General features: G+C 40.7%; 3 protein-coding genes across 3 annotated transcripts; 1 reads left to right on the forward strand and 2 right to left on the reverse strand.

Annotated features, from left to right (window-relative positions):
• Positions 1 to 2877: 2877 nt before the first annotated feature.
• Positions 2878 to 15354, reverse strand: LOC121698895 (tetraspanin-8-like). The gene is made up of 9 exons (XM_042081395.1): positions 15158 to 15354; positions 14950 to 15006; positions 14653 to 14766; positions 14332 to 14407; positions 10074 to 10142; positions 6786 to 6914; positions 6651 to 6695; positions 6409 to 6492; positions 2878 to 3575 (listed from the first exon to the last, which is right to left on the reverse strand). The coding sequence occupies exons 3-9, from the start codon at positions 14688 to 14690 to the stop codon at positions 3450 to 3452; spliced, it is 567 nt and encodes a 188-aa protein (XP_041937329.1). The 5' UTR covers positions 14691 to 14766; positions 14950 to 15006; positions 15158 to 15354; the 3' UTR covers positions 2878 to 3449.
• Positions 15355 to 28044: 12690 nt separating this feature from the next.
• Positions 28045 to 46239, reverse strand: LOC121699049 (tetraspanin-8-like). Its single transcript, XM_042081647.1, has 9 exons — positions 46112 to 46239; positions 32150 to 32203; positions 31876 to 31989; positions 30309 to 30383; positions 29550 to 29627; positions 29304 to 29426; positions 29119 to 29160; positions 28403 to 28486; positions 28045 to 28152 (listed from the first exon to the last, which is right to left on the reverse strand). The coding sequence occupies exons 2-9, from the start codon at positions 32201 to 32203 to the stop codon at positions 28045 to 28047; spliced, it is 678 nt and encodes a 225-aa protein (XP_041937581.1). The 5' UTR covers positions 46112 to 46239.
• Positions 34353 to 37449, forward strand: LOC121698654 (uncharacterized protein K02A2.6-like). Its single transcript, XM_042080941.1, has one exon. It carries the CDS (start codon positions 34421 to 34423, stop codon positions 37331 to 37333), a length of 2913 nt encoding a protein of 970 aa, XP_041936875.1. The 5' UTR covers positions 34353 to 34420; the 3' UTR covers positions 37334 to 37449.
• Positions 46240 to 72089: the final 25850 nt, after the last annotated feature.

Here is a 72089-nt window from a genome sequence, read left to right on the forward strand (position 1 = left end):
TCTACTTTTATGTTTATAAATATCATTTAAAATGGGGGACTAAAATCAATTTCGTCTTTGGTAACCTTCTTTCTCCTCGATCATTATCTAATTTAGTCTGTAGTTAAACAGATATCATTTTCAGTTGTACAAGTGTGTCTGTGGGCTAGAATCATGTGCTTGTTCTTTCTGCTCAGATATAGTATGACTGGAAATGGGAGAATGTATTGCCATTATTTACTATTCATTTAGGACTGCAGCATTTACTTAACCTGACTCTCGCCAGATGAATTTCGTCCCGCCTAGCTCCACTCATCCATCTGGGATCAATCCATTGGAGTGGTGCTTCAGAAGGCTGGGCCTTATTAAAAAATCCTTAAGATTGGATAAGCCACTTGTCCGTCATCTATTGGCGTGCTACTTCAACCACGCACATCGAAGCCAACCCGTGACACTGAGAACAGTCTCACAGTCGCTTCTACGCTACGTCACATCTATGAAACTCCCGCCCTGCGTCCTGATTGGCTCTACCATAAAATCTGGTGCAGAAATCACTCTCAACGGAACCGATCCCAGATGGATGTGAGTGGAGCTAGGCGGAACGAAATTCATCTGGCGAGAGTCAGGTTAGCATTTACTCTTTCTCTCTTACACAAAAAACAAGGATCCATTGAGCCTTTCTACTGTTACTGGACCTCATGCTTGGCCATGTGCACTTGGTGATATGTTACCGGACCTCATGCTTGGCCATGCACTTGGTGATATGTTGCTGGCCTTGATAGACTGCACAAGAGGGGCAGGAGTTTGGAATGGTAACCCCTGTCTGTGTAGTTTTATTTGTGCCACATGCAGCATTCAAGCTGAAATACAGAAATAGTAAATACATTATACAACCAGAACTTCCAAAAAGTAGTTGAGAATAGTTAAAAGACAACATATCAACTGTTGAAGGAGAGAAATGTTATTGGGTTTTGTTTTGGAAAAAATCTTAATTTTGAATGTCAGCAACACGTCTCACAAAAGTTAGGAAAAGGGGCATGTTTACCACTTTGTTGCTTCACCTCTTCATTTAACAACATTCTGTAAATGTTTAGGAACTGAGGAGACCAGTTGCTAAAGTTTTGAGAATAAAATGTGGTCCCATTCCTGCCCGATATAGGATTTCAGCTGCTTGACAGTATGGACTTCTTAATTATGTTTTCCATTCCATGATACACCCAATTAGACAGATCTAGACTACAGACAGGCCATTTTAGCACCTAGACTCTTGTTATATGGAGAAATGCTTTTTAAATATGTGCAGAATTCATTTCGCGTTATTGTCCTGAAATATTTGAGGTCTTCCCTGAAAAGACATTGTCTGGATGACAGTATCTGTTGCTCAAAACCTGTGTACATCATTCAGAATTGATTATGCCTTGCCAGATGTGCAAAATGCCCATGCCATAGCACTAATGCACCGAAAGAGGAGTCCATGATTTCCAAAAATAATTGCACATTTTGATTGGTCTAACCACAGGGCCCTTTTCCACTTACACCAGTCCATTTCAAAGGAGCTCAGACTTATATAAGATGGTAGCATTTCTGTATTACGTCTAAATAGAATTTCTTCTTTGCATGGTAGAGTTTACACTAGCATTTGGGAATGGAGCATTAAACTGTGTTCATACCCTGACATCATATTTTTTTTGTTTACTCTTGCTTTACTCGCCACATAGCAGATGAGAGGTTGCAGTTTTGGAGATTAAATTAAAAGGGACTATTAAGATTTCTGTCTTTCTTAGGGCGCTTTCATACCTATTTCGTTCCGAATCACGGCCTGGATCGATAGTTTTTCTCCACTGTCCCTGGGTTCGGTTGTTCACATGGCAGCATTTATATCGGAACAAATGATATAACAAACCCACATAAGATTAAACTTTGGTTAGAGACTTTCTAATGAGGAGACACTCAAAACATCCTTCATAGAAATGCATGGGGTTTGTAACGTCAATATGGCCGTTGTCTACACCAGTGGTTTTCAAAGTGGGGGCCGCGAGCGGGTGCCAGGGGGGCCTCAGCAAGTTGGAAGGAAAAATAAAAGAAACAAATAAATACATTTGAAATATGTAAAATATACTTTTTACTATGAGGGTTGTTATACAATGCCATTAGAATAATTTGTCGCATATCTGAACATTACTATTATTCCCAGTCATTATCATGAAAAATATAAAGTGATAGCTCTCATATAGCAGAAAGCCCCAAATGCAATTTCTACACACTGTATGCTCCATCGCGAAGTGCTTGTGGCTAAAATAATTATTAGGATTAGCTTAATGTATTTTTACATTTGCCGTAGTATTGTCGATGGGTTTAATAACACATCAAGGGGGTCCTTGGCCAGAACCTAGTGGTATTTGGGGAGCCTTGTCGTGGAAAAGTTTGGGAACCCCTGGTCTACACATATCTCACCCTTTTCCGCGGCAAAACGTCGACATGTGAATACATAGAGCCAATCATGTGGTGTGTTGTGAAGATATCGTGCCAATCATGTGTTGTGACCTCGCCACTGGAGTGACATATAACATTAATTCCCCTGTACAATTTGTTTGTCTAAGTCTGAGAGTATCAGCCACTCAACGGATTAACTTGGTTTCACTTTCATTTTTAACATGACCACAGAATGTGCCTCAAGCCCCCTGCCTATGAGACATGCACATTCTCAGAAACATAGGTACTTTCCTTGTAGGTTGGAGTAGTCTTTCCATCACACAAGTCAATACCTTCAGAGTTCTGTACACTGGAAATTATGGGAGTTATACGTAATCTTTAAATGTTCTATTTTAAAGAACTAAAAAATCTATTTTCTATAATTAACCTTTTAGTCAGTTCACAAAAGAAAGGAATGAAATATGATAATGCAACAAACCTCACTGACTTTAATGTAGAGAAACAATCATAATATGCATAATCAACAATGAAGGTGTCCTCCAACTGGTACCTTTCCTTTCATTTCATCATTTTAAGAACACCAATCTAACTTCTGAAGAACAACAAGGAAACTCTTGTACAGTAAGAGTTGCAAAACCATATTCGAGAAAGTGCGCATACGCATGCTGTTGCCACATCGCCAGACAAACATTAGGCAAAATATCAAGCAAACAAATCAGATACCTTGTTATGCAGCAACATATATAAGACACTATTTGTCATAATTAAGATGGGATACATAACCGTATACCATATAAAATATGGATATTACAATGAACTTCAAGGGTTACTGCTGAGCAGTAATTTCCATGTTTTACAGATTCAACAAACCATTTTCCATATAATATTTTTCTTCTCCTTCTAGCTGTGCAATCAAGCCCAAAAAACACGGTCAAATCTGGCAACATAAAATGTTATCAATGAATAGAAAAAAAAAAGCATTTGCCCTGATGATTTTCAAATACTGATCCAATAGGAAGCCTGTTGAAACAACAATCTTAGACATGCACTGGCATACATTTCATTGTATACAACTCCTCATATGCAGGAGGCTTCGAACATTCATAAGTCACTTGCTTCTTGATCTTGCAGGTGATGATGATGGCCATGATTACCCCAATAAGCTGAGGATTACAAAGCAAAAAATGTCATTATTGTTTTATGTCATTAGGCTAATTTTTAACATGTGATCATAATCATAATCCATAGCATGTCATATTACGACATGTCATAATTATCAGTGCCTACATATATGTTTTATGACAATCTGTTTATAGTTATCAGCACTTTGGACCCTATCTTGGTGATCTAAAAGCGCATAGCGTATTCTTATCACAACGCAAAGCGTATTCCTATCTTACACTCGAGTTTTTCGCCATGCCCTTCTCTTTTATTACACGATGCGCCTAGGGGTGTGGCAATTAACGACCTAAGGTGTGGTCTGGAGCATTATCTAAAAATCGCTATATTACACCATCTAAAAAGTATTACGCCCTGACCAAGGAAAACCTGGTCTACAACGAAAGGCACATATAAAGCGCAGCTGAAGACGCACTGTCACGGGATGTAAGCAGCAACTCCTCTGCAGCATAAATGTCCTTGGGTTTTTTATTCAGTTGTTCGAACATTATTGGGGTAAGTGTTGCTTATTTTAGGCTATGTTTTCGATGTTAACCCATTGTCAGTCAATAGTGAAAGTGTGACACCACAGTGAACATTATGACACCACGGTGAAGGTAGTTTCACTTTGACTATAAGTTAAAATAATAGACAAGTGCAGATGCGTGTAGGCTATACCCAGCTAGGTTTTAGTAAAGCATGGTTTAGTAGAATATCTGTTCCATGCGATGTGCCGCTGACTGTCAAAATATCGATTCGCTGTTTGATGTTGCGCTGCTTGCTGTTAAATGAAATGACAGATGTCATTCTCATTAGCTTAAAGGATGTTACGCCCAAAACACACCCATGACTGATTAAGAAACATATGAGGTGCATTTTTGTGCCAGGCGCCTGACATTCAATAACAAAACCATCCCCAATGTGGACTGGACAAACCCCTACATTTATTTAAGCTATTCGCCAGTGACCGTGTATTTTAGATCAACTAAGATAGGGCCCTTAATTTCAATCGGAGATACAGTAGTAGTGGGCAATTTATTTTTTCAACCAGTAATTATTACCATAGGAGCTGGATCATGCAGAATGACCAAGATATGGTAGACCTCTGCCTTGCATTTAGATTTGAAATACATCGGACCAGTACTTTTGTAGTTTTGTTAACTTATATGAGCAGACACACACAGATGGATGGCGGCCCCTGTTACAACTAGATGTACCCCAGAGCGGTACAAAATATGACCGCCGCCCAGTCCAGCACATTTTTTCCACAAAAATAAATCACGCTGAAAGGCCTATATGATTCTAACTGTCTCACTAAATTGCATTATCCACACTCAATTCTCACTGGTATCTGCTAGACAACAAGTACCAAAACATGATTAGTTCATAGATTTCACATGTAAAATTCATTTTATACAACCCCACCCCCATCTTGCCTGTTCATAATTCTGAGAAATTCTTAAATTGTGTGCATGTGTGCGTGTACACGTTTATGTTTATGTGTGTGTGTGTGTGTGTGTGTGCGTGCTTGTGTGTTTGCCTGCGTATGTGTGTTTGTGCATGTGCATGCATGCGTACATATGTCTACTGTGTGAGTATGTGTCATACGTATGATTACTGTGAATGTATGTGTGTGCGTGTGTATCTGTTTATGCACATGTGTGCACATGGAATGGGTTAACATGACCCCTGTAGGCAAACATACGGAAAAAATTGGTCATCCTAGGCCCTACGGTTCTCAAGATATTCACAGAAAACTGTCTGCCCTACCCTCCTTTCGGGGGGTCCAGTACAGCAGGGGGGCTACAGATCAAAAAACGATGGTTCCATGCTATCCATGTGGGGTTACATGACCACCAAGTTTCATGTACCCCGGTCTTTCAGTGTCCCGGGAATCCTTGTTGGTGTACGGTCACTAAATGTACACATAAATTATTTTATTGTAAGGCCTCCCATGAACGAAAGTTCACAAAACTTGGCATGCATTCGGAGGGTGTCATAATGATCCTACACTTTCAGTTTCGTGCAGTTTTGACCATGTCAGCCAGAGATATTGTGATGAAAACACCTAATTTTTTGCTTTTTAATTTTTAACTAGGTGGCGCTATACATGAAATAAGTGGTAATGGGATGGGTTGACATGCCCCCTTAAGACCAACATACAAAAAAAAGGTGGACCTCCTAGGCCCAACAGTTCTCAAGATATTCACAGAAAACTGTCTCCGGCCACCTACAGGCCAGTTGGTGTATAGTAACATAAATTAATTTATTGTGTGGCCCCCCATGAACGGAATTCCACGAAACTTGGCGTGCATTCAGAGGGTGTCATAATGATCCTGCACTTCCAATTTCGTGCAGTTTTGACTATGTTAGGTCACAGATACCTGCGATTACAACACCTCATTTTTACTTTTTTGTGTTTAACTAGGTGGCGCTATACATGTAATGAGTGGTTATGGAATGGGTTGACATGGCCCCTTGAGATCAACATACAAAAAAGAAAGGTCCCCCTAAACCTTACGGTTCTCGAGATATTCACAGAAAACTGTGTCTGCCCTACCCTCCTTTCGGGGGGTGCAGTCCAGCGGGGGGGCTACAGATCAAAACGAAAAACGATGGTTCCATGCTATCCATATGGGATTACATGCCCACCAAGTTTCGTCTACCCCGGTCTTTCAGTGTCCCGGGAATCCTTGACGGAAATTTGGACATGCGAAAAAAAAAAAAAAAAGAAAAAAAAAAATCTGACTAAACCTATATTCGCTGCGCAGCGGTCATAATAATCTCTTCTCCCCCAACCAGGCAAAAGGTAATAATCAAAACAATGAAAGTTCTTACCCCCACAATTGAAAATCCAAAGAAAATCCCAGTTGCAGCATCCATCATCATATTGATATACCGCATAATGAGAGAGTGACATGTCTAAAAACAACATTAACAGATGAATTTGAACAATACAAATATATTTGAATTTGAAAACTGTAACATGCTTTTGTTTGTGGGACAAATACATTAATTTACCAAGGTTTGATGTAGCCTACAATGATTTGAAAGTATGTCATGTTTGCTCATATTCATACCTCACTGTAGATCTCTGTAGTCTTTGTCTTGTAAAGCTGCATATACTGTGAATAAAACGATTTTTTATGATCAGGGTTTCATGGAACAAAGACAGGAGATATACAGTACATACTGTAAATATAAAAAAACATTACCTCATAACTTCTGAGAGAACTTGTCTCCTTGCATTTTGGAGTACCCCGGTAGGATGCTGGACAGATGCAGGACTCTGGAATCTGTAAATTCCAGTCTTGGTAGCCATTGCGTGTGCCACAGCACTCAAGCTGTAAATGCATGAAAAATAGCACTCTCTCATCACCTTACAAAATAGGAAAAAAGAAGACCATCTTCCTTTGGATCTCATGTCCTACCAACTACAAATTCTCTGTGTAAATCCAAAGGATTCTAATCCCATACACTTTTTGTCAAAATTCAGTGAAAAGTTCCTCATGGTGATTGCTATTTTTTGTTAGCACTCAACAAAACCCTGGTGTTTGCAGAAAGCTCTACAAGATAGATATAGATAAGAAACACACTGGCTCATACCGAGTCATCGACATACAGTATCAACATGTCGCCTATACATGGAGCTCTCAGGCATGGAAGGAAGAGGTGCAATTTAAAGGCCTAAATATATTTTTTTCATAAAATAACATTTCCAAAATCATTTTGATGGCACATAAACTCTTAATAGGGTGAACGGCACTTCTGCAGCACTCTGAGCAGGTCTAATCGCTTGTAAAACAGCCATAGGAAGTTGCTGTTTGGGTAGGATCACTGAGGGGAGGAGGAGTAGGCGGAGGCCACATACATGATGGACAGCTATTACTGCAATTCCACTTTATATGATTTAAACCCGCTCACCTGTCAGACTCAGCACGTCACACTGAAGCGTCACAAGCGCTCCACCTCTTCCCCTGTCTCCTCTATTCATTCACATGGAGATCCCTCATCAGGAGGTGTCAGCGAATATTGCAAACTAGATTTCAGATGTAGGGTACTGTATATGGTTTGAGTACTATAGTGTTGGCTACCGTATGCATTTGCATCACCTACACTTCATAAAATTCATGAGGCAAATCCTATGCAGAGGTGGCACTAGAAAAGGGCCTTATGAAAGGAAATATTTTTGGGCAAAATATTAGGGGGGTCCGGGGGCATGCCCCCCGGAAGAAAATGTAGAAAAATAACCCCTTAAATCAGTGGTCCCCAAACTACGGCCCGCCACATCATTTTGGGTGGCCCCCCAAAACATGTCTGTGGTATATAGCATCTGGCCCGCACTCGGAGTACGACATCGTCAAACTATAACCTCCGTAATTTCCCCCATTCATTCTCTATGGCGAGTCTTAACAATACACATGTAATACTCCTTTTGTCCACTGGTGGTTGTTTTGGCGCTGTTTCGTGTTTGCCATCGAAAACGGAATGAACCTACCTGCAAACAATGTAAGAGGCCTATGCTGACTGCATCAGTGCTCAAAGTATTCTAAAAGTTTATCAATTAATTGTTAATAACTAACTAACTTCTATTCAAGTCATATTTCTTGGACTTTCTGGGATAATTATTTCTATTTTTATTCACTCTTCAAATGCTGATACAAATTCACAAAGTTCTCATCAGGTGAGTGAAAGTTAGAATGGTGGTTATTTCAGATGTTTTTGCCAGCACTTCATAAAACTCTCATAGTTTGAGAACTTTAAATTATTTGTAGGATATTGCTTGTTCACAACTTGAGCGGTGTATGCAAAGACACACATTTTAAATAAAATATACTTTTGGGACTCCCTGCTAATACTTTTGGGAATGCTAAAGTCTTTTTTATTAGTATTATTTCATTTGAGCTACATTTTACATGGCATGATGGCAATATAAACACAGCTAACAATGGTATTAAATTGCAGTAGCCTATGATTAAATGTAATGGAATATTCAACTAAGGTAGACTGTTGTTGTTCACAGAACTAAGCTATTTATGGTTACTAATATACTCCGAGTCTCTGGCCCTCTCTTAGAGCCAGGCATAGTGAGCTGGCCCTCGGAAGAAAAAGTTTGGACACCACTGCCTTAAATGATGACATCTGATGACTTTTATGGGAAGTATTGATACATTGAGACAATACATTATAGCATATTACAATACAGCCTATAAGGCCTAAAGAAAACGAATTTATAAAAGAGCAAAGTAGCCTAGGCCAACACCAGACTAAACCAAATATGACTGAAATAGGCCATCATGATCATTTTGCCAACAGTGACACAGAACCATGATTTTTTCCCGTTTATAACATGTTTTGCTTATAACTTAAAGGGTAATTCCGGTATTTAGCACTTTGAGTCCCTTTTCTGGTTTGTTTTGGATGAACTAGAGTGGTAGACACCGACATTTTGACGATGGGTCCTGTCTCGACTTTCTGACTCATTTTGAATCGCCTTTGACTGCTTCAGAGTGGCTGGTTATGGGCATGCACAAACATGTCCTTAAAACAACCCTTAACATTCGTTTTCAAAACTACGCAACTCGCCGAGTGGTTGCAAAGCCAAAACGAGAAAAAACAACTTCATAAATGACGTCTTTTTAAATCAATTTGTTGACCTTTACCATTTCATGGCTTCTGCTGAGAAACTAGTTCGCCACACACAGAACGCAGCTGATCAACCCTGTCTACTTTCACTTTCAATGAAATCTAGTAGTGAACGGACTAGCTACTTGCGGCGTGATATTCTGAAAGATGTGAAGCACAAAACGCGTCGTCATCGTCAGCGGCCTGTTATACATAGCATTGGTCTGTGTTATGTAAGGGATAATGTATAGAACGCCGGTCATTATCGGGAAATAGGTCCCGACAGGGCGAACCAGACCCCTACACACAGCAAAAGGGTTTTTTTCCACCCTAAAGGGACCTATTTCCCGATAATGACCGGCATTCTATACATTATCTCGCTTATTACACGGCTACTTGCCAAAACGACACAATAAACTCCCCACGATATGACTCTTTAGCCTACATTGCCTAGGCTATAGCCTATTTGTTACCGTTTCATCGTGCCTTTTGCTGGGAAACAAATAGTTCGCAACAACACACGCTGAACTTGAATCAAACATTCTTTAGAACACAGCTGATCAACCGTCTGCTTTCACTTTTGAATGAAGTTCCAATCCTTGCATAGTGGTATATGAAAGACGTGAATTAGAAGCACAAAACCCATTTTCCTTGACAGCGGTCTGTTATCGTGAATTAGCAGACCACCAAACGTTGGGAAGGCCCATTCAAGTGAATGGAGCATTCTGCAGCATTATGAAGAGCCGTGTAAACAGAAATATAGCCTACCAATATAGCCTACCTCTGACCAACAGACACAGGTCAAAAACCACGAAATTCCAGATTAAATCGGAAGAATCACACCCCTGTGAACTAAAGGAAATAAGACGTGTACTTACCTTTAAATATTCTTGAACATACTGAAGACGCGCATCCCTTTCAAAGACTTCTTCAAATTTCCTGGATAACTTCACAAAGTGTATAGAGAGAAGATATTCAGTATGTAGGTCAGACAGAGAACTACAATTTGCACTGAAGAACTGAATTTAAGACTGGCATGAAAAGTGAGATTTTTACAGAATGTTTGTTTTATTTTAAATATAATCTTTTAATTATATTTTATTTTGTTCAAACACATTTGTTTCATTACTATTTAAATTCTAATAATTCCATAGTTTATCTTTATTCATTTAGGTTATTTTTTCTTTTATTTATTATTATTTTACTTGTTGCTATGTTATTTCTAGCCTGACGAGATAGACCCACATCAACATTTGCTGCTGGGTGGGTCTGAATTTCTAGTCTATGTTATTTATCATTTTCTTTTAAATGTGTAAAGTGTATTGAGACGGTGCATGGTGATACTGCACTATTGAATAATAAAACAAAAATACAGTGGCTTACAAAATGAATCCGCCCTCTGCAAATAATCATATGACCATTTTTTGTTTATATACATATATAGGCTACACACATATTTTCCCAATCAGTGTTTTCAAGAGTTCTTTATTGCATTTCTGAAGGCCTTTTATTGTAATAACAGCCTTACTTTAACAATGGGGTTTGTGTTTGCTCAGTTAGTTTTTCTTAGCTTTGTTTCGTCTTGTAGTTTGTAGTGGTCTCTTGTAGTGGTAGCCCTATGTTCTTCTTAAGTTCCCTTGTGTCACTTTCTGTTCCTGTGTTTTAGTCCTATCAACGATGCGCTCCTTTGTTTATTTGGCCATGTTCTCAGTTCCTTGTTTCATGTCTCTCATTTCATTCAGATTCATTACCGCTGTGATCTTCTTTACCATGCCATCCACAGTTCAGCCAAATATGACACCATGTACTGCGATCTTAATCACAGTATTGTGATTTTAGTGTTTTCTGAAATAACTGACAACACCAGTTTCTTGTGCTCACCTCTTCATTAAAGCTACTTCCAGTATGAGTAAACATGTGTTAGCTGTTTCCTGCTTGTGATACACTACACTGAGCTAGGCCTACTTGAGCTTGGTTGGCTATACTTTTTCCTCAATATAATGTCAGCGGTGTGAATGTATTTCACCACTCTAACAAAATCTGTGGATATGCGTTCATTTGGGAATCTGTGCATCTCAAAATCCTCTCGTGAATGATCCGCCATTTAACCTTAAAGGAATTATCCGGAGTAAAATGCACTTTAGATCGATTTACGGATGATTGGGAGTACATACGTTGAGTTGACATCCAAATCATGTCTTTCAGATGTGTTTTGAGAAAGTTCGATGTTAGGCCTACCGTTTTTAGTCAAAGCTCGTTAGCGTGGAAGTGAGAAGGGCATATTATTTCGCCACTACAAAACGCTATTTTTATACCTCTTCTACAGTTCCAAACAACATTGCACTTACGTGGTAGTGATTGCCAAGTGTGCTCTGGAAATTCACAATTTCGTCGCTGTTTAAAAAAAAAAAAAAACATAGTCCAGTCCATACAACTTCATTTCAATTTCAAAAGAAATACTGGACTATGTTTTTTTTTTTTTTTTTAAACGGCAACGAAATTGTGAATTTCCAGAGTACACTTGGCAATCGACTCCTACAGCAGCAAATGCGCAAAATAGCCTACATTTAATGGTCATAATAATGTGATGAAAAGCGGACAAAAATGCAATCAAGTTATGAAACGAGACGTTACCAGAATAGTTTGACATTATCTTTGCTAAGTGAATATTTTATTAGGCCTATGAGGTAAAAAGCAGAGAAAGCAACATGTGGTTTAGTCTGTAGCCTACTGCATCAAAATCTAAGCCTACACATTTCCTCTCTTTCTTACTCGACTTCTTTCTTATCTTCAAACGTGTTCTTAAGTGGCACCGCGAAAAATTATTGCATGGTGCAACAATCTAATCTTAAAATAATTACAATTATTTATGTCTCTGTGTGGTATATAACCTACTTGGGATGCTTACATGCAGATGTCAAAGTGTTTCTATTTTCGTATTGATGTGAATTAATGTGTAGATCCGAAGTTTAAATGGTAGGCCTATAGCCGTGACGTGCAGTCACCTGACATCACCGTCAAATCAGAGGATATTTCAGAACTATTAACGTGGACAGCTCCCCTTAAGAGCATCTTAAGAGCAGTGCATGCACGTTCACGCTACGAGCATGTTCGGGAAACAGTCGGAAAAACCAAACGAACGATCGTAAGATGAATCGTAGAAAACCCTCTTAAGAGCGTGTCTCCGTCGTTATCGGGGAAGTGGGCCCTGGTCGGGGAAACAAATAAACAAACTCGTTATTGGGACGAGTACATAAGTAGGCCTAGTTCTAAGTTGTGTTTTAGTATTATATTTGCATTACTTTAGCTTGGGTTTTGTATTATTACCTAGAAATATGCTAACCATTCGTGCTTCAGTTTCAGACAGGTCATCATAATAAGTTATTAAAACCTTTGGGGCTAACTCCTTTCATTTCTGCTGCAGCAGGTTGTGCGCAACAGAGTAGACGGACATAAGCATAAGATACAGTCTGAGGAGTTGCAGCTTTATTCAGTTACCCGCAGTTGAAACTAAACCTAAGTTTCCCTCACAAACACTGATTTGGTCGCTATACTGTAGCTTATTCCAAGCTGAGCCGTTTATGAGCGTTTAGTCCTAAATGAAAACGATTCAAACTCTCTAGCCACTCACTCGCAATTCACTGACGTCAGGTTCACTTAAAGGAGCCACACATACTGTAGGGCTAGGCTACTGTTATGTTGTTGACTGCCGTACTATTGAGGACTATTATGAGTTCTGTCCATTTGGTGGTAGGTAAAATTACTGCAAAAAAATTATGCTTATTAAATGCTTTCCCCAAATCACTTTTCACATTTTTTTTTCAAGAGTAATATTATCGGTTATCGTATCGGTATCGGCCACAACAAACCAATAAATATCGGTTATCGTTATCGGCCCTAAAATTCCATATCGGTGCATCTCTAATTTGTGAGCTGATAGACTATCAAAGCCTCGCGCCTAACAGAATGACTGTGTGCATGTCACATGGCTATTCCAATTAAATAGTTCCTGTAACACCTGATTGTATTATATTGATAATACACTGTTGCATAGATGGTCGCATTATGCAAGCACCCTGCCTCTGCTAAGTTATTCCCATCATCAAATTAGCAAAAGTGTAATGGACTGTAATGGACACATCTTATGTGTCATTTTCGAATATTCCCTTTAATGTTTTTGAGCCACTCGAGTGTTGCTTTAGCCTCATGTCCTAGGGTTAGGATCCGCTTTCTCCGCTGAGTGTCAGGGTTCTGTTAGTCGTGTCAGGACTTATTTTCCGATAATTACCGGTGGGCAATACATTATCCCTTACAGTATATGGTGGGTAAAACCTTTCCCAAACCTTAGTTTCACAACTGACTACAACAAAGGGAACGGGGGACAATTGTGCTCTGGCATTGTACAAATGAACCATACCTAGTGTGACTCATGGCCGTAATGCTGTATCAGTATCAATATACAGTAGGCCTAGCATTACTCACATTTTGTGCAAAATAATCTTGTTACAAACTGGAATATGGTATGCTAAATTGAGAAAGGGAGTGCGGAGGTGAGATGATCTCAGTGAAGAAACTTACAGAGAATTGCCAGGAAAATCACTTCCTGTATGTGAAAGGGGTCCATTTGAAAAGATGGATGTACAGATTGGTCATGATTTCTGAGAAATTGTGCACTGCCTTCACTCTCCGCCGTACCTCCCCTGTAGCTTTTGAGCATTGTTTTAAGTTGAACTAGTTGAACTACTAGCTACTACAAACAATTGTTAACTAGAAAACAATAATCAAACCACCCTAGACTAAACTATTTTTTTAACTATGTCAGTTTTTGCTTCTTTAAATTACCATTACCCCCCCCTCCCCCAATATAAGTACTGTATTTCTTTTTTATTATTCTATTTTTAAAATGAAGTGAAAATAATAAAATATATTCATATAAAATAATATGAATTTCAAGGGGGTTGAATACTTTTGCACTTTTGAACACTACTTTCGCACTACTTATTTTTCTCACTGTCTAGGCTACTGGAAAACCATGCTCCATTTTAACACATCTATTTTCTTATTTTAAAAACAAATAGCTACTGTATATAATGTCATGATATTAAATATTAATATTCTAAATGTATTTTTTCTTACCGTTTGCCGTTCAGAAATACTCTCAACAGCCCCAATCAGGCAACTGACCGTGCCAATACCGAGAAAGAACCGAAAACTGTTGAAAAAGAAGATAATATTTATATTCGATAGATAAGATAGATCTTATTTACATTAAACATTTATTTTTAGGTTGTATTAGTAGTAGTCGCCTACATAACTAGGATGAATAACTATGATTGTCTAACACAGTAAAAAAACAATATTTGCTTTACTGCAATATGCTTCTGATCATTTAATAATGATCGGCCAGGAATAAAAACCTCATTAACAGCTAAATGAAGGCTGCCTTCACATATTTACCTTGATGAGGGCCCATTTCTTCTCTTTGTATGCACCATAGACTCCAAGAAATGATATGCTTGCCACAATTAATCCAAACAGGGATAATGACCAGAAATTCCCCACTTCATTTTTCTGGGAAACATTCGGTGATAAATGAGACATAAAAATGTGTTGGCTTTGCTGTCTGCAAAATGCTGGCTAAGGTTAAAAAAGTCTCTAAACTCTTAAACCTAAATTGAGTAATGTTAGAAGAGACCTAAACTAGCCTATAGCACAGTTTTTTGTGGCCATTGATTCTCGTTCTGAAGTCCTTACCATTTCTGCTGCCATCCCTAAAAAGTGTACACGTGCAACACATGCAACGCCTGTCAGCTGGAGGGAAATAAAACAAACAAATACACGGTGATAAATAGGCTAAAGACAACCACGATGCTTATAAGTTACATCATTGCAGGAGAACTACAGAAAGAAAGTTGGTAGATAAATATCTCCTCATTCAAATAATAGGCCTACAGTTACTTACGGCGAACAGTGCGTTAAAGACGATAAAGAGCCATTTCAAACATTTGTTAACCGAACCCATTTTAATGGATAACAACAAAGGATATTCCACAAGTATCTTCAGGTGCGGGAACAACTGTCTGAGAACGCCGTCACCTCTGGACTAGGCCTACCACTGAAAACGACCGACCACACTGTAACAAGGGCTACTTTCGGTTTTGTAAGATACACACAGTATGCTGCGGTTTCCGGGTTGAAAGACGTTTTACCTGAAATCATGTGCTACAGGCTTTGAGGTTTGAGTCATGCGTCAAATGTTTTGCTACATTTTGTTGGGGCTGAAAGCGGCTCTTTTTGCCAGGATGCTTTCATTTAAGAGATTAAGTTTACACAAAACACAAAAACAATATTGAATATTGTTTACATGATCACATAAATTAGAAAATGATATGACCTATAGAATGCATTAGTTAACAACAGGTTGTACCCCTAGAATAGTAGCTAAAAGCACTAGGCTACCCTATAGTTCAACTAAGATCACTGATCAAATGCTACAGGAGAGGATAGCCAGAGATAGAAGGCAGGGTGTAATTTCTCAGAAATAATCACCAATCTGTAATTTTTTTTCAATTGGTACAACTTTCACAATTCACATAGGCCTAGCGATGGCTCAAGAAGAGGGGATTATTGTGCAAGTTAAAGGGACACTTCACCGATTAGCATTAAGCTTTGTATCAGTAGAAACCCGGTAGGATTTTCAAATGACTCGCTCATGTCCACCTGAGACGAGAGACATTTTGCGTCATAGCAGGATTTTTTGGCCAGAGGCTAGAGACTACTAGCCTGACTCTCGCCAGATGAATTTCGTTCCGCCTAGCTCCACTCATCCATTTGGGATCGCTCCATTGGAGAAGTGTTTCAGAAGGCTGGGCCTTATCAAAAATCCTTCCATATGATTGGATAAGCCACTTGTCCGTCATTTTTATTGACCTCTATTTCAACCACTCACATCGTAGCCAACTTGTGACGCTGTTGACGCTTGTTTCCTCGTTGTCTGAATCAAAACAGTCTCACAGTCGCTTCTCCGCTACGTCACATCTATGAAACTCCCGCCCTGCGTCCTCATTGGCTCTACCATAAAATCTGGTGCCGAAATCACTCTCAACGGAAGCGATCCCAGATGGATGTGAGTGGAGCTAGGTGGAACGAAAATCTGGCGAGAGTCAGGTTAAAGGCACACTATGCAGGTTTTTTTTAGCTTAATGTGCAAGTTTTTTTTTAGCTTAATTTACCTTCATTTAACAGCTTCAGAGTCATTGGAATGGTGACTTTAAATATGACTTTTTTCGGGTTGAATGGTGGCCGTGTCGCTTCCCCCTAGCGCCTGTGAGCGGAAAAACCAGCCTTGCAACTGTGGGCCGGCGGGCCGACGGCCTCAGTGTCAGGAAGTATACCGAGTGTAACGAATTGCTTTACTGCATTCAAATACACATACACGCCAGGCACCGGCTAGAAAAAGGTAGCGATGGTGTTTCTCAGACATTCGTCATGACAGAGCCAGCGAAAAAGAAGCAAAAACTGAGAAAACGGTAAGGAAATTGCCAATACTGCATAGTTTACCTTTAAGAGACTACATCTCTAGTTCTGCATGTTTTCAACCCGTCCATAAGGGGTGGGTTTTCTTTTATTGTCTGTGGGGGTGTCACCTCACTCCCAGAATTTACAAATAGTGTCCGCCATTTTTCTTTTAAGCTAAGCTAACAGGCTAGACTCTTGCTCTGCAGAGAAAACTGATAGCGGATGGTAATTTTGAAACTGATATGGGAAATGGGGATTTCGAAGCTCTGGTGTGTGAATCCAATGCTTGTGACTAACTGTACGAGGCGCAATACAGCGAGTAACAGCTGAGGATGATTGAGGAACAGGAGGCCTTGGTCAATTGAAGTTCTCAATGACAGCTATAGCCTGCCCTATTTGTAATTTGAGCTATGTAAAACGTATAATGGATATGGTGTTCAGTTGTTTGCCTATAAACAACATGGCAGACATTTTCCTTGTCTTAATTCATGTAATACTGAAAAAAAAAATGTAGGCATGTCAGAATTACAGTTATGCTGCTTACATAATTTAGCCTATAGTGTTTTTTCATTTTTGATGACAGGATAGAGACTTAAGGAAAATTATGTAGACTAACAATATAATTTTAAAGTCCTAATGATCAGCCTACCTATTTGTATGTCCCGCAGCTTACATGGAACGTTATTAACCGGTTCAGGAACTTTATTTTTTTGTTCTAACCGGTTCAGGAACATCAATTTTAAGGTTGAACCGAAAACCAGAAATATTAAATTACTGTTTCTGTTCGGAGAACAAGTTAACTTGTTCTCCCTTTAAGTTAACTTTTAAAGGGTGTATCTGCGATTGCGGGGTAACGTCACTTCTGTTGATGTTCAAACAAAACAGAGAGCTAACTCGCTACTCCCTCCCCCTCCCTCCCATGCAATTGAAACTCTCCTAAATGCGCATCTCGTCGTTTATTGGTTGAAACAATTTATCTTGCCTTTGAGTGGTTGCCAACACTTGTTGGTAGCAATTGTTTTTGTGTATACAGTAGATCTCGTGGGGGCAGACAGCTAGCGGATTGTTAGGGAAGATTAGATGAATGTGATCATTTAAGTTTGGGGCTGAAATCGCTGATACAACCTTTAAAGGAAAATTACGGTATTTAGCACTTTGAGTCCCTTTTCTGGTTTGTTTGGGATGAACTAGAGTGGTGGACACCGACATTTTAACGATTGGTCCTGTCTCGACTTTTCTGACTCGTTTTGAATCGCCTTTGACTTTTTCAGTGTGGCTGCCTACAGGCATGCACAAACATGTCCTTAAAACAACCCTTAACGTTCATTTTCAAAACTGTTCAACTCACCGAGTGGTTAGTGGTGTTTGTTGATGTTCCAAAACAAGTAGCGTAGCGAAATACAGTTTCTGTCGTGTTTTATTTGGCATTTTGTAAAATCCCATTGATTTCTGTTGGAAGACTCATTGCATGTTGATATTACTGCGCCACTGGAAAGGGAAATGAGGGCTGTTTACATTTGGTTGTAGTCTTTCCGCGAGACCTTCTTTTACTGTCTATGCTTCAGGCTCAAATATTAAGCGGAAGTTTATATTGCCGTTCTGAGGTGTCTGAAAAAATAGTTCCACAATAGCAAATAAGACGGCTGGAAATCATACATTGCGCCGACACCACTAACCACTCGGTGAGTTGCACAGTTTTGAAAACTAACGTTAAGGGTTGTTTTAAGGTCATGTTTGTGCATGCCTGTAGGCAGCCACTCTGAAGCAGTAAAGGTGATTCAAAACGAGTCAGAAAAGTCGAGACAGGACCAATCGTCAAAATTTCGGTGTCCACCACTTTAGTTCATCCAAAACTAACCAGAAAAGGGTTTCACTCTCTCGTCTACCAGTTATCTCATGTGTATGGATTCAGTACAATGTGAAGAAAATAAATCTGTGTACAAAGAACTCAGGATTTCTTCATGTTCATGAATAGAGAGAGTTTAGCTCACTGTTTAGTTGGAATTGGTACACCTCAGCGAGAACAGTACAAGGTTATAGGCTACCCCAAACATCTACATTTTCCTATTAGAATGTTTTGTCAAGTGTACGCTTGTAATTGAAAGTAGCCTAATTATAAGCCACACTTCAGTCATTGTTGGCACTAGATATCTGTTTGAATTCAGTTGTTGTAACCCCAGTGTCTATTAATGGCCTATCTTAAACTACCAGGATCAATTTAAATTCCCGCAACAGTGATCAATTTGTGCCACCCTTGGAAAAATGTAATGCCCGTCCATGAATTGTTGTCTGCCGCCGGGTCTGGACTGGAGAAAGGCAATCGCCTGCCTGTGTTCGGAATATCAGCCGATTCAGGGTTCCTGATGGTCAGTAGACTTACATTACTGCGGCTATCAAGAAACTGTTGATGCTCAGGCTGAGCTATAGGCCTAATAAGTTAGATATTGTTCATATATATATTTTTTTATAAGTTCAAATTAATGTTGGATGTGGTTTATTTTTTTTTCTCCAATAGTGATTCCAGTTGACCCTTCGCTAAGCCACGCCCAAAAACCGCCACAGGCCAATCGTGGCTTAGCAATCCATAACTAGGCACGGGAGGTCTGGCAAGCTTTTTGAGTTTTGCCATGTTAACCTATGGAGACTGATGGCCTGTGAATCGTGAAGGGCACTTATTTGGATATGTGGTGCCCTAACCCACATAAAAACACAGTGAAATAACATGTTACACTATAGACACATGATATACCGTAATTAGGAACATGTATTGTTGTAACTATAAAAGAAAATGCCATATTGCATGATATTTCCATAACCACGTGATACACGCTTCGCAATGAGGGCAAGAAGTTGTTAACATTCGCCGTATAGCCTGTCAGCAATCTATCTAAAATACACCTATTTGACCATTCATGATATACTGTCAAATAAGTTGTGGGAAGTACATAGCGTAAACTGTATTCTTCTTTCGTTTCCCATGCCTGTTTCATTCGTCCTGGCCAGGAGGGACAAATGAAACAAAATGCACATTCAATGACAGATATAGGTTGCTAGTGACAAAATATTAGCTTTCAGTGTGGTACGATGTCTTTGTAAATGACATTTCATTAAAAAGTCCCGGTTCTATCCCTATGTAATAGACGTGCAGGGTGCGAAAGCTTGCCAGGCATAGCATCAGTAACCAGGGCTTGAAAACAAAATTATTTTTCAAACGTTCCGTTCCGAACGGTTCAGGTAGGCCTATGTTTAACGTTTTCGTTCTTGCATGCGTTCCGCCACCAACATATCGGTCCTGAACCGGTTCGGAACGCAAAATATCGTTCGTTCTTAAAGTTCCGGCAGTGTTTGGCGGGCCTATCAAGTCTATTTTTGTGGACTTAGAATAGACATACTCATTATTTCCCCTTGATTTAGCCTATACCGTAGCTATGCCCAAAAATAATGAATCACAGGCAGCATCCAAAAACATTCAGATGGGCTATCCATCCCATAGCCTACAGACTTACTGTAGGCCTAACCTATGCCTATAAATAATTTCTTATCAAAAATATTTCTGGATACGTGCTAAACTCCTTACCTGGTTGTAGCCTTTTGGAGTTTTATCCATATGGAGATCTTCAAAGGCTTGCGCTATAATTCCAACCCTGTTTATAAACGAACCTGTCTGTTGCTGACAAGGCCTATCTCAAATTTCCTGTTTAACTCTTCTAGGCTACATAGAATAGGCTATAATTGCGCAAACATTTCAAATCCCGACTTTAAAACGACAAGGCGTGGACAGGCAAAATAGGCTATTACGCATAGGCTACAAACAATTTCCAAATCAGTTTCAGTAGCCTACGCCAGTGTTTCTCAAACTTTTACAGACCAAGGACCACTTAACCATTAGAAAAAACCTCACGGACCACATAGCTAATAGACACAATAGGCCTACTCACTGAACCCACCTTGCTTATTGTCTTTGCACCTTGCTTATTGTGTCAGAGGATTCATATGATTTAAATTGGCATAGCTTACATAGGCAGTATTGCAGAACTTTGGATTTACATACAAGTTGGTTCAATATTGCAAACAACGCATCTATATTATTTTTTACAACAGCTCGCGGACCACTTGGGATAGCTTGCGGACCACCAGTGGTCCCCGGACCACACTTTGAGAAACACTGGCCTACACTACGAGCTGGCCTAAGATCCGAAGTGGCAGACGGATAGGTTACACTACAACAGCAAGACAAAATATACCCATTTGGACCAAAGGTCCATTTATTCTTTTTTTTTATTTCAAACTGCAGAAATCAAATTATTAAGCTGTTATATAGAGAACGAAAAAAAAAAACGTTATTAACCGGTTTTGTGGATTTCAGAATAACGTTTCTGTTCCGGAACAGTTGAAGACCATTTTGTTTTCGTTTCCGTTTCCGCTCCTCGTAAAATTCCGTTCGTTTTCGGTTTTCGTTTTCGTTCCTTGAACCGGTTCGGAGCCCTGTCAGTAACTAAGGAGGGCCTGACTTTGCGAAAGGTTAATTGGGGGAAAAAGGTTGATGATATGTTTAATTCCTCCCTCATGGTCCGAATAAATGAAACAGGCATGGGAACAAAATAAACATAGGCTACAGTTTAAGCTAAACGTTCATAGTCAAACGTAAATGTAGTTTGATGTAAACAAGTTCGATATTTTACAACATCCTAAATCAGGGTCGTTTTTTCTTATGGGCAGTAGCCTAGGCTATGGGTAGCTGCCAAGGACGGCACGAGCATTCGCAAAAAAACTTTTTTTAGCTTTCATTTGCGCTAATAAGTTTTCTATCGTTCATCAAGTCAAATATATATCACTTAATGGGGAGTGGGTAGGCTACCCTATAACCCAGGGGTGGGCAAACTAAGGCCTGCAGATGATAATCTTTGTAATCTCCATTGCAGCAGATCTAACTTGAACGTTATGCTATTGCTACTCCATTTAATTGGGAACGCATCTGAGCGCGCACGAGAGGGAGAGAGCAGCAGGTTCCAGCTGGCTTGTCATTGTTGATAATCAATATCTCCTTATTATGACCGCCGCGCAGCGAAGGTTTAATCAGATTTTTTTTTTTTTTCTTTTTTTTCTTTTTCGCATGCCCAAATTTCCGTCAATGAGTCCCAGGACACTGAAAGACCGGGGTACACGAAACTTGGTGGGCATGTAACCCCACATGGATAGCATGGAACCATCGTTTTTCGTTTTGATCTGTAACCCCCCCGCTTGACTGGACCCCCCGAAAGGAGGGTAGGGCAGACACAGTTTTCTGTGAATATCTCGAAAACCGTGGGGTTTAGGAGGACCATTTTTGGGCCATGTCAACCCATTCCATAACCACTCATTTCATGTATAGCGCCATCTAGTTAAACACAAAAAAGTAAAAATGAGGTGTTGTAATTGAAGGTATCTGTGACCTAACATAGTCAAAACTGCACGAAATTGGAAGTGTATGATCATTATGACACCCTCTGTATGCACGCCAAGTTTTGTGGAATTCCGTTCATGGGGGGCCACACAATAAATTAATTTATGTTACTATACACCAACTGACCTGTAGGTGGCCGGAGACAGTTTTCTGTGAATATCTCGAGAACCGTAGGGCTTAGGAGGTCCATCTTTTTTATGTATGTTGGTCTTAAGGGGGCATGTCAACCCATCCCATTACCACTTATTTCATGTATAGCGCCACCTAGTTAAAAATTAAAAAGCAAAAAATTTGGTGTTTTCATCACAATATCTCTGGCTGACAAGGTCAAAACTGCACGAAATTAAAAGTGTAGGATCATTATGACACCCTCCGAATGCATGCCAAGTTTTGTGAACTTTCGTTCATGGGGGGCCTTACAATAAAATAATTTATGTGTACATTTAGTGACGTACACCAACAAGGATTCCCGGGACACTGAAAGACCGGGGTACACGAAACTTGGTGGGCATGTACCCCCACATGGATAGCATGGAACCGTCATTTTTCGTTTTGATCTGTAGCCCCCCCGCTGGACTGGACCCCCCGAAAGGAGGGTAGGGCAGACACAGTTCTCTGTGAATATCTTGAGAACTGTAGGGCCTAGGATGACCATTTTTTTCCGTATGTTTGCCTCCAGGGGTCATGTTAACCCATTTCATGTGCACACATGTGCACAAACAGATACACACACACACACACATACATTCACAGTAATGTCACAAGCACGCACGCACACACACACACACGCACACACACACACACACACACACACACACACATAACATAAACATAACACAAACAATCAAGAATTTCTCAGAATTATAAACAGGCAAGATGGAGGTGGGGTTGTATAAAATGAATTTTACATGTGAAATCTATGAACTAATCATGTTTTGGTACTTGTTGTCTAGCAGATACCAGTGAGAATTGAGTGTGGATAATGCAATTTAGTGAGACAGTTAGAATCATATAGGCCTTTCAGCGTGATTTCTTTTTGTGGAAAAAATGTGCTGGACTGGGCGGCGGTCATATTTTGTACCGCTCTGCGGTACATCTAGTTATAAGAAACTTTTAATAGGAAATCACGAAGGCAACAGTAGTTCCCACTACTGTTTCTGAACAGCCATAGGCACAGCACTAGCCTTAGGCTATATTTGAGTGCAGCAGGCATAAGATCACTGAGAACTAAATGTGAATTGTTCTTAAAGTGACAGTGCACCATTTATACATTTGTTAAACAGCATCAAATTAGCAGTATTTTTTAAAGCAATTATTTTTTTTAAACAAAATGACTATGATAGCCTTGATATTTCACCCCTCTGGGTCAGTCTGCACATGTAGGCTATTTTGCTCTTCTATAAATTAGTTGAATTTAATAACCTGTGTAGGTTTTCTTTAGGGCTAAGAGGCTGTATTGTATGCTGTAATGTATGATATGTATTTATCTCTATGTATCAATTAGTTTTCAAAACATTCACCAGAAGTCATCATTTAAGGGGTTATTTTTATTTATTTGTTATTACATGTCCCCTGGAGCATGATGGGAGCCTTCGGATCATTATCACCACACCTGTGAGCATGGCTTCGGGGCTCGTGAACCACTGCACTCTGAAGCTGCATCGCACTTGTCAGAGTTCTGCTTGTGTTAGATTGTTGGCTCAAACGTGTGATAAGTTCGGTGTTTTCCCATGCATGCTAGCTTCGTGCTCATGAGTTCCTGTTGTGGCCACGACCACAATGACGGCTGTAGGCATACATGTTTCTATTGGTTAACGTTGAGTAAACATAACTGAAAGAGAATGTACGGTTATGAGCAAACCTCAGTTTTCTGAACACAAAACATTAACCCTTTCTAGCCTCATTGCTCCTGAATCTGACGTGATTGAAGGTTCAGGTTCAGCCTGACGATGTCATGCCAGGACGGCTTCCCATTAGTAAGCAACCTTGAAGGAAAATCTCATAAATAAATAAATACATATTTTTAACAAAAACACATCACTCACAATTATAATCGATTGTTATATCTTCAGCAGTGTGCGGAGAGCTTCACGATTTCCTTCGACCACTTCCAGTTCCCTCATTGGTTCTGATAAGTGGTTCTTACACAGATATCCAATTGTGTGACTGGGACATGTCAAAGAATTAATTGGATGGTTAAATGGGGATTTAGATGCAGCTACACATACTCATTATCATGCTATATTGATATATGCTGTGCATAAGTTAAGATACCCATGCCAAAGTTGAGTATAATGTGGAATTAAAAATCATCTTTTGGAAATTAATCTTAATGCCTTAATTAAGAAAATGAGGAAAAATAAAACTTTTAAGGACACCAATTTTCTTTGTGAATGAATAATGTATGGTAAATAAATAAATGGTCTTCCTTAAAATACAGGGGGCATAACCCTCACCCCTATGTTAAATTCCCATAGAGGCAGATACTATGATTTTCCTTGGAATTAAAATAATTAAAATAGCCCCACATCATCACATACCCTTCACCATACCTTGAGATTGGCTTGGGGTACTTTCCATAAGATAATCTCTCAATGCAAATCAAACCAGCTGTTAGGCAAATTGAAATACACCATGCCAATCTAGGTATGGTGAAGAGTGGGGCTATTTTAATTCCAAAGGCCAAGGGAACTTTATCAGGATGCATATTATCTTGGATCCATGAAATAACTGGCCTATAAAAATAAAAATCTGCCTGCCTCCATGATAATTTAACATACTAGGGGTGTGCTTAACACCATCTGACAACCACTGAAACCCACCTCACTGAAACGAGTGCAAATTTTGCGTATTTGCTGTGGTTTCTGGGTTGAAAGACACGTTTCCTCAAAATGGCGGGCAACAGACTTTGAGGTAGGCTTACGTGATGAATACATACAGTACAGATACAGTATGTTTTGGTACATTTTGTTGGGGCTGAAGACAGAAGTATAAGTATATATACTTTTTTGATCCCGTGAGGGAAATTTTGGTCTCTGCATTTATCCCAATCCGTGAATTAGTGAAACACACACAGCACACAGTGTACACACAGTGAAGTGAAGCACACACTAATCCCGGCGCAGTGAGCTGCCTGCAACAACAGCGGCGCTCTGGGAGCAGTGAGGGGTTAGGTGCCTTGCTCAAGGGCACTTCAGCCGTGCCTACTGGTCAGAGTTCGAACCGGCAACCCTCCGGTTACAAGTCCGAAGTGCTAACCAGTAGGCCACGGCTGCCCAAGAAATCGCCTGAACAGGGACATGAACCCTGGACCCTCAGATTAAAAGTCTCTACTGACTGAGCTATCCAGGATTTGCAGAAGGCTTTCATATAAAGTCTGAATTTTACATACATTAAGAACTTTAACAAATCGCCACTTCAGTCACTTCCTCTTACCTGTTGTAAATGCTTGGTAAGTCAGCTATAATTTGACCAGACCAAAGGCAATTTCCAACAATTTATAAGAGACAGACTTCTATCCAATATCCAATCAGTACCACCACAATACAAAAACATAAACACTACTGGATGACACAGCCATTTTCTGACGTAAAAGGTTCAAAGGCATTCAAAGACAGGGAAGGAATTGCTCGAGGTAACTTTCTACAGATGTGTTAATGTCATTGAAATTGTACATACTGAAATGTAAACAAGAACACATCATAAATACACTGCATTCCATCAATCTATATGTAGTGAGTAACTTATTTGAACATAAAGATTATTTCCCTGGTACAGACCGAGGCAAAAGTATGACCTCCTCACCAGTGCTCTTCATGTTAGATTAAAATAATATGTTCTCATTCAAAATGCTGAACAGTTACAAGTGGGAACATAGTTCAATTAAATATCTTAAAAGATGTATTTTCTTTCTCGTTACATAACCTAGACCAGGGGTTCCCAAACTTTTCCACAACAAGGCCCCCCAAATACCACTAGGTTCTGGCTAAGGACCCTCTTGATGTGTTATTAAACCCATCGAGAATACTACGGCAAATGTAAAAATACATTTGTAAGCACTTCGCAATGGAGCATACAGTGTGTAAAAATTGTATTTGGGGCTTTCTGCTATATGAGAGCTATCACTCTACTATTATTCCCAGTCATTATCATGGGAAATATAATGTTCAGATATGCGTCACATTATTATAATGGAATTGTATAACAACCCTCATAGTAATAGGTATATTTTACATTTTTCAAATGTATTTATTTGTTGCAGCAAGTTGCTTCCAACTTGCTGAGGCCCCCCTGGCACCCCCCTGGCCCTCACTTTGAAAACCACTGACCTAGACTATTGCTGAAGTCAAACACAACCTAAAACAACAACCACATCCTGTAAATTGGAATACAGCTTGTTACTGACCTACTTTCAAAATGTTCACTCAGATAGATGGTGGGGTTGTATTCTATGTGGCCGATCTCAATAATATTAGTTTGGTTTGGTGCACTGGTGACTATTTTACCACGTTATAGCTGTTTTGATTAGTTCAGTATGGGGTTTACAATTCACATTTGAACTCAGTCAAAGTAAATGTGATAATGTTATGTTGCGGATTCAAGACAGGTTATACATGGGCTGGTTATAGTCATTTTACAGTCACCATTACGTTAGATAGTTATACTCCCTGCCCTGGCCAAGCTTTCCAAAACTGGAGTTATCTGTCATTAACGATATTTGGGTCAAAGTTGTGCTCACAGTGCAATAGGCATGAAACATGTTCATATTCGCTCTGCTTTCCTCCTTGTAACCTTTGTGGCTATTACCATGGCACCATGTGATCATATAAACACTATTCAAACCAAAACTACTACACCCTTCACTAAGCTATGAAACGTTTTAACTAGATAAGTCCATTTTTAACCTATAACATCTATAACCTATTTTAATCTATAACATTTAATCTATAACATCTAGTAATCTTGTACTGAAAATTCGAATGAGTTGATGGTCATATTCAAATTCGCAGTGGTCTCTTAATGTTTAATATTGCCGTCAACTCATTGGAATGTCACTCAGCAACCGGAGGATGACATCAGAAAAATGTGCAGTGGTCTCTTAATTTTTTCAAGAGCTGTATATCAGAATGATTGTATCAATATCATACTTCACATTTGGGTGCATCAAAATGGAGAACATCCGATGAAGAGAACAATCAGGCAGTTCCTATGACAGACATATCAGAATTATTGTATAACATATAAATGAAAGTAACACATTTTAAAAGTAAATCTTGCTTATGGCCTCCTTACACCAAACAACCTTGACAAGATTTGGGGAAGATTCTTGAAAGATTGTAGTCTTTTGAGTACTTGATATGATTTTAGAAACACCCCTAGCACCAGGTCTTGTGAAGCTGTGTGCAAAAGTAGATCAATATAGAATGAAACAGTAGTACTTTAGACCATTATTTGCCAAGGTATGCCCATGCGTTTTGTAATGCCCTATGGAAACTTGCCATAGTACTTTTGGTTACCCAGAATGCATATGAATTTCTGAGATTTCTTGTAGACTATTTGGAATGTATGTCAGGTTCCATATTTTAGACTATTTGGATTGTATATCAGGTTCCATATTTTGTGTAGTCATTGAATGTGCAGAAACAGTGAACAAGTATGAGAAATGAGTAAGTATGAGAAAGTAAAACACACAAACATTAGTAATGACCACCTAAAAGTTTTATTACTGTAGAACTAAATCTGGGTTTACAGTGTATAGGTGAAATCAAGTCAAAAGCATAGTAAGCCAAGTTGTTCATTCCTTTTATAAATCCTCATACCATTTTGGAGCAAAATATTGTTATATCAAATCCTAAAAAATAAAAATAAAAAACTTGGCTGACAAATTGTCAGACAAACGCTGATCTTTGGAGAGCATGATGTGGAGGACCTCTGGGGTCTTCATTGACGCTATTGATTTGTGAGACCATGACTAAGGCCATGATCATTCCAATGAGCTGGAGATTAGAGTGCAAGAAAAGGTAACGTCAGATTAGAAAGTTATAAAGACAGTTAGAAAGTTAATGTTACTTGAAGGGGATTTTTTCACTGTATACTGTATGTACTTATTTCAAATTATTTAGAAATTAAACTTAGTTATAGTTTGATTCAACATTACATTTCAATGGAGTTATCTATTTACTTTAATTAGAAATACAAGATAAACAATAATTATGAAAAAAGACTGGAAGCAAATAGAGTTCCTACCGCCACTAGTGCAAATCCGAAGCATATCCTAACCAAGATATCAATCCCTTTATTCACAATCCGCAACAGGTAAGGAACACATGACTTAAAATAAAGCAAATGAAACCAACAATGTGACTAGTCTTATGATAAAGATTACAAAGCTAAACAAGTAAAAACAAACTCAAAATTCATTCACAGATATCCACCACAAAAATATGCGTTCAGCAGCATGCAAGAGAACTGCCAGTGGAATATGTTTGGTATGTGTTTACAGGACCTCAGTTTCAAACTCTATTTCATTGTGCCCCATAATAATGAAATATACTCAGAATAGTCCATTCTTACATATTGAGGGTTCATACTTTTGATGGTGATATCAGGGATATAGCCTACAGTACACTTTGAACGGGATCACCTGTATTTAGATTACAATAATAATGTGATTTGGGCACATGCTAGAGTAGCAGAGTACTGTATGTTTGCGTTAGAGCTGCATAGGTGGTATTTAGCGGACCCTTTCAAGCAATACAAGAAGTCATTCAAAAATTATTAATGTGGTCAAATATTCAAGTCTGTAATGCTAACCACTGCAGCATGGTAATAATTAATAGTTACACTGAAATATTTGTATGATTACAATGTAACCAGATCAGTTTTGTTTAGCATTATCTATATTTATTCATTGTCATGAAATTGCAATGACAGTCTTCCAACAGGGTGTATGCTCGGTTTACCTCTTTGTAGACCTCAACTGGTTCAGACATCCACGGTTGTAACTGAAAAATGTCAAATGAATTTATTAGATATTTAAATGGAGAGTTTTGAAATGCAGCTACACATAGTCTGTTTCTCTCACACACAAACAATACATACTCACTCTCTCTCTCTCTCTCTCTCTCTCTCTCTCTCTCTCTCTCACCTCTCTGGTCACCTCCACTTGGTAACATGTTGCAGTGCCTTGATGGACTGCAGCACAATGGCAGGAATCTGGAATTTCTGGGCCCCAGTCCGTGTAGTCCTTACTTGTTCCGCAACATTCAAACTGAAATACAGATGTGAATAAGTCAATTCTATACATTCTGTATCATTGCTCAAAAAACTTTTATGCTCTTAAGGGCTTTTATAGACAATATATACCCTAACAAGGAGAAGGGTAATTGTTTACCTTATATTCAGCTTGAGCAACTTTAATTATCTCTTTCATGTTTGCATCTTCGGACAGTTCTTCAAAAGCTCCAGTGATCTAAGTGTAAGAATTCATATTAGTACGCCGTTAGGCCCTACACCTGAAATCATAGACTTTCTGTATACCAGTAAGTGTGCAAAGAGCACCTTTGGTAGAAAATGGCAAAGTTTTACCACATTCAAAGATTCACCAATACATCATTCATTTGCCATTTTTTTCCCTAAGCGACTTACATTTTGCTACAAGGGCCAGTCTCACCAGAGCAACTCCGGGTTGAATGATTTATTAAAGGGCACAATGGTGGCAGCAATTGGAAAAGAGCAGGCTGACAATTTTGTCATTCAAATATTACATATTTATGTTTAACACTCAATTTTGTGTCAAAACGTGTGCAAACTAGCCTGGGTGTTCCCATGCTGCCTTGCGCGCGATTTGATTCACGCTGCTAAGGCAGCCTGGAGACCAAGGAGCAAATTTTCGCCTGAGATAGGGGACCAATCACAGAACAAGGGGGGAAAGCAAGACGATGATGAGCTATGCACAGACGCATTTGATAGACATTCGTGGCACCCAGTAAACGGATCTGGGCATTTTTTTCAAATACGATAAAATTAACGTTTGGTTCCCAGACCACGTCTCATTGAGAAGTGGTAGCGCTAACCAGGCTATGTGCAAACATTAATTTGTGTAAATTGAAGTAAATTCCAATACAATAGTACATGTTTGTCACCGACTTACCATGGACCTTTGTTTTGCTATGTACAGGCCTCCAACTACACAGATGACCATCCCAATACATACAAGTCCAGAAAACTGAAAAACAAAAAGACATTCAGTGATTTAACTGGTCCGCTAAATCTTTTGCTTTGAAAGCTGTGCTTTATCATTAAAAAACTGCATCTCTTTGATGATGTGATGATCTAGAATAGATCATGACCCTTAAAACTAATAAAAAGCAAATTGTGTCTATAGCTCCCACCCCAATTAACATTTAGCCTTGATATGATTATGACATTCTCATTGTCTGGCCACACAATCAAGTGATGAAAAATCCAAAGTTTACAAAATACCAAGTTACACACCAGCCAAAAATCACAGGGTGGTGAACCTGGCTTGAGAATACAATGGCATCTATATACAGTATGCTTAATTGTCCACAAGGGGTCCTTGGCACCAAACATTTGAGAACCCCTGGCTTAACAGTGCTACGAGCAATGTAACACAGTTTCTAAGCTAAAACATTTTTTGTCACGTACAGCTAACATCACCTCACCATGTGATGTTATCCTGCATCGCTTATAGCACCTTTAGGGCTGTTTCACACCGGGTGCGTGGCGTGAGCGTGTCAGCTGCATGACGTGTCTGTTTTTCGGCTCCCATGTTAACAAGTTAGAGCTTGTACACCGCCTGCGTGACACACACGTCTCAGGCGCGTCTTGAGTCGCGCCGAAAACGCGTGCATGCTAGAAATAGGACCGACAACTAATTTTCACGTGACACGCAAGCGTGTTGGAAGCGTTTCCATTTAAAACAGTGAAGAAAAAAATAAAGAGACGTTTTAAAGGATAATTCCGGTGTGATTTTGACCTAAAGTGTCTTGAAACATGATACGAGTGTGAACGTATGTCTCATAGCTCACCTCCGCTTGTCCCCTGCACTCAGAAATCTGGCGCTAGTTAGCCAATGCTACCAACAGGGTTTCGTTGTGGTGCCTCGTCGCTCTACTTATCGTGACTAAATTCAAGATGCCGTCGAACGGTAAAATTCCTTAAGGTACTGTCAGTATAAATCGTCTTGTAAATAATTTACCGGTGCTTTTTCAAAGTTCTCCATGTCTCGTTTTAAATTCAAGGCCCTACCAAAGTCTACCAATGAAGTATGGAGCTACTTTGAGCCTCGTAAATGGTGTGAAACAGTGATTTATTTTCATGGCTAGGCCGATGCCCGAGGCACCACAACGAAACACTCGGTATCATGTTTCAACACACTTTAGGTCAATATCACACCGGAATTCTCCTTTAATTGGCAGAGAGGCCACTGCAGCACCGCGTCAGACACATTTCTGGTAAGCAAAGACATAGAAAACGGCACGCAACAGACACGCTACGTTCCACTCATCCGGTGTGAAACAGGCCTTAAACTGTATGTTTCTTTCGTCCTGCGTGCCTGTTCCTGTCCCTACTGTAGTTGGTAATGAAACACTACACATGTTCCACTGCTCAAATTATTCCTGAACAGTTTTGTTCAGGCTTGAAAATGCCACTGCATGTGTCAAAATTGTACTACTGATTTCTAATGTTCCTACCATTTTCAAGGCACACGTCTTCTGTCGTTTTGCACCGAACACTCCAACCCAGGATATGACAGCGATAGCTCCACCTAGAAGGTAAACCATTACCATTCCACTTCGCTCTTCTTCCTGATGAAGAAAAACAATCATCTTTGCTTTCACATGTTGATATATTGACATTGAGGTAGTCCTAAACTGCTAAATCTTCAATGGTAAAAAAAAACATCCCTACTGACAACAGTTTTTATACTGATGATTCTATAAAAATAAACAAAAACCTTATCCTTACCGTAACCCTGGAGCTTGCAATCCTACCGAGAACAATAAGCAGAATGCCTATCATCTGAAATAAAAAAGGGAAAATAAGAAACATTAAAGAAGAGTGTGAAAATACTGGTAAGGTAAGTTAACAAAGGGCAGATAATGGCACTAGGAAATGTTAAATCCTTACCATTCATAGCATTGGCATACTTAAAGGGGAAATTGGGTGTTAAATGGATGGAGTGCGTAGGGTGGCCATTTCCATAACGCCAAAAAGGAGGACACTTTGCAGCATTTAGTGAGGCAAGAATAATTACATAGGACTCTGATGTGGGTCTACTCTAAACTACAATACAATTTTGGCCATGATAACGATGGTATCATGATACAGTGATTTTGAAATACTCTATTCATTACAAGACAATTTGAGATGATATATCATGATGTACGTGTAACAGAAGAGGAAACATGTTCCTGGAAAGGCTAAAAGTGTTTGTTCACAGTATTGGTATTTATTCAATACATTGGGGTGTCTTTTCAAAAACTGACCAGATGAACCTGCCTTGCAAAGAGAACCTGCCTTGCCTAACATTTCTGGACTGAAAATGTGCAAAGTAAATTCACATAAAAATAAATAAACATGTAAATGAATGCCAAAAATACACATTTAAGTTATTAACAAGCATAAATAACTTGTTTTATGTAAACAACAAAAGAGAGTGTGAAATAAACGCCATGCATTAACATTCAACTGCTCAAATAGATACAGTGATTTATAGTGATTCAGTTTATTGGGGACTTGTCTGCAGTGTCTTCATTTTTGTGTCTCTGCATGTGTGCAGCAGTCCACCTGTATTTTTAATGAATTTAAGTTCCTGTCCTCAGTGCCCTGTTCTTTAATTTAGCCTCAGCAAAATCCACCTTCACCCTCTGCAGCAGCTCAGAGGACAACACCTCTAGGGTCAGCTCTTGCAGGTTAAAGTGGAGCTTTGCTACAACCAGTGCCTGTTCAGACCTCCATGGAGCCCTAGGCAAAATTCTGCGAAGGGGCCCTACTCTGTGGGCCAAAATGTAACTGTTGTATACTTACAAATAGTAATTACATTTCTTACCACTAGGTGGAGTCTATGCTTTTAGATAGTTAGTTTTGCACTGCGTCCTTGAAAATGTGTTCTAGGGAAGTCTCCTATAAGAAGAACGTGCTGTTCCACTAGCGCTCTTATACTACAGCATTCATGTGATTACATTTCATATAAAAGCTACCACTCGGTACAACATCCTTTGTGGTCCTGGTTATTATACAAGTTACCACATATTTTTGGCGACAAGGTGAACTGGAATTGTTTTTCTATCGCGTTTTGTTTTCAGTGTTAGCTAAACACAGTGTGCTAGCTAGCAAACTTGCGACTATCTTCATGAGTGGAAGCTCGAGCAGTGCAGAGGAGCACGGTGAAGAGAGAATCAGAGCGCCAGTGGCTGTAGAGAAGCGACAAGGACAAGGAGAAGAGCACAGCATTCAAATGGCTACGTTTGGGACTATCGGTGAATTTGTGGAAGGAGACGAGGACTGGACAGAGTATGAGGAAAGGTTGGGACACTTTTTCAAATGGAATTGCAGAGGAGGCTAGAAAGCGCGCCATTCTCCTGAGTGTGTGTGGAGCTAAGACTAAGCTGATAAGGAACTTAGCTACACCGAAGAAACCGGGGGAAATTGAATATACTGAACTGGTCAAGCTCGTCGGGAATCACCACAATCCAAAACCGTCAGTAATAGTCCAACGTTTCAAATTTCACAGCCATTTTCGGAAGTCAGGTCAGTCTGTAGCTAATTTTGTTGCAGAATTGCGGCAACTGTCAGAACATTGTGATTTTAAGGACGTCTTAGATGACATGCTCTGTGACAGATTAGTATGCGGCATTAATAATGACGCCATACAGTGCCGTTTGCTGGGGGAAACTCCACCACTGACTTTCAAGAAAGCGCTAGAAATATCGTTTGGAATGGAAATGGCGGCAAATAATGCCAAAGACATTCAAAAGGGTCAGGCTGGATCGCAGTCAGTGGCTGCAAAGTCATCAAAGAAAGTGGAATGTTTTAGGTGTGGAGGGCCACACTATGCTAATGACTGTAAATTTAAAGAAACGGTTTGTCATACCTGCAGTAGCTAAAGGACACTTAGCTAAAAAGTGCAGGAGTGCTAAAAATAAGGCTAAGAATGAAACATGGAAAGCCCGGCAGGCTCAAGCACACACACATCACGTCAAGGAAGATGACGGAGAGGCAGCGTTTGCATTCAACATGTTTACAGTGGACACTGATGAGGGACCACCTATGCCCTACTATGCAACAGTGACTGTTGAAGGACAAGACATTAAGTTTGAGGTTGATTCTGGGGCTACAGCATCGGTCATCAGTGAGGAGACCTACAGGAGGACATGGGGACATAAGCCACCTCCTATTAAGCCTTCGAATCTCAAACTAAGGACATACACAGGTCAGGCCATACCTCATTTGGGGGTGTTACATGTGAACATTTCAGTAGGAAGTCAGAGGGCTGAAGGCAGACTAGTCATAGCTAAAGGTAGTGGGCCTAGTCTTTTGGGCCGTGACTGGCTACGCAAAATTAAGCTAAATTGGCATGAGATCAAGTATGCACACACAACAGAGGACATTCTGCACCGATACAGTGATGTGTTCAGAGATGAACTGGGCACACTAAAGGGAGTCACTGTGAAGCTCCATGTAGATCCTGATGCAGCGCCACGTTTCTTCAAGCCCAGAGTGGTGCCCTATGCGATGAAAAGCAAAGTGGAGGAGGAGCTGGAGCGCTTACAGGCGCTGGGCATCATTGAGCCTGTCCAGTTTTCAAGGTGGGCAGCACCTATCGTTCCCGTGTTGAAGCCTGATGGAACCACAAGGATCTGTGGTGACTATAAAGTTACTGTGAATCAAGTCTCAAAGCTGGAGGAGTACCCGTTGCCACGGGTGGATGACCTGTTCGCAACACTGGCTGGAGGTAAACTGTTCTCAAAGCTTGATATGAGCCACGGTTACCAGCAGCTACTTCTTGATGAGAAATCAAAAGAATTCGTCACAATAAATACACACAAAGGATTATTCAAGTACAATCGCCTAGTGTTTGGAGTAGCGTCTAGTCCCGCTATTTTTCAAAGGACAATGGACACTCTATTGCAAGGGATTCTTCATGTAGCCGCATATTTAGACGACATTTTAATAACGGGGGCTACTGAGGCTATGCACATTGAAAACCTAGAGCAGGTACTAAAGAGACTCTCAGATGCAGGGCTGCGTCTGAAACGTGGAAAGTGTGTGTTTGTGGCACCAAGTGTGACGTATCTGGGACATACAATCACAGCAGAGGGTCTTCGCCCAGTGGAGGACAAAGTGAGGGCTATCAAGGACGCCCCAAGCCCAAAGAATGTCACAGAACTCCGCTCGTTTCTAGGCACGGTGAATTACTATGGGAAGTTCCTGCAGGATCTATCAAAAGTGTTAGCACCTCTGTACAAGCTGCTGCACAATGACACAAAGTGGCAGTGGGGTGCGGGGCAGGAGAAAGCGTTTAAGGAGGTGAAAGAGCTCCTTCATTCAGCAAAACTGTTAGTTCACTATGATCCCGATAAAGACATTGTTCTCTCATGTGACGCGTCGCCTTATGGGGTGGGGGCGGTCCTCTCGCATGTTATGGAAGACGGCTCAGAGAAACCTGTTGGATTCGCCTCACGGACGCTGACGGCTGCAGAGAAAGGTTATTCACAGTTGGACAAAGAAGGTCTTGCTATTGTTTTTGCAGTAAAGCGTTTTCATCAGTATTTATATGGACGTGTTTTCAAAATCCACACTGACCATAAACCACTGATGAGTCTGTTCAGTGAAACACGCTGCATTCCGCCGCTAGCGTCAGCCAGAATCCAACGGTGGGCACTAATCTTGTCAGCCTACCAGTACACAATAGTATACAGAGCTGGAAAAGACAACGCAAACGCTGATGCGTTGAGTCGCCTGCCATTGCCGGAGGCGCCTGTCTCAACATACGTACCTCCAGAGACTGTCTTTTCATTAGAGAAATTGTCAGAGACACCTGTTAAGGCAGCCCAGGTCAAGCAGTGGACAGAGAGAGACCCAGTGCTGTCCAAAGTAAAGACTTACCTGTTGCAGGGCTGGCCCAGTGTGGTTGTCAGTGAGGAACTGAAACCATATGCCAAACGCAAGACAGAATTCAGCCTGCAGGATGGCTGCATATTCTGGGGTTCGAGGGTAGTTGTACCTCCCCCGGGACGCTCACACATCGTGGAAGAACTACATGAGACCCATCCAGGAGTGTCACGAATGAAGAGCCTGGCGAGATCCTACGTCTGGTGGCCAAGAATGGATTTAGACCTGGAGAACAAGGTAAAGGCATGTACACAATGTCAGTCAAATCAACACATGTCGCCACCAGCCCCTTTGCAGTCATGGGAGTGGCCAGACCACCCCTGGTCAAGGCTACATCTGGACTTTGCTGGTCCGTTCATGGGGCAGATGTTCCTCATAATAGTGGATGCGCACTCCAAGTGGATAGACGCTCACATCATGAACAACATAACAGCCCCCTTAACTATAGACAAGCTCAGACAAGTGTTCGCAATCCACGGGTTGCCAGATGCAGTAGTCACAGATAATGGTCCGACGTTTACCAGTGAGCTGTTTGGTGAGTTTATGGAACAGAATGGCATCCGACACATTCGTACAGCTCCTTTCCACCCAGCCTCGAATGGATTGGCAGAGAGAGCTGTCCAGACAGTGAAGGAGGGTCTAAAAAGGATGAAAGGTGACTCTCTTAGCACCAGACTTTCACGTTTCCTGTTTAAATATCGCCTTACACCGCAAACCACTACTGCACGTACTCCAGCAGAGATGTTGATGGGACGTAGGCCTAAGTCAAAGTTGGACCTGCTGCGCCCAGACACTAAGGCTACTGTGCTGAGAAAGCAGGAAAGACAGAAGGAAGGTCACGATCAACATGCACGACAGAGACAGCTGAAACCAGGTGACGTTAAGAATTTCAGCAATAACTCTAATCAGCAATGGCTGCCGGGGGTTATCTTGACACAAAGAGGTCCTCTCTCCTACGTCGTAGAACTGACTGATGGACGAGTGTTCCGCAGACATCAGGACCACGTACGCCTGCGTCATGATACAGGCCCATAGGTCAGTAGCACCTCAGAGTTCCCCTTGGTGAGTCAGACTACTGGGGAAGCTTCACCAGAGGAAAAGTCACTTGAAGAAATGTCTGTGCCCCCGGGAGAGGATGGACAATTGATCACAGACACCAGTGGTGGAGGAAGTACTGAAACTCAGTACTTAAGTAAAAGTACAAATACACAGAGAAATATTTACTTTAGTAAAAGTAAAAGTACCACAATGACAACCCTACTTTAAGTAAAAGTAAAAAGTACCTGCTTTTAAATGTACTTTAAGTATTAAAAGTAAAAGTATTTGCATAATGATTTATATACTATATTCTAAAACGAAAAATCAGTATGGGCTGTGGCATTTTAATTAAGCTAGTTTTAGGTTATACTCGACTAGATAGTTTTAAGCTAATGCAATTGTGCTTACCATCTGTGGCCCAGTTTACATTCTGACCTACAATTCTAGAGACTGTAATTCTGGTTATCTAACTAGGGTGATCTGCTGAGTAATATCAGTCAGCAAAACACGAGAGCCTGAAGTTTAACGGGGTAGACAAGGGAAACGTCGGGTGGATCGTAATGCCAATTATGCTGATTGAACAGAAAAGTTGCTGAGAAAGGTGTCTTTATGATTAGGTTCAGACGCATAGACATTGAATGAGCGCTCACATTACTACCCCCCAATTGTAGGCTATGCATCTTTATTTGATCACACACAATTAAGGAATATTTCCTAATCTGGAAAATGTTACGTTTTTTTCCGGCCACCGGTTCATTAATATTTGTGCCGCAAATGATCAGACGTGTGACAGAAGCATGGGCATAGCCTGTAACTTCACTGATCCGCGGATAGCAATCTCATCGGAGAGGAGGCCCTAACGCTGCAGATAACAGACAGAGAAAGGCACAGAACACAGTTGCATGTACAGTGTAGCCATGGGTCTGGTGAATATAGCCTACCGAATGCAGATGGCTACAAGCTCACGCTTTGCCTGGTCTAGACTAGAAGCTTATGTTTCTAAGAATGCATGTAGCGCTCCAGTATCTTTGGTAGCAACCCCGCCCCCTGGTAAAACAAACGTGTTTGTCAGAGAGAAAAAAAAACCTGATCATAAAATGTATCGTAAAAAGGAACGATGGTGTTGTAGAAATGTAGCGGCGTAAAAGTACAGATAATTGCTGTAAAATGTAACGAAGTAAAAGTCAAAAGTATGCACTATAAATTTTACTTAAGTAAAGTACAAATACGTGGAAAATTTACTTAAGTACAGTAACGAAGTATTTGTACTTCGTTACATTCCACCACTGACAGACACACAGACCCCTCTTGTGACTCTTGTACCAGATCCACCCAAAACACCTACACCAGCTGTGCCAGCAACAGCACCGGAGATAGTTCGCAGGTCACAGCGTGATCGGAAGCCTCCAGATAGACTGAATGTTTAATTAATCTGAATGTGTTCAGTGGAATGTGCATATGCTAGATTGTAAGAGTGTATGCCAAATAATATGATTTGTGTTTTGAAGAAGTATAATGAGTTAATGTGTAAGAAAGAAATGACACCACATTAGTTTAAAATTTCCAGTTTATTTGCATTGGGAGAATTTTGGAATTTAGTAGGGGAGGAGTGTTGTATACTTACGAATAGTAATTACATTTCTTACCACTAGGTGGAGTCTATGCTTTTAGATAGTTAGTTTTGCACTGCCTCCTTGAAAATGTGTTCTAGGGAAGTCTCCTATAAGAAGAACGTGCTGTTCCACTAGCGCTCTTATACTACAGCATTCATGTGATTACATTTCATATAAAAGCTACCACTCGGTACAACATCCTTTGTGGTCCTGGTTATTATACAAGTTACCACAGTAACATCTGACACCCCAGTGCTTCCAATACAATCATCCCATCCCATTTTGGATGTCTACAGAAGTTACCAAATATATTTTTTGTGGAAAGAAATATAATTGTGTTTGAATCACCTACACAGCTATAAATCAATTTTAGGGTCTGGGGTGCTTGCTTTTGACGCTGGCTGTACATATCTAGTTGTGCTACTGGCTGAGGCTGACTGTTCTTTGCCTGTGTCTGTAGTAGCCAAAGACATGTGTACTGGACTGGATTCCCTTCAATATTTTGTCAAACGTTGACTTTAAATATTTTAATAGGCCTACTTCATATAATTTACTATGTGCATCTATTGTCCCATATGCAGCATAGCAAATCAAAGTTAATCTATTAGGCTACTTTAAATTTTGCATACGTTCAGTTGTATCTAAACCAACCAAAGCTTGACTTAAACATTGTAAAACCATTCACTTGTTTTAAAAAAAATATATGAGAAGAGTGAAATCCCCGTTTATAATAATCATTAATTAAAAGTTAAGAGACAGATCTTCGCATGTTTCTGCGAAAAACTGCTGGTTTCATCGCCAGTCGCGACACTCAGACTACGTTTACACAAAGCAGGGTATTTTCCTAAACGAATATTTTGCATCCCTGCTTCTTAGAATGCGAACAATACTTCATATACCTGAGAGTGCATTGCAAGACATATTACGGCAAGTAAACCAGATCATAGACCTTTCAAAGCCACTTCTTTTTGCTGCTGTTCATGAAATAGTCCTGAACCACTATCCTGGTGCTGACCTGTCTATAGTTACAGAAATGCTGTTTCAGACAGTAATGTAATTGCAAAACACACACAGGACGGAGGTTCCCTTTCAACTTCACACAGAAGAGCTACATACTGTACATGGCACAAGAACCATTGTTGAGCCTGTGGAATTTCTCACAAGCACCAAGAAAACATTTGTGTATATTCCCACCTTGGAAATGCTTCAGACTTTGCTCAGCAAAGCGGGCATCCTTGTAATTTGGAAGGATACAGTATGCAACTTTCAGAGATGGCTCTTATTACAGAGAAAATGCCTTACTGATGGAGGAAAATTTCCGTATTGCCTTATGCCTTTACATTGATGATTTTGAGGTTGAAAACCCACTCGGCACTTCAAAAAAATTGCACAAACTTTGTGGTGTATATTGGGTGCTTAGGAGTGCATTCATTAGCTGGATTCCATGAAAATTGTGTGTCAGACAAGATGTGCCGCTTTTGCATGGCTACTCGATGTGACATGTGACAGGAACATGAAGTTAGTTCTGGTTACTTCACATTGAGGACGAAAGATGACCATCCAGCAGGATGCACAGTTGGCAAAAGAGTAGGGTGAAAAAGAAGAAGTGGCCCTCTTACTGATAGTTTGCAGTTTTTCCATGTCATCGGTGGGTACCCACCAGACATTTTGCATGATCTTTTGGAAGGCATCATTCCCTCTGAGCTGTCTCTTTGATTGAACAACTTAATTAAAAAAAGTTTTTCACTCTGCAGATGCTGAATGCTGCCATAAAAGATTTCCCTTACACAAATTCTAATAAAATAAATCGGCCACAAATAATTTCTAAATATGCGCTTTCCAAAGGTTCTGTCAGAGGTGATGGGCATGAAAATTGGAAGCGTGAAGATCACAATTTCAAAAATGTAGCTTGGACAGTGGCTGAGAGGCATCAGAAGACAATAGCCTACTACCTGGAATGTGCTTCATTTTTTAAACCAGCACTAGAACTGGGCAAAGTTATGAGCATTATGACCTCTTCCTTCTCTAACAGTGTACAACAGCAATTGCTTGCAAGATATCCACATAAAAAATGGTTCTTACTGCAAAAGCGGTCACTATACATGTAGATGGCACTGATTATGCTACTGACATGGTGCTGTCTGTTGGCTCCTGTGCTGGCCTCCCTGAATTTCAACAGATTCACAAGATTCTGGTTGTAGACAACAGTTTAGTGTTTGTAAACAGATGACGGCATGGTACCATGAACATCTCAGGTCTTTTGAAGTTAGCAAAAGTGGTTGCATGGTCCTAACCTCACTGAAGGATTGTAATGATGTCTATCCTTTATCAGCCTACAATGTGAAGGGTGAACTGTAATTTACTCTGAGACATTATATTTTGTGCTGATGTCCTTTTTTATTCATACAGAACCATGGACCAGTCCTGGCCATTGAGGATTATAGTGGGCAAAAATGACATAAAAAAATAAGTTTGAATGAAAAGCCAAGAGATGTAGAAGACTTGAAAGGAAAATTGAAGAATAACCTCAACCTTGATTTCAGTTTTGTCCTTCATTATGAAGATTCTGACTTCAATGCCTTTTGCAACCTCATGGATGTTGCTGAATTGGCGCATAGACCAACTGTGAAGATTATCTCACAGGATAAGTGTGACTATCTCCAAGCGATTTCACTAGAGCGGGAGGATTTTTAAGTGGAGCCGGGAGGGAAATTGAGTGGAGCGACCTGACGCAAATTTGAACGGAGGAGCAGCCAAGTGAACTTGAGCGAGGAGCGGGATATTCTCACCGCTCAGCTCCGCTCACTAGCTGTTACGTGTGCAATTATCTTTAATCAGAGCTAGACCGTCCTACAAGTGCACCACGCCCCACGCGTCCCCCTAGCATTAGTGAGAGTCAAGACTGTGTCTGTGAGCATGACTGTGGCTACGTAAACAGCAACCGGGACCACAACTAGTGAATGATCAAGCATAGGCAATATCAATAACCTATTATTGGTGGCACTAAGGACCACACAAAGATATGGGAAATAGCCATACACATGAAACATGAGGTGAGAGGTAGGCTATTAGCCCATGCATTTATTTAGCACGTTTTCATAACCATTGGAACATGCATTAATATCAGAAAAGTCAGAAAACTTTAAATAATGTGGCCTAGGTGTAAAACAAAGTCATTGTTGCAATTTCATTGTAAGTTCAAAATAAAACTAGAATTGTGTTTCCGAGGAACTAGGTTGCTAGGTTGTTGCTAGGGTAATTAAGATGGTTGCTAGGGTGCATAAGGTGGTTGCTATGCAAAATAACATGGTTGGTATGTTGGTTGCTAGGGTAATCATGTTGGTTGCTATGGCGGTTGCTAGGTTGACATTATAGAGATGGGTGCTAGGTTGTTGCTAGGGTACTTAAGATGGTTGCTAGGTTGATTAAGATGGTTGCTAGGGTGTTACTAGGGTAGATATGGTAGTTGCTATGATAAATCATGCTATGCTGGTTGCTAGGGTTGAAGACAAAAATGTGTATACAGGTCATGTACATGGTCTACTGTAGATTAAAAAAAGATGGGACAGCGCAATTTTTTTTTTTACATGACCTTTACAACTGGTGCTGGCTAGGCACTGAACTGAGCTTCATTCATGAAGTGAATTTTTGAGAGTCAGCATAACGAGAAAAACGAGAATATACAAAAACGACAAGGGGCAGCCACACGAAAAATACAAGCAACCTAGACCGGTTCGGGCCTGAATTTTTAGTTGGAACCGCGTCGATAGCTCAAACGCTATAGGAGCAGTAGTCCGCACAAAAAGTGGGTGAACAGGAATAATACACTAGAATTGCGTTTCCGAGGAACTGCAAGAGTGGGTTTGATCAAGGGCATGGAACTTGGCTTCATCCAAGGATTCCAACAGTACAGCATTTATGAAAATCGGACAAACAGGTCAAAAGTTACATGCACACACCTTCACATACACAGACAACCCAGGCCAGCCCATTAGGCAGCTGCCAGATGGCTTAGAACTCTGCACTCCTTGGAAATATAATGGTGTTCTGTGAGGCTCGTAGGATGCAAGTTGCCGTCGCTGGCAGTAGGCTACTTTGGAGGACAGGAGCATTTTTCTGTGCTTATCTCACGCTGGGCATCGGTAGGTGGACTTTTATACTAGGCTAACGTATGCGGTTTCACCTTGAACTGCAATATCATAGTCTGTTGGCTTTAGCTATCTTCGTTTTCTTGCTAACTAACAAACGAACCTTGGGCTGCTTGGTTAGTGACGATAACGGTGGGATGATTCATAGTGCTTTAGCTTCATGGCGGGTTTTAAGGATGTTGGCTGATTGTGCTGTGCCGTATGGCCCATTCTCACTGCAGTGTGACGAAAGCTCCCTGGAATCCTTATTTCACCCGACAATTGACTAATAGGCTACCCGTGTTCATCAAGGTAGGCAATGCATGCTAATGAGCCTAGCAAGTAGCCTAGTTGAATGTTTTTGTTTTCGTAGCGCCTCAATGACGTCTACGGCTGTTGTTCTGTCCTGCCGTAACCAGGCCTTGCCTTTACATTAGCTATGTGGGCTTAATGTTCCTTTTTTTTATTTATAGCCGACGTGCCCTCCCTCCTCCACTCTGACTCCTCGGGCATCTTGCCCATAGCACAAACAAGGCCAAGGTAGGCAGCAATGGCTTATTTGTACTGCCAGTTAACCATGTAGTAATGATTGGGGTTGGTACATGGGTCTAAAGAGGTATCTATTTGTATGTTATTTATATTTTAAGATTCAAGTGCATACATTTTGTACTGATTAAAAGTTTGTATTTATAACTGTAAAATGATGACTTATGTGATAATTGAAAACGATGTATTTTATTAGTAAAATCTTGTTCTCTTTTTTGCCATAGATCACAGCTGGCTGTCAGCGTGACAGCCTGACCACTGTTTTCCCCTGAATACATTTAGTTTGTGTTTTTTTGTTTGTATGCCCCTAGTGGTGACCTGCTCTGTCCTTAGCCCATTATTGTGCCTTCCAATGCCAAGTAGCGGCGCTAGGTTGGTTTATGGTCAGGGTGAGTTAGTTGGTTGTTCATCCCCAGTTTGTTTGTTTTCTGCTTTTCCCCTCTCCTACCCTGTCGGCACTGGCCTAGCCGGCCAGTGTTTTTGAGCAGCCTTAACCACCCGCTCGAGGGCTGCCTCAGTTAATGTTCCCTTCCTGATTTTTCTCCCTTTTACTGGTTTGAGCTTTAATATTTTTATTTGTTTCCTCTTGTCTCTTTGCCCCTCCTAGCTGTGACCTATTGTGTAACATTCTGCTAGTTAGCCAATGCCTGTATAGCAGTAGGCTCCCTCTTAGTATATGCCCTAGTGGCCAGTGTGGGTTTCAAACCATTTCATGAGTGTTCTTTAGTGTGATTTATTACTCACTCCTGATGATTGCAGTGTAGTGGCACTTGTGGGTGCGTGTGAGCACAGTTTTGTTCCCTCCTAGTTGAGCGACTGTGTACGGTATTTTGCTAGCTAGTGCTTAAAAGACAATCACAGCTGTACCCAGGTATTTTCCCTGTGTCCTTGTCTTTGTGTTAGCCCCAAGTTTATTGAGTTATTTTTGTTTGTTTCTGTTCTGACATTCCCCCTGACCAAGTCTCCTTTCCCCCTCCTGAAGCAGTTAAAAAAATAAATTAAAAAAAAACAATTATTGACCAAAGCTCTCTGTTCCTATCCATTTATTTGGGTCACCTGCAACGCATTTAAGGTCCACCTTGTTACATTAAGAAGAACCATAGTGCTTTGCCATGCTGTGGGCTTGCTGGATCAAACCCACTAACTAGAATTGCGTTTCCGAGGAACTGCAAGAGTGGGTTTGATTAGGTGCAGGTTGCCAAAAGGATTGCGACGGTACCTCATTTTTGAAATGCATAAATAATGTGGTTGCTATGCTGTTTGCTAGAGTAATCATGCTTGTTGCAATGGTATTTAGCATGGTGGCTAGGGTGTTGCTAGGGCGTTGCTAGGTTGATATTATAGTGATGTTTGCTAGGTTGTTGCTAGGAAAATTAAAATGGTTGCTAGGGTATTGGTGGTTGCTATGCTAAATAACACATTTGCTATGGCGGTTGCTAGTGTTAAAGCCAATCAATAGGGCGATTCGACTTCATGTAGCCTGCAGCCGTCTTAAGCTGACTGCATAAAGTGATTACTTTATGATATTCTGATATGTTTTCAAACTGTAACTGTACATACCAGGCTTGTGCAAAATTCCAGAGTTGAATTGAAACTGGCTCTTATATTCCAATTCAATTCTTTTCATTTCATTTCAATTAAAGTAGCAAACAGGAAGCAGAATTGCAATTCGAACTGTGCACAACCCTGGTATATACGTCATGGTTAAAAACGTATCTGAATCTCAGAAATAATCACGTAATGCAGCCAGTTTAAGATTTTTTTTAAGAAGTCAGATTTTTTAAAGGCAATTCAATTTCTGCTGACTCTCTTCTGACTGCGGGTAAAGGCCAGCACCTCCTGAGAGGCCTGAATAGTACAGCGGCTAAGCACCGGAATCGTTCAGTTTTTGCAGAAAGCATGAAACTTGGCACAGTTATAGTACTATCCCTAGTGATCAAATATTTAAATGGACCACAACACATAGCGCCCCCTAGTGGCCACCATCTTGAATTCAAATATGGCTGCCTTTCTTAATAGAATTGTTGATACAACTTCAAAATCAAGATAAAACAGTCTTTTAAGTTCTAACACTCAATTTTTAGGGTCAAGGAAGCTATTGACATGATTCCAAACAAACTTGATGTTGGCCATTTTAAAATCCAATATGGCGGATACCAAATGTGAAAATATAGACCATCTCTATTGTTATTCATGATAGAAATATCATTCAAAAACAATTTCAAAGTTTGAACAGTCATTTTATCACACGACAACCTCTAACCTATTTTCATGCACTGTAATGACTCCATTCATTCACTTCCTTGTTTTTAGCTTGCAAAAATCGCAGTTGGTCTGTATACACATTAAAACCATATTGTAGCGCCGAGGCTATTTGCCCCCGTGTTGGACTTTCCCCTGTGTCTTCTGTTTTCCCGGCGTGTGCACGTGTGTGTGTGTGTGCGCGCGAGAGTGTCTGTGTCTCCCTCTCCCTTCTGTGTCATACTTACAACCGGACCCGCGTAGTGGACACCTCCTGCTACCCGTACCTCAGCCTGTACATCCTTTGAGAAATAAATTACCGGAGTTTGGAACAATATCTCAGCCTCCCCGTCTCCTAACTACTCATCAGCACTACAATATTTACGCTTCAAATTTTGACTCCAAACTGTAGTAACTACATCTACGAAATCTAAGGAAGATAGCCAGGCAGTCTGTTCAAAGATTTTGACAGAACGCCAGCCCTCGGAAAAGAACTAAAATGACTCCATTCACTTCATCGTTTTTAGCTTCGCGGTTGGTCTGATTACACATTTAATCCATACTTACAATTTAAATTTCGTCTCCACATCATTGTAACACCATACCAAGGGTCTTAAGAAGTGAGCCAAGTTGGCTGATCACGTTTTTAAAGCATTTCCAGGGATCGTCAGGTCATAAAAAACAGTGGCTATTACGAACTCATTTATTTTCAATGCTTAGCATGCTAGCTAATAGGTTTATGTGCTAACGCTAAATTAAACGTACCCGCAGTGGCTTGTGGGGTAGAATCTAACTTGTTGACGTTTAACGTTACTGTCGTTTGACTAGCAATACTAGTTTATGTAAATCATATGAATATAATAAACTGTAACTTACTGAGAGCTAAGGTAGCCTAATTATGATTCAGACTGCCAAGTAACTGTAACGTCGGCGCACAGGACATTGTTAGTGTTCTCCCACGCAGGGCATGCTGGGATGCGGGAGCGAACATCTGGGGTTTATGTCTGTATTTCTCCTTAGTTTTGAGTGTAATGTTAGCGTCTTTATTGTAACATGTTTCCCTTTTAGTTCTCCCTTGTGTGTGATCCTTTTTGTGTGGGGGGCTGCGTCCTCCCCTGTATGTGTAGTGTGTGTGTGTGTGTGCTTGACCTGCCCCTTGTGTATTGAGTTTTGGTATGTCTGAGTCCCTGCCCTCGTACTCATTAAAGCTTGCATTGAACAACGCTTGGTGTCCTGAAACCTTCAAACGCCTAACTTACTTATCGTTAACGTTGACCCGACAAGCATGAGTTCATAAGTAGGGATGTAACGGTATGAAAATTTAACCTCACGGTTATAGTGACCAAAATCATCACGGTTTTCGGTATTATCACGGTATTTCTAAAAGTGTGTTCAATATATTCAGAAAGCACTGATAGGTCTACACAAGCTGAAATAGTTTCAAAAAGTGTCCCGTTAATTTTTTTCTTGGTCATGTTTAATTGGCTATGTGCTTATAGCTTAACTTACCCTACCATAACTTGGAGTTTGCTATGTCTGTTATTTGGATCCAATGAATGAGACCAAAGTAAGCGTTCAAAAAAAAACTTTAGGCTACTGTATTCTCCTGATAACGTGAGTGGAATGGATTTAATGTGGACGCAAACATAAAAAGACGCAGAGTGGCTACATGATACAGTGCACATTTTGTGGTGAAAATGTTTTGCCTTTTAAAATCAGGTGTAGCCTAATCCGAATTGTAGTTAAAACCATCAATTAGACAACAGAATCAGTAGGGTACTAGTTTTGTTTCATTGTGCCAGGCCTACTGTATGTCAAAAGCAGGTTCGGATTAAGCTGGAAAGGATTAAACACACGGTTTTCACACCGCGGTAATCAACCGTGATAATCATGATATTTGAAAAGAAAACGGTAATTGTTATCGTCAACATTTTTATCGTGGTTTACCATTATACTGGTAGTCGTTACATCCCTATTCATAAGTCAGACAGTTCGATGTACGTAGACTGTAATGACTGTGACTGTGACTGAATTTAATGTAGTACAATTTCACAATGAAACATTAGATACATAAATGCTTGCTTACCCATTAAGGTGCATTCAGCTGCGAAGTTGACAGAAAACTGAACACTGGTCTATCAACGCGGCTCAATCTCCCTGACGCCCAAGTACGTTATTGTTTAGCTGCTACGCGGTGAACTAATATTAGCGTTATTATATTACTTTCAATCATCACGTCAAGATTTACCAGTCAACCTTAAATCCATGACTTATATTTTAGTAAACTATGTGTCAATGCTCTACAAACCGATGTCGATTTAATGTCTGCTGTTTAATTGTTTGAGTTCACCCACAATGCATTGCAACCCACCATCGCTGTGAGACACAAGCTTGTGTCGGCTTTAAATATCATACAAAACCTTCTCATATGTATGATATCTGTAAGATCCACAGATTATGGCAGGACATTGAATTAAATGTAAGCTTTCTGCTGGGTTATGATGACTGATGTGACTTGAATTACTGATGCTATGAATGGTAGTATATGACTAACCTGACTCTCGCCAGATGAATTTCGTTCCGCCTAGCTCCACTCATCCATCTGGGACCAATCCATTGGAGTGTTGCTTCAGAAGGCTGGGCCTAATCAAAAAATGATTGAATAAGCCACTTGTCCGTCATCTATTGACGTGCTACTTCAACCACTCACATCAAAGCCAACCCGTGACGCTGATAACAGTCTCACAGTCACTTCTACACTATGTCACATCTATAAAACTCCCGCCCTGCGTCCTGATTGGCTGTACCATAAAATCGGTTGCAGAAATCACTCTCAATGGAAGAGGTCCCAAATGGATGTGAGTGAAGTTAGGTGGAGCTAAGCGGAACGACATTCATCTGGCGAGAGTCAGGTTAGTATATGAGCTCTCAGGCCGGCTTTACACGACAACGCTCCCGGGTGAAACCGACTAAATATTTTATCAGATGTGCCTTTAAAGACGGCAACAGCGTTTTGGGGGCTTAAAAACGCGAAAAAATGAACCCACCCTCCAGAGTGGAAATCTTAAAGACGCTCCACCGTCGCGTTCCCATCTAAAGGGTTGAAAACGCAAAAGTGTCCTCTGAGCTGCTCACGCTGGCTATCCTCGCATACGCGTTGACGTCATATCAATGTGCAGTACAGCCAAACAACAACAAACATGTCAGATTATTTCCATCAGTCGGACATTCAAGTTGCCTTAGCTGCTTTGATAGCTATTCGGGAGTCTTCTTCGCCATGTTTTGGTTTTCGACTGTGGGTTATTTCGCGCTACTACGGAGAGAAGTAGAAGGAAGTTTCAACGCATGCGTGCGCTCTTGGTGTTGCTGTATGGCAGTGCTTCACAGTACCACCTAGCCACCTGGCAATCAAATTTCACATCCTTTTGCGTCACCGTATGTATGCAGATTTCCACCCAAAGACGCTCGTCTAAACGCGAAATAAAAAGTGGGAACGCAGCGCCACTTTTGCGGGTTGTGTTCAGATCGTTGACGTGTACTGTAAAGCTAGCCTCAGTGAATGTAGGTTTCTCAGTGATAAATTCTATACATCAGCATGGTTGAGTGTAAATGGAGCTTCAATGAACAGGGCTTAACTCATTGAGTGCCAAAAACGTAATATTAAATTTTTCCTTCCCATGCGTTGAGTGCCAAAAACGTAATATTACGTTTTTAGCTTTTTTTTTAATTACGAAACTAGACACTCTAACACACCTTATATGTGATTTTGGGAACATTTTATCTGGACATTTTATCATAACTCGCGTTGCCGCTTTGGGTCGAATCAGTGACGCATGCACGTCAGGTCAAAACCAGGCCATTTTCGTGGGTCTATCACTAGGTGGCAGTCTCGCCAGGTCTCGCTGATCACTTCCCGGAAAGTTTACACAAGTAAGTAACAGGCAACACTTCATATTTCATGAAAGACGTTATATCTCCATTTCTAGAAAAAAAACAGCAATTTTGATGAAAACTAGCCACTTGTTTAGCTTGGGATTTCTCAGGAACAGAGGCGTGTAGAAATACACGGTTTGCACCCACCGAGAGCTTCAAGTCTCACCTTTTAATCGAGCTATTGTATGTGTTTATAGCTATAACACAGAATATGCTGTGGCTGTACAAAAATCATCAACAATGGTCTAGATTGCTGGCACTCTAGGACAAAGCTCCCGAAAACAATTAGTTAATTAAATGGCAAAGTGTCATTTTTTTTAAATTACCTATATAAGCATGGATTGGCTTTAAAAAAAAAAGATGGGACAGCGCTTCGCATCATCTCCCACATGAGGCCGAATCCACGCTTTCAATCCACTCTGTTGTTCCCAGTCCTTTCTATATCGTTTTCCATATTTCTCCCACTTTGACATTATGAACTACTCTTAATTCATTTTCCTTTCCAATGCGTTGAGTGCCAAAAACTTAATATTACGTTTTTAGCTTTTTCTTTTTTAAATTACGAAACTAGACACTCTAACACACCTTATATGTGATTTTGGGAACTCTGTGAATGGAAATTAAATATATGAAGATCGAAAACGCACAATCTGGACATTTTATCATAATTCGGTTGCCGCTTTGGGTTGAATCAGTGACGCATGCACGTCAGCTCAAAAACCAGGCCATTTTCGTGGGTCTATCACTAGGTGGCAGTCTCGCCAGGTCACTTCCCGGAAACTTTACAGGCAACACTTCATATTTCATGAAAGACGTTATATCTCCATTTCTAAAAAAAAAACCCAGCGATTTTGATGAAAACTAGCCACTGTTTAGCTTGCTATTTCTCAGGAACAGAAGCGTGTAGAAATACACGGTTTGCACCCACTGAGAGCTTAAAGTCTCACCTTTCAAACGAGAATAATATGTAACACAGAATATGCTGTGGCTGTACAAAAATCATAAACAATGGTCTAGATTGCTGGCACTCTAGGACAAATGAGTTAAAGTAACACTTAGCGACTGTAATAGTAGCCTATCCTAACTCTTAGAGTAACATTCAATTGTAAAGTTGGAAGGGGCCGTCGGATGTCAGTCTTAAATAAATGTGTAAATGTAAATTACGTTGTGAATCGGTGTCTTTAATTGTACTTTTACGGGGGTGTGTCTGCGTTGTCAAGCAATTCACAACACACGTGCTATAGTAAATATTTTGCGTCCACTCCCACCCTGAAGTTACTGGGGTGGTCATGTCAGGCAAAGGTGTAGAGTAGCCTTTGGCGCAGAGCCGACGCAAGGGCATAGGCTTAAATTGCCCTAGAAGCCTAAAAGAAGCAACCGCACCAAAAAACATGCCCAAAAACTGGCAACCCGCAACTACAATTATTTTCAAGCGACTTCACAAAAAAACAAGACCAAAGTCGCTTATAATAAGCGGACTTGGCAACACTGTTTACAGGAGACGAACACTGGAAGTACTGGCGACGCACTGGGCCAACAAAACTGAGAAAGTCCATTTGCCATGTAGAGATGAGACCAAACAACAACTGAGGATTGGAGAGTGGGTAAACGAGCTGAAAAAGGCAACAGGTGAGGAGTGCTAATATGCTGGTGCTAATTGGAAATCATGGACTACTCTGGGCTAAAGAGGATAGGGCCTATCCAACTGTCCAACTTATAGTTATAGTTATAGTGCTCATATAGTGCCAAGCATCTATGACAGTGTGGAGGTGCAGTAGTGCCTACAGCATGGGCATCTTGCATCTGGCAAGGCACAATCAATTCTGAATGATGTATGCAAGTTTTCAGCAACATATACTGCTATCCAGGCAATGTTTTTTTTCCGGGGAAGACCTTGGGACCTTCAGGGAAATAATGCTAACATGAATTCTGCCAGGGCTGTAGTCAAGACCACCTTTGTCGAGTCCAAGACAAGTCCAAGACCAGGACTAGTCGAGACCAAATCAAGACCGAGTCCAAAGAGGTTCGAGTCCAAGACAAGACCGAGTCCAAAAAGGTTCGAGTCCGAGTCAAGACCGAGTCCAGGATAGGAAAAAAGTCTTATGCATGACAGTATCAAGACAATCATTTTGGGTTATTATTATTATTATCTAAAAGCAAAAACAGTGTGAACACACCCAGGATTTGTAAGTGTAGCCATTCCCCTTCTCCAATATTATTATAGGGCTGTCAAACGATTCAAAATATATATTTTGAAATGAATTAATCTCGATTAACCGCAATTAAAAAGTTCCTAAAGACTAAAGCTTCTTAAATGGCATATTAAATACAACATAAATCACAAAATTAATGAGTAACCACAAAGGTAAAAGTAAAACACTTTTATATTATTTAAATGATAATACTGACACAGTAATTGTGTTTTAAAGTATTAATTTCTTAAGAAATACTACACATTTGATGCTGTTTAACTCATTTGTAAATGGTGCACTGTCACTTTAAGCCCATTGTGGCCACGTTCTCATAATGATCTTTTTTTTACCAGCTCCATTGAAATATAGCCTATAGCTAGTACACAAGCTCTAATATTGTTTGTACCACATGTATTGTACAATATTAACAATGATAAGCATGATATTAAGTTGGTATAAACAGTTTTCATTCCTTTGGAAATAGAAGCATGTAATGACATGATGCTAGCTAGACATTTTCTGTTTGCAATTAAAAGTGAATGATGAGCCTGAGCCAGTCACCTAGCTATCTGAATGGAATGTGTTTCAATCGGCATAATATGTGCTTCATGTAAACAAATTATTGAAGACTTCAAGACTCACCAGTTCCATTACACAAAGGCAAAGACAACTCTTCATATTTTTGTCCATTTTTCAAATCACAGTGAGTGCAGCCTACATGTCATACATGTTTATAACTGGTCAGTAGTGGAAATCGGATAAATCCGCAATCTCCTCTAACCTCGTCTTTGTTGCCTTCCTTTTATAAGTTTCTTATATTAAAAAGGAGATATCAATTATCATCAACAACGACAAGCCAGCTGGAGCCTGCCAATCGTTTTCTCTCCTTCTCGTGTGCGCTCAGACGCGCTCTCAATTAAATGGAGTACGTTCAAGTTGGATCTTAATGGAGAGGACCCGAAAAGTATCGTCTTTATGTAACTGTTGCTGTTGGTGGATTTTGACATTGTAAACGTTATCTAACAAGAGTGAAAAGCAGTTTGCAGTAAAGCTACTATTTGGCTAAATGTTGGTTCCTCTTTATCTTCAGCTAACTCCACAGACAGTAAAATAAACTCTCAGGCTTGCGGTTTTAGGTTTTGCGGCTTCCGTTACGTGACATCAGCCCCCCACAAAGAGTCTTGAGTATTGAGTGTTTTGTAACGCATTATGTATTTCAAAATGAATCGCGGCGATTAACACGTTAATTTTGATGGCCCTAAAGACACCTGGACTCGGTCGAGACCAAAAGCCATATTTGGCAAGACCAGTGGCCGAGACCGAGACAAGACCAAGTCCAAATACTAGCGAGTCCGAGACAAGTCCGAGACCATAGAAAAACGGTCTCGAGTCCAAGACCGGACTCGAGTACTACAGCCCTGAATTCTGCATATATTTAAACAGTATTTCTCCATAGAGGAAGAGTCCACGTGCTAAAATGGCCTTTCAGTAGTCCAGACCTGTCAAATTCATGTTCAAATTCAAAGTGAACATAATATCTTCGCTGCGCGGCGGTCATAATAAAGCAGTCCCACTTATATAGTGGCACATGGGGTATTTTATTATTTTACATCATAGAGCAGTTGTTGTGTACATTACACTCATGACTATACAGTAGTTGAACTAAACCAACAATGTAAAAAACACAACACATTCAATACATAATAACTTCACTGGATAGAAATAAAATAGTATCTTACCCCAAAAAGTGTGTTAAAGCCAATAAACAGCCATTTTAAACACAAATTGACATGACCCATTGTGAGAGGTGACCAAAAGTGATGCAGAGCTTCTGTTTTGTACTGTAACATGTGCTGCTTTGAGGGTAACACGTTTCTTCTGTAAGTGCAGCTTGTTAGGGAAGTCCCTGCTATTTGAGGCCGAACCTCTCAACTTTTCTAAATATATTCATTGTATTATTAGAGTACCTCAGTATTATTAGTATTACATTGTATGGTACTTGAATGCTGAAACATTTTTAATGTTGGGTTACCAAATATTTTTCCAGGTACTTGTGTCAGCGTATAAAGCTGTGTATGAGGGTAAAGTAATACTTTCCTTCTCAGATACAGTATGTAACTGTGAAACATTTTTTTCTTTTCAAAAACATACACATAACTCACAGACACACATAACTATTGCTTGCTTATAGACACACTCACACATTGTTTACATTCCCAAAAGTGTAAAACAGCTTTTTCAAATTTTCATCAACACAACATTTAAAGGAGAATTCCGGTGTGATATTGACCTAAAGTGTATTGAAACATGATACCGAGTGTGAACATATGTCTCATAGCCCATCTCGGCTTGTCCCCTGCACTCCAAAATCTGGCGCTAGTTAGCCGATGCTACCAACAGCTTTTTCAATAGTGGTGCTTCGGCATCGGGCTAGCCATGCAAATAAATCACTGTTTTACACCCATTTACGAGGCTCAATGTATCTCCACACTTTATTGGTAGACTTCCGAGGGCCCTGACATTTAAAACGAGACATTGAGAACTTTGAAAAAGCACTGGTAGTTTACTTACAAGACGATTTATACAGACAGTATCTTCACGAAGTTTAGCGTTTGCAGCCATCTTGAATTTAGTCACAATAAGTCGAGCAACGAGTAAGAATGAACAGGTATGATAAGGGATCAGATTCCAAAAATAATTCAGTGGAAATGCATGGATTCCAGTTGCTGCTACTGGAAGAAACTGGAATCCATGGATGAAATGTGCTATAAATAAACTTGCCTTGCCTAATGTTGGATATAATTGCCTTGCTGGATTTTGACTGTTTTGACTTTGATTATTTGGATTTTGACTTTGCTCTTGTGTTTTTTTTACCTATTACCTGAAATACATTCAGTTGAACATGCCCCTAAAGCTGCCAGGCAGCTACAGCTACATGTTCATGCCCCCAGAGTGTAGCACAGTAGCCGCCTGGCTGCTCTAGCTGTTTGCCACAACAACTCAAGCAAGATAAAACTGATTTGTTGGGGGTTTTTTACTGTTTTTTTTTTACCAACAGTACTCATGAACTTGACCTTTGTCATTTCAACATAAAAGGATGCCAATAGCACTGGTTTTGTTCCTTGTGGTGTTCTTGTGAGTGCACAGGGGGAAAAAACATTAACCACAGTAGCAGTAGCAAAAGTTGCAGGGGCAGTCCGCCCAATATGAAAATGCAATCAATGGAAAGTTAATGAAGTTAAACAAAAAACAAATCTGATTAAACAAAAATGGGGAGCATTGTCCAGAATTCAAAGGAATGACTGAAGAACAGCATGTGTGTTCATAAGTTAAATGATAAACAGCTTTTATTTGACCCCAAACACATAGCCTACCTGAAGACCTGATTTAGACGTCACTCAAACTGGTTTGGGGGTTTAAGGCAGTTGACCTAAATACAGATAGTAACTGAAACTTCAAATTGCTAGGGACTTGCTTCAGCACATACCTCTGTGTGCTGAGTGTGTTTCACTAATTCATGGATTGGGATAAATAGTATCCGAATGTAACAGGACAAGGTCCACGCCCCTTGCCTAACCCAGTAGTGCCATTGCGAGTGGCTCTTTGCTTTCGGAGGCGAGCCAATTGGCGTAGAGAAGTGGCTACATAAATTGTAACTTTTAATTTGAAGGCCGACGTCATAGCTGCATACTGTTGGTTGTCCATCTGACTCCTGCCTTCACCGTGGGATCCCTTGTGCTCTTTTGACCTCCTGCTCACTGCATGCATCCAGTGACATTCCGGATTGCTGTCGGCTGCTGAACATGGGTCTCATATCCGACCTCAGCTGATTGCAGAGCTTGCGGTAACATCAAGGCATCTTGGTTCAAGTTCCGAACGCTGTTTTGTTTTGTTTTGTTTTCACCTAAGTTGTGATGGTCGATTTTACATGTTTTGTTTATTGTATGTTTGTATACATTTTAACTTTCACACGGGAGAAGAACTGTATAGGCTACCGACGGACGCTCTCGTCCAGTAGTCCTTGTATAAACCATGATGTTCACCACAGCTGATTGCATATACTGTGCAGTGTGTGTGTGTTGGGAGTATTGGCTACTCTGATTTTCCTCTCTTGTCGGACAGGAGCTGCAGGCAAACTGGGGTGGCGGGCTATCTCGAGGTGGTGGTGTCCCTTCACTTTTCTTGCTGTGGTGCAATTTGAGAATTCGATATTGACATGTTCACGGGTGGTGTGTCTGTAGACCCTCCCTCGGATATACTCTCCAGCCCTGGGTAAGCTCCAACCCTGTTCCTGGCTCCTCTCATCCCTCAGCCAGTAGTCTGAGCACATTCTGGTGTATGTGTGTGACTGTGTGTGTGTGTTTGTGTGTGTATACAGGTGTGTCCAGGCCTTGTAGGCCACTTGTGTCAGTGCCTTTGTGACCAAGGTTCTAACTGTCTGGAGAGAACCCACTCCCCATATGTTTTTAAGATTTGTTAATAAAGACAGTTTATTTTTGGAAACACGCCTCTGGGTTTCTGTGACCACGAACCTGTGTTGCCTGGTTGGGCTTCATGTACCCCGTTACAGTACAATTGATTGAAGATTCTGAGGGGCAGGGCCTCAGATGGCGTAGTCAACATTTCTATTAGAGAGCTAACCTACCACTTGCCACACCAAGTATATATACTTATACTTATTCTTATACTTACTCATACATGGATATCAAAAAAGACACACAACATATAATAATAATACATTTTATAGTGCCTTTCATGACACCCAAGGTCACATCACAAATAAAAAAAGGTTGTTAAAATTAAAGTCATCTCATAAAATGAAAATAAAAGTAAACGTCAGTCAGTCATTTTGTAGAGATATGTTTTAAGTCACATACGGTATCCCACACAGGATCACACTTGACACAGGCAGATAGAAAAAGCACACCGCTCACAATATACCTGGATGACAGTCCAGGAGACTAGAATGACAGATGTCAAGTTAAAATGACATGGTACTTAGAGATGCAGGGATGAGATTGTCCTTATTGTAACAGTATTCTACTCTAATAAGGGCATTAACATACTGTAATAATTAGGCCTAAATACACTGCCAAACGCAAAGCATTGTGGGACTATTACAGCTCTTTTCTACATGTAGGTCTACTGTTTATCAATGTGCAGAGTGCAAATCTACATACTTTACAATAATAAGGCACATAATACTATCAGTAAAAAAAACAGGCCTACTGTTTATCAATGTACAGTAGTCAAATAGCAAAATGGGAAAATGGCCAATAGGAATTAGGTGCTTTTTTGTTGTTGTTTTTTCAAAGGGTGTGGGCACTGCCTTGAGGGTCTTTTTTTTACGGATGACTGACAGGTGCTTGAGGAGACGTCGAGGGAGAAGGATGATAGAACAAGAAGGAGAGAAGAACAAAGATGCTAACTTATCTATAGGCTAGTTAGTGGAAGACAAGTCTGCACAGCCTGCATCAAGCACTAGGCTACTTTAATTCCAGCAATTCAAGTTGGACTCGCAGGCTAACAACAAGGTAAGGCTTTCTGAACTGAATCTGAACTGAATTTTGTGCTTTAGCCAACTCAGAGGGGGTCATCCCTTAGCCTGACGTAGCTATACTCTAGTCAGAATATGAGTCTGACACTGTTCCATTGGAACATAATTATGGGGCGTGTTTCAACCGATACAGGGTGGGAATGCCTCTGCACTCAATTGGATAGACCTAACCAATCAGAGCAACGAAATAACTTACCATGAGATGTAGGAAGAACACACAAACCATCCTTCTTCTCCACAAATGCCTTAACATTGTTTTCTGGTGTTTTGTCAATATCTCCTACAACACTCATTAGCGAAATCTAAGAGATGCGTAGTAGGGTAGGCTATTAGGAAAAAACTGATATCCCCTCCGTTTTTAAAAATAATTCTGTTTAACACTGATATGCTACAAACATGTTATAAACAGCTGGTAAAGGCTGTTGCAAATCCCTCGAACAGGTGGTCAATCAGAGATTTCAAACGAACGAGGGAACAACATGTCACAATGCAACATGCTGTTTTCCCTTGATGAAAGTGACACCATGAGTTTTCCCACATCTCAACTTGGCCAAAGTTTTCAGAAATAATCGTTTTCATTGATAAAACCTCATTGAAATAATATGCATTTTCCATATGGGGTCTTAGAAGCCATCTGTCTCCTTCTAGCCACAGCGTTTTTGTTGCAAACATAATCAACCTAAGCTTGCTCAGATGACGTGATAAATGAGGCGCTGTTGCTCACCTGTCCATCATCCTAAAGTCCGATTTGATTGGTCCGCCAGATTTGGGGCGTGCATAGTTGCTCCACAACGGAGCAATGCCAGACCGAACTTCCCGACCTCAAATGTTGTTGACGGGACTAAGTTCAGCTCGCACTCAGACTAGTCATCCCTATGTTCCCCCGGGTTCTATGTTCCCCGCTCGGGGTTAGGTTAAGGGAACAAGCTCTGGCTGCTGAAAAGTAGCCAGAATCTCCCAAGTGGCTTATGGGCTCAGAAAGAGGTAAGTGTATGTATTTATGTTATACATCCCTATAATTAGATAGATAGATAGATACTTTATTGATCCCCAGGGGAAATTCAAGGTCACAGTAACATACAGACAACACACACACACATTCACTAACAGCAGAAAGTAATTAAAAGTATATAATATAAAAAAACACAACTAATCAATAAGGACAGTAGAAGACAAATATATACTAAATACTAAATATACTAAAATACAAATTATGCTAAATAACACTTAATCTAAATCAATTCTAAAAAAACAGTATCCACATAGTGGGTGATTAATTAATCAAGATGTGCTTGCAATGACTGAGGCAGGGACTGAGCCTGTGATACTCTGTGCATAAGGTAAGGTAAGGTAAGGTACTCTGTGTGAATGAGTGTCATATGGTGATGGTGCAAATGAGTAAGTCAAACAGTGCAACAATAAAGTCTATATATCTATATATATATATATATAACTATATTAAGGAAGGTATAAGTGTGGTCACAGTTCGGCTGTGGCATGGAGGGAGGGGTTGTGCATATGTGCTAATATAGCACACAAACAGTGAGGCAGAAGACAGTGGTCAAAAGTGGCTAGTGGACAGACAGTTCAAGACATGAGGTGGTGAAGAGGCAGACAGACTATGCGGAGAAGTCTATTTCTCCTCTTCCCTTAAGTGAAGCATTGAACAGTTCAATGGCCCTGGGGACGAATGACTTCCTCAGTCTGTCTGTTGTGCAAGGCAGTGAGCGAAGTCTCCAGCCGATCAGGCTCTTCTGCTTAACAGTAGTGTTGTGGAGTGGATGACACTCATTGTCCAAGATGTTGATCAGTTTGTTGATCAGTCAGTTTGACCCCATCAATGGAGACTGGTAGCAGAGTGGGCTTAGACCTGCGGAAATCCACCACCATCTCCTTGGTCTTTGAAGTGTTGAGTTGGAGATGTGTGTTTTCTCTTTTACAGGTACCCAAATAGGTTTTTCCTGTGTGTTAACTAATGTGTATTCTCTCTTTTTTGTCGGTACCTGAAATAGGTTTTTCCCGTATGTAAACTAAACTACTCCAGGAGGACATACCGTAAATAAAAAGGTGAGTATCAGGGTTTCCTTTATAACGTCCAAAAACCCAGGATTGGGGTTGGGGTTAGGGTAAGATTAGGTTTGGGTTCATTTTAACTATTAAAATAACCCAGGGGTAGGTTTGGGTTAGTTTTAGACCGTTAAACGGAAGTTCTGTCTAGAACATGAGGAACTGCACCATCGCTGATAGCCAAACTACTATCAGCCCTTTGGGGGGCATCTGTGTTGTGCCCAAGCCTCATTCTGTGTATTGTTTTCTGTCATGTGCTTTGTGTTTACCTGCCTGTCACCTGTCTTTTTCTCCGCCCCATCTCCTTATTTGGTCTGTGCTTCCTGTCTTGTTAGTTTTCCCTCCGTTTCTGCTTCCTCACCTGTTCCCTGTTATTGTCTCGTTGGTTTCGTCCAGTCTTCTGTCTTTCTGTTAATTGGTATGTGTATTTCTACCCTCCTGTTTCTCTGTTCCTTGTCGGATTGTCTCTCTGTTCATCCTGTCATAGTCCTGTCTCTTGGTGAGTTGTTGTCGTAATAAAGTGATAATGTGTAGGGATGGGCAGAACGAGGCTTTGTGAAACAACAAAACGTTCGAAGCAATTGCGCCGGAATGTGTCGAGGTTTCGAAACAATCCGACACACGTAACTCCATGGTGACATCTAGTGGCCAGTTTTGCTAACATCACATTTTGACCGTGAAGCACAACTGCTTCAGACGAAGAATATAAATAGCCAACATGGAACGCAAGATTTCGTCCACAGCCACGTGGTTCAGTGGTTAACACACTTGCATTCGGCCGGAGCGGCCAGTGTTTGACTCCCTGCTGGTGCTTAGAAATTTCAGACTAGTATATGCGTTCAGTAACTAGAACATTTTTATATCTGCCAGTTAGATGTTTTGTTATTTCAGTTTCATAGTACATTATCCTTTGGAATATGCTGGAGAGGAAAATGCTACTGTACAATGGTTTTAAAATGTAGGCTATGCTTATGGCCCAGGGTTTTTTTTGGGAACATGTTGTAGGGAAATAAAGGATACATGTGAAGCAGGTTAGACTAATCAGGTACAACATGGGAAAAATAAACAACACATTTTTTGTATGTCAACATACATTTTTATTTAGGAATAACAGTTGTTCTGCCGTCTTGGCATTTAATCTGTTTCTTGTTTTTGAATAAACCTCCCCAGCCTTGGAAAAAATTCTTTCACAAGGCACACTTGTTGCTGGCATGCACAAATATTTTTTGCCATCACAGTTAGGTTTGGATAAACCACTCTCCTCTCCTGCTAGTATTTCAAAGGGTCAGCTGTTCTTGAAATAAAGGCATCAGTCATATATTTTTTTTACTTCTGCTACTATCTAAATATTAACGTCACTAGACTATATCTATCTAAACTATCGCTTACTGTCTGTCTCTAGCCTGTCAATTAATCTATATCACTAACCTATCAATCACAAGAATGCACTATAAATCGCTATATCTCTATATGTCTCTATGTCGCTATATCTCATAAAAACTCTCTCCTCACAAAAAAACCACAAAGATAGGATGTGTTTGAATGACTTTTAAGCATTCTGGGACTTTGTAATTTAGATCAAACAGGTGTTTACTCGGGTAATTGGCTCGCGCGGCAAGTGTGCCACCTGTCCAAACCAAATTGAAACACCACGAAGCCTCACTAAGCCATGGTCACGTGACATGGGCGTTTTGAACCACACTTCGAAACACTGTTCGAAACACTTGCGTTTCGGAAGCTCGACACTGTTTCGAAACGTCAGCTTCGAGCGTCACATCCCTAATAATGTGTGTTTTTCTTTATTCTGCCTGGAAGAATCTTGCATTTGGGTCTGCCTGCATAACCCTGACAAATCAACTGTGATTTAACAATACCCCTATAGGTATGTTGAGGATGGTAGCTTGACTTGTGCAAAAACGCCTGAGTGTCGGTTGGCTTGAAATAAATCCTTGTTCCAAGGGTATACCCCCCATTCTCTTTTTCAATGATGCATACTTCCGTATCTTAAAAACTCTAATTTCTCAGGTTCCAGGTTGTACTTTACTGTGATCGAAGTATGATGTTGGTTGAGGACTTCAATAAACTCCAGGAACTCAGCCTCAGTGTGGCTCCACAGGCCAAAAATGTCGTCCAGGTATCGGATATATAATGATGGTAACTTATTGCATTTGGGGAAGACAGTTCGCTCCCAATCTGCCATATAAATATTAGCGTAGACGGGAGCGAACTTCTTCCCCATTGCAGTGCCGTGTACCTGAAGATAGACTCTTGAGTCAAACTCAGTCATTTTTCATGAGACTGAGCTCCAAGAGCTCAAGAAGGGCCTCATCCGGCCTTGTGGGGTCAGGAAACCTCTGGAAGATCTCTTTTACTGCTTCAAGACCTAACTTGGTCTCAATGTTCGTGTAGAGAGCATCTATATCCACAGTGAAAAGCACTGTACCAGGCTGCACTATCAGTTGTTTAATTCGTGTGACAAACTCATATCTCAGGTATCTTTTATATAACTTTCATGTTTTTGTGACAAGGGATTAAGATAGTAGTCTATAAAATCCGCTACTCTGTAGGATTCACTGCCGCAGTCCAATATAATAGGTCTGCCAGGTGGAACTTGATGGGGAATTGTCCATGTTCCTGTATCCTTATGGATCTTTGGTAAGAGAGAATTTCCTAGGGCGTGGAGGGTCCTCTCCCTACAGATAGTATTTTTGTTTGGCTGTAATCATTTTCTCCACATACAGGTGATCCAGGATTTCCCGGATTCTCTTCTGGGATTCCAGCTGCAGAGAATCAGTCAAAGGTAAGTAATGTTTTCTACTTCCTAATTGTATGCTTCCAACAGATATTAGCTTCTATCCATGACCACTATCTTAGAACCCTTGTCTGCGGGTTTGATCACAATATCCTGATTTGTTATTAAATCTTTTAATGCTTCTCTTTCTGACGTGGATATGTTTTACTCTCTCTCACTCTGGAAACAGATTATCTCCAGTGCCCATCTATCTTTCCTGATAAGTTTTTTAATGGGTTCAGAAACTGATTCCCATTCAGGTTCCCAAGTTGAGGGTTTGATGAACGGTTCCTGTTGAAAATCTGTTGCATAACCAAAATTATCTAACAGTTTTAGTTTTCTATGATATTTATGTAGATCTCTCCACAGAGTTTCCCTATCCACCTGAAGCGGTGTTGGAATAAAGAAGAGACCCCTCTCCAACAATCGTACCTCTGCCTCTAATAGCTCGAAAGTAAGTGACAAATTGAAAATATTAGAGTGGGGCTGCACAGTTATGCTAGGTCCAGTTTAACTGTCGCATCCAACTATTCAGTATCATTTTGGCTGTGCGGGTGGTCCAATGTATTGGGTCTCCCGCACAGACATTGAAATCCCCATCTTCGATTCCCATTAAAGTCCTGAAATTTGCCTCTAGGCAAAGGTTAGTTGCCCTTATTAAGGATTGGACTTCAGGTCTAAGGATCTGGTGAGAATTGTATCAAGGGGATGAATATCTCTGCTCTCGGAAAGACTAATTTTGCACTAGATACCAACTCCTGGAACTGATGTTTGATCGCGGCAGGTTTATTGTTTCCGGTACAGTTATTAATGCCCATTGACAAGATCACTTTTTGTACTGATGTGCAAGGACTCAGTTTTTTTAAGGAAACTATCTATCTGTACCAAAGGATGTTGATATTCTGGTATCCTAGATAAATTAGAATCCCCTAGAATCAAAATGGGTTTGCTGGACTTGCAAACTCCACTGTGTCATTTTGCGATGTGTATTGGAGTGATGCGTGGGCTTTTGGTAGGTCAATGTAGTAGAGTCCTCCTCCACAGACTCCTGTGACTGGGTCTGTATTCCCATCTCAAGAACTGCAACATTGGTGAGTGGAGCTACCAAATCTCTAGCAGCAGGTGGTGTATTAGGCCTCTACAGTATCCTCCTCAACAATTGAGCCCTCCGATAAACGAAGATTGAAATTAGGTCGGAAACTCTGGCTGCTTTCTACACTACCAGGTAAGGTGTTGTGATGTATATCAACCAAGCAAACCTGTAGTCTCCTTCCAGATTCTAGGTCCAACTGAGCCTGAATAGGCTGCACTGGAACCAAGGTAGGTATCGGGTTAGATTCAGAAGTAGATTCAGTATAGGGCTCAGTTGGAATAGAGGTAAGTGTCGGGTTAGAGTTAGCACCAGAACTTGAGATTAGGTTGAGATTAGAATTAGAACCGTGGAGCAGGTTAGGGTTAGAGGTAAGTATTATAATTAGAACCAGAATTAGGGCTGAGGCTAGGATTAGAATTGTGGATGAGGTTAGGGTTAATATGAGAATCTTGGTCCGGTCTCTGGTTAGTATTGATGTTGACATTCAACCCTGGACCAGGATCTCTGATGGAATCTGAAACCCTACTCAATGATGGCCACTGTTCTGGATCCTGATTGGGGTCCAACTTCCCTTCTTCCCCAATCGCCCCAGATGGAGTACCCATATTCTCTTTCACCAAAGTAGTCAGGGTAGAAACTGTAGTGGGTGTTAAACAATGTTTATACCTGCTTTTTCCATAGGATATGGCTTTGTCTAATGCTTTCTGTTGGAAGGGAGGCAGTTCATAAAGGGCTGCTGTTATTACCAGATCATAATGTTCTCCAAGAATTTCCATATTAATCCCCTGGCCTATTGTCATAGGTATGCTGTTCAGTGGACTTCGCTCTTGTGGAGGGTCGCCCAGGTGGTCGGCGAACCGAAAACCGCCCATTTTTGTTACTGGCCGTCAATGTATTCGATTACAGGTAAGTTGGATGCAATCAGTGAACTGAACACTATCAAGGACAATTAAAATATCTAAAACCAGAAAAGGGAAGGAATTGCTCAACGTAGCCTAGTGATTATTTCATATTGGTCTTTTCCAGCACGACTATATCAACGTAGCCTAGTGATTATTTCATATTGGTCTTTTCCAGCACGACTATATCAACGTAGCCTAGTGATTATTTCATATTGGTCTTTTCCAGCACGACTATATCAACGTAGCCTAGTGATTATTTCATATTGGTCTTTTCCAGCACGACTATATCAACGTAGCCTAGTGATTATTTCATATTGGTCTTTTCCAGCACAACTATATCAACGTAGCCTAGTGATTATTTTTAATATTGGTCTTTTCCAGCACGACTATATCAAAGATAGACACCCAAGAGAACCCTGAAGGGCCAAACATTACAAGAAGGCAAGTCGGATGAATTAAATAAGGCACTCTGTGCTTAGGGTGTAAATCACACTCAAAACCACTCAAAAACCCTTTTAGGGCATTCAAACAACACTCTCAAAAGTTTCACAATCACTTATTCCCCATTTGATCCATTCTTTTGCAGGATTCCAAGGTAAGTGATAAATGTATTATTTGTGTTTCCAGTGCCGGCCCGAGCCTTTTGGGGGCCCTAACCTGAATTTGATTTGGGGGCCCCCTCCCACAACGCAGAGTCACCTGTGCTTGGCGATAATTGACAACTTCACACTATAATGACATATGTCACGATCTGGCTCAAGACCATGGCAAATATGGAGACAACTTGAGGGGTTAGTGTAAATAAGACAATAATTTATTTACAAAAAAGAAAGTAACAAAACAAAAGCATAATACGCCTCAGCCATCACTTGGGCCTGCTGCAGTCAAGCCACCCAGACAGCTCTCACTGGCGAAGTGAGCGGGGAAGAGAGAAGACACTCCCACAGGCTAGCCTATAAAGGTACACCCGGGCCCATGTGTAACAATCAGGAAGCCTGTAAGATACACCAGACAAGATAGGGACACCTAGTGCCCCGGTGGACCCCTGCAGTAAAACAGGGCAATAGCCATGGCACAGGCACCCATGGTAGAGGTGCCTGTATTAATTAAATTATAAATTAATACAGTGAGGTTATGTATTAATACAGTGACTGATTATGAACTATTGTCCCCCTGGACACAGATGCATAAGGACTCGGTAGGCTCATTCAGTAATCCATTCTTGCTCACATGCCAAAAATGTTTTGGGGCTCCGCTCTAGACTTCTGGCCCCATGTGCTTGGTAAACCAATGTATTAGTTGTTATTTACACCAACCCTGTCACCTTTTAATCTTAGAGGGTACTAATTTATTTATTATTTACAGATTTATTTAAAACATTCATATTCAAAGTGAAGCACTAAGGGTGGTTTACTGAAGTTGAATTGACAAATAACAAAATACAACAGCATTTGTATTTGTTGTAAACAAGTACATCCGTTTAATGACTTGTTTTTCAACAGATTTGCAGAACAAATCCGCAAATGTGCATTAAATGAGCAATCTTCAACTACAAAATAAAACCAAAAATAATCAAAAATAAAATGTCCCAAAAAATAGATACTTATTCCTACTTCGTTCCTGGCTTTCAGGTATCTGCAACTCTGCAGTGGACGAACCTGCAATGATTAAATAAATACATAAATAAATAAAACAAAAACTGTCATGTCATATTAACAGGCTATGTAACCATTTGCCATCAAGAAAACCTCACCTTCTGTGTCATCAGCCATGGAGGCAGACACTTGATGAGGTAGAGTTAGGTAGTGGTAGAGATGTGCTCCAAAGTACTTCAACAGTGTCTCTGAAAAAAAAAAAAAAATTGCATAAGTGCATATTTGATCGAGCAGAATGAATTTATTTTGCTATCATTACTTACACTCATCAACAAGCAATTCCACATGTAACAATTCATATTCTATAGGCAAATGAGGCATAATCAAAAGTATACTTAATTGCAGTATGGTGAACGCTTAACATGGTGATCTACTGCAGCCTAAATATTAGGGTAGCACCGCTACATCACTTGCCACTATCTTAATCAAATGTAAGTCTATTTTCATCACAGAAGTCTCCCCACCCAACATGGTATATTTTCTCAAACACTACCATCTCTCTCCAAAGATCATAGAGCAGAGCGCACGTACTGCCAGACTGCACGTACTTCCATCTTTGCCTATGAAGCTGGAACGTTACGATTGCCCAGAGTCGCGCTAGTCAGTGGGTTGGGACTGGGAGCCTGGGCTTAGCCTGCTGTTGCTATCAGACTTACCACTATGTCACATATTATAGAACAGTAATAAACTATCAACACTTTCAGGTGCGAAATCAGAAACAATCCCTCTGTGGTACATTTGCCTTCAGCTACAGTACGTTTTCATGTAGCTAGTGCTAATGTCCACGTCAGTCAGCTAGCTAACTTTAATTTACAACAAAAGCCCACCTATGGCTAGGGTACATGCTTGATTAAACATCCAAAACAATCCCAATATCCTTGACATCTGAAATACATCTAGATAAATATATATTAATGGGAGACATTTCTCTGTTGATGGCGGGGATTTAGCTCTGGTGATGGCTTATATTATTAGATCATGACCGCTAGCTAGCTGCCTCAAGCACAAAACATACTGTAAATAATCATGCAAACATACCTGTATCTTGCTCGTTTTTCTCCTCCTCTGTCATTTTCTTCTTACTGTTTTTGGCACCAGAGGGATACTTTTCTTAACATTACCGTCTCTTCCGATTTTTGAACTTGATGCAGTGTCTGCACGAATTGTCTATGCATCCGAGGTGTCTAGTTTATGCGCGTGACTCGAAGGCTGGCAGACACAGTAGAGGTAGGCAGGCATATTGATCATGAAATCAGAATTTTCTTGTTTTAAATTATTAATTGTTTCATTTATTCATTCATTGATGTCACTTGTTTACGTTATTTATTATGTAAAAATAAAAGAAAGAAACTCGATTGGGGGCCCCCAAGCAGCCGCTTAGTTCGCTTATGCCTCGGGCCGGCCCTGTGTGTTTCTTTCTCTTTCTAATCTTTTCTTTTCTCTTTTAGGTTCCCCAGGACCCAAGGATCACAAAGGCCGGAAAACATCAACGACCCCCAGGAACGAGATGTATCCATCTCCCTTGGGATTCAATCCTTAAAACTATAAATATTGTGGTCCATTTCTCCTTGACCTTTGATCACAACCCAAAAACCTTCAATGAAAGTTAACCATATTTTAACAAATCTGATTGAGACCTCTTGGATGGGGTTCACTCTTTATTACGACATCCCGTTATTACGACAACCCTCTATTACGACATACCGTTATTACGACATCCCTCTATTTAGACATGCCCCTACACCATTTTAGTACCGCTTTTCAAACATTACCAATCCTCATTTTCAATTTATCTCTGCAGTTCTTGTATCCTATCAAATTCCAACATCCTAGATGCATGGATGATCTGTAGTCATGTCATCTGCACCTGCAGCTACATCAACAGCCCGCCATCCACTCCAAACAATGTTTTTCCCAATAATTGATATCGGCACACATTTCAGTCAAAACCTTAGGTGATTTTGAACTGGCCATGTGAATTAATGTTACACATTATGTAAAACACAGGTAGCTCTCCTCATTTTATTCTCTAAGCTCTCAGGGGAAACGGTCGGAAACTCCATGCATCAAACAAACTCTGTGCGTGCAGGCCACCTATATTAATTGATTAATGGCCGTCAATCAATGGCCAATTGCGCAAAGATGGGTGGAATTCTTATAACCTGACTCTCGCCAGATGAATTTCGTTTCGCCTAGCGAGAGTCAGGTTAGAATTCTTACGCTCCAGTAGCCTAAACCACTTCAGTGAACGTTCAAATAACCCCCAGAGTTCAGTGTCCATCAGGGTGTTCAAACTGGATGTGTGATATATTCAAGTTGCTAACATGCAAGATGCAACAACTATTTCTAAGAGGCCTATAAACGGGTTCTGACATTACTACTAGCATATGAAAGCATTATTTATGTTGTAAGACGTGAAAGAAATCAGTGACATATGCACGCACAAATTCATCATTTAAAATAAATGGGCACTACGTTTCATTTTCGCTATCATTGCGAGGAAAATAGCCTACAATATGGAAAATGCCCTTTGAGTTCCCTCAAAGTTCCCTTTGAGTCTCATCGGCTCCGAAAAAAAATAATGGGCTTTCCTTAGCCTGTGCTACACCTTTCCAACAAGATTTGTGAGAATTGGACCGGTAGCTTCAGCGATATTGTTGACAGCCCTACCGCACCGCACCTATGGTAGCCTACAGTAAATGGAAGCTTTTGATCGCGCACGCCACTAATGAAAAACGAAAAACCACTCAGGGGTGTAGGCTACTCTTTCTGGAATCATAGGTCACTAATGTGTGCGTTATTTACGTTTGACTTCAGATTGTGGTGCTTGTTGGTTTCCTGCAGTATAGCGTTTTCTTTATTTATTTTTCTATGTCCGTATATTGGGGGGGACATTTTGGTCATATTTGAATATTTGGGGGGACATGTCCCCCTCAATGTCTATGGTGACTACGGCCCCGAATCTCTGTAGAAGACTGTTCTTGGTTTGCCCAATATACAGTCTGCTACAGATTTTACACTCAATGCAGTAAACCAGATTTTTGGAGTCTGGACCATAAACCATCCAGACCGGAGCACCCAGGTAAGTATATTTATTTTCAATAAATGTAATATGTTTAAAATGTTCACTAAACCTTTCTTTTTTAGGGCCACTACTCAGGTAAGCATGTACCAAAATGTCTTTTAAATGTTTTGTTTCTTCGAAATGCTGCTAAAGTTCTGAATTGCGCCAACGTTCCTAAATGGTTCTGTGCCTTTTTAATGTTTATTTTAACCTTGCGGTTTAATGGTAGAGAGGCTGGGGAGAAAGTGGAGACAAAGGGGACCAAGCTATTATTCTTTTCTTTCCTCTCTGAATGGAAACCCTGGTCAAAGAGCCGTCTCACTTCCGTTTTGATCTCTCGAAGAAAACTTGGGCTATACCCCCGACGTCTAAGGGCCCCAAATAGTCATCGTGGCCACCTCCACATCCCCCGCTGCTGTACAAATCCTATGGTAACGTATCCGTAGAAGTATGCCTTGGATAACGTATCCGTAAAAGTATGCCTTTGATAACGTATCCGTAAAAGTATGCCTTGGATGGTAACTGGACTTGTACAGTAACGCATGGGTATCCGTTGGTTTACAGTAAACCCTTGTCCCCACATTACCCCACCCACTCTCCTCCCTAACCGTGTAAATGTCTATCTAAAAACTCAATTTTTTTTTTTTTTTTTAGACTGAAGCTTATACTTAACTGAGATGGAAGTATGGTGGCTATTCAGAACCGCAATAAATGAGTGACTCCAAAAATGTCATCAAGAAACCTGACGTAAAAACTTGGAACTTTCTCACACTTGGGGAAGACTGTTATAAGTCCATATAAATATTGGCATAAGCGGGAGCGAACTTTTCCCCCATTGCTTTTCTGTGTATTTGCAAATAGAATTTATCATAAAATTCGAAGTCGTTTCTAGTGAGACTAAGTTCCAAAAGCCTCAAAAGGGCATCATCAGGCCTCACCGGATCAGGAAAGTTCTGAGGCAGAGTTGAGGGTTCAGTGCGGGAAGTTGTAAGTTAGTTAACTTTAGAAACATCCCTTCTCGTCATTACCCTCATTGGTTGTGGATGCTCAGTAGTAGTGTCCAAAGTCATAACAAGGTGGTAAGCATGTGTGTTAGCAATAATGGGAGATGTGGTACCCACAGTGGGTGCTTCTGGCTGGCTATGAAACCTATGGTGTACCTGTGCAAGGCTGGGGATTGGAGTTAGTAACAGTGGTGAAAGGGACAGTTTGGTTTCCTAACAAGGAGGGGTAGGGGCAATAATAGGAAAAACTGGGGTGTGAAATGGAATGGGGCGTATAACTGTAGTGTGTGGGGATGCTTGTGTAACATGTACTGTGGAAACCTGTGGGGGAGGGGAGAGGGGCAGCGCTTGAAAGGTGGATGTTGTCAAGTTCTGGTTAATGATAGTGGGAGATGAACACTGCTGATGTGGGGAATCTGAGGGATGTAGGGTAGAGGGTGAGTCTGGGGTGGGAGATGGATGTATGGCAGTGTTAGTGTTTGTTCCCAGGGGTAGCTGAGGAAGGGGATGTTACAGAGTAAGAACGTGGATTAGTAGGTGAGTGTGTGAGAGGGGTGGTATCAGTAGAGGTAGTACGAGATGGGAGTGGGGGAAATTCCTCTGTCCGTGAGGTTAGGAGCTAGAGGATTAGCCTCAGCAGAGATGGAAGAGGGTGGGGGTAAGTTGTTGCGAGTCATCAAGGGTTGGGACAAGAGGTGTTGTTCTACAGTGTGAAGTGCATCTGCAGTAAGCCTGGAACGATATCTCTTGTGGGCCCAGCCACTGGCAATCTGAAATGCAAGTGCATTAAAGGGTGGTGTATCTTGTGTCAGTAGAGTGAATTGTAAGGTATAGTGATCGTGAAGAATTTGCGTGTTGGTGTGCATCCAGTGATTTAGTGTTTTCTTGGATTTGTTGTTGAGCCTGCTGTGTGGGTATGGCTGGCTTAATAAATTGTGTAAGTTTGGAAACCTGTCTAGCCATACCCACCGGGAATGTCTGTGTATGTAATGATTTGTCAGTAGTGTGTTTGTGATGGGTGACCTGAATAAGCTTAAAGTAAAGTTTTGTCAATTGTCTAGTAGTGTTAATTTTGTCAGACGAGACGAGAGGAAATATGTTCGTCAACGACCTTTTTTTTCATGACTAAGACGAGACGATTTTTTTTCATGACTAAGACGAGACGATGACTGCAGTAATGTCCTGAAACACTGACTAAGACTATCTTAACCCTCTAGGCGCCACAGGCGACTATAGTCGACAAGATGCGGTACTGAATAAAACGGCCGATTTAGTCAAATAGGGTGTCATATTTCGTTCAACTTCCACTCCACTAGATGGCAGACATGTCATACGTCATCCCCGAGTCGAAAAAAGGGCACTCTTTAAACAAAACCGGAGCTAGTGTGCGTGTGAGCCACTTTGTCAGAGCGATATTGTCAACGTCAGCGAGTATTTGCATTAGATTATCGTCTAATGGCATCAAAAAAGTTTACCTGAAATGAAGTGTTGGGTCTTCTATTCCGCGGACCCTGATTCTGAAGGGGAATATCTGCCTTCAGAAAATGACGGTGATTCGTTTAGTGAGGCTTCAGATGCGTCCCTGCCTTGCAATGATGCAGCTGGACAAAGTGAGAGTTTACTCCATAGTTTAGCTTACACCAAGCACAAACGTTGAATCGTTTGCCCAATGTCACTGGTGGGAATAATGTTTCACGGGTTCGGAGTGTTCATCGGGAAGGTAGCAGGGTGTTAGTGGTGTGGCGAACGAGGCTGGAGGTAGCATAATGGGGGTAGCATAATGTCCATAGCGCTAGCTTCTGTCTTATGAACGTGTGCCTCTCCACAATCGCGGCGACAGTAACGTGGTGAAGCCTTTGTCTAATGCCACTGGGTATGTTAGACGAGGTCGAAGTGCTCATAGGACAGTTAGGGGGGAACGTAGTGGCAGTGTGGGGAGTCGCAATGAGAATGACAGTAGGCCTAGTC

This window comes from Alosa sapidissima, chromosome 23 (genome assembly GCF_018492685.1).
Source record: "Alosa sapidissima isolate fAloSap1 chromosome 23, fAloSap1.pri, whole genome shotgun sequence".
Classification (NCBI taxonomy): domain Eukaryota; kingdom Metazoa; phylum Chordata; class Actinopteri; order Clupeiformes; family Clupeidae; genus Alosa; species Alosa sapidissima.

What these genes read in the sequence shown, in the direction of transcription:
- LOC121698895 (XM_042081395.1), bottom strand. Translation starts at nt 14,690, where the DNA reads ATGGTGCATACAAAGAGAAGAAATGGGCCCTCATCAAG. An exon ending in GTATTTCTGAACGGCAAACG is followed by an intron (nt 10,143 to 14,331) that starts GTAAGAAAAAAT and finishes CACTTTGTGAAG; the next exon opens with TTATCCAGGAAATTTGAAGA. An exon ending in TTGGATTTTCAATTGTGGGG is followed by an intron (nt 3,576 to 6,408) that starts GTAAGAACTTTC and finishes TGTAATCCTCAG; the next exon opens with CTTATTGGGGTAATCATGGC.
- LOC121699049 (XM_042081647.1), bottom strand. Translation starts at nt 32,203, where the DNA reads ATGATAGGCATTCTGCTTATTGTTCTCGGTAGGATTGCAAGCTCCAGG. An exon ending in TTGCAAGCTCCAGGGTTACG is followed by an intron (nt 31,990 to 32,149) that starts GTAAGGATAAGG and finishes TTTCTTCATCAG; the next exon opens with GAAGAAGAGCGAAGTGGAAT. An exon ending in TAGCAAAACAAAGGTCCATG is followed by an intron (nt 29,628 to 30,308) that starts GTAAGTCGGTGA and finishes TCTTACACTTAG; the next exon opens with ATCACTGGAGCTTTTGAAGA.
- LOC121698654 (XM_042080941.1), top strand. Translation starts at nt 34,421, where the DNA reads ATGTTTACAGTGGACACTGATGAGGGACCACCTATGCCCTACTATGCA.